Source organism: Varroa jacobsoni, unplaced genomic scaffold (assembly GCF_002532875.2).
Source record: "Varroa jacobsoni isolate VJ856 unplaced genomic scaffold, vjacob_1.0 scaffold_1331, whole genome shotgun sequence".
Classification (NCBI taxonomy): domain Eukaryota; kingdom Metazoa; phylum Arthropoda; class Arachnida; order Mesostigmata; family Varroidae; genus Varroa; species Varroa jacobsoni.
In genome coordinates this window covers 264,231-329,509 of record NW_019214233.1, presented here as the reverse complement: position 1 = coordinate 329,509, position 65,279 = coordinate 264,231, and the positions used below count along the sequence as shown (strand labels likewise).

The 65,279-nt window shown below is 38.4% G+C and overlaps 1 protein-coding gene and 3 long non-coding RNA genes across 10 annotated transcripts in view; 2 read left to right on the top strand and 2 right to left on the bottom strand.

Moving 5' to 3' along the window:
* The window catches only part of LOC111268932 (28S rRNA (uridine-N(3))-methyltransferase), a 7,809-nt gene extending 5,149 nt beyond the window's left edge, over positions 1–2,660 (top strand). For all 3 annotated transcript variants that reach the window (XM_022848170.2, XM_022848169.2, XM_086971879.1), the window contains one exon: positions 1,183–2,660. In XM_022848170.2, coding sequence (XP_022703905.1) covers positions 1,183–1,282 — 100 coding nt within the window. In that variant the 3' untranslated portion in view covers positions 1,283–2,660. The remainder of the gene's footprint in view (positions 1–1,182) is intronic.
* A 4,700-nt stretch (positions 2,661–7,360) lies between these two features.
* Positions 7,361–10,704, bottom strand: LOC111268929 (uncharacterized). Its single transcript, XR_002685468.2, has 5 exons — positions 10,293–10,704; positions 9,639–9,690; positions 9,190–9,354; positions 8,360–8,403; positions 7,361–7,478 (listed from the first exon to the last, which is right to left on the bottom strand). It is a non-coding gene; the product is annotated as an uncharacterized LOC111268929 (long non-coding RNA).
* Positions 10,705–25,203: 14,499 nt separating this feature from the next.
* Positions 25,204–44,112, top strand: LOC111268928 (uncharacterized). 3 transcript variants are annotated; one of them, XR_002685466.2, is made up of 5 exons: positions 25,204–25,382; positions 33,399–33,607; positions 42,403–42,468; positions 42,798–42,982; positions 44,019–44,112. It is a non-coding gene; the product is annotated as an uncharacterized LOC111268928 (long non-coding RNA). The 3 variants fall into 3 exon arrangements; XR_002685467.2 differs by lacking the exon at positions 42,798–42,982; XR_015314409.1 differs by lacking the exon at positions 44,019–44,112 and having other exon boundaries at positions 42,798–43,333.
* On the bottom strand, positions 25,526–39,092 carry LOC111268927 (uncharacterized). Of its 3 annotated transcripts, none has more exons than XR_002685464.2 (4): positions 38,126–39,092; positions 33,980–37,222; positions 26,566–26,740; positions 25,527–26,235 (listed from the first exon to the last, which is right to left on the bottom strand). It is a non-coding gene; the product is annotated as an uncharacterized LOC111268927 (long non-coding RNA). The 3 variants fall into 3 exon arrangements; XR_015314408.1 differs by having other exon boundaries at positions 25,527–26,740; positions 33,980–34,139; positions 34,620–37,222; positions 38,126–39,091; XR_015314407.1 differs by having other exon boundaries at positions 25,526–26,740.
* Positions 44,113–65,279: the final 21,167 nt, after the last annotated feature.

The following is a 65,279-nucleotide window of genomic DNA, read 5'->3' as shown; positions in this document are numbered from 1 at the left end:
ATATAAAATAATAAGGTGGACAAGATCTTACTGCCGCAGCCGTGGAAGCATTTCACGAGAACAGAGCCTGGGGCCTAAGATATGTATCAAACTGTTAACCAAAATTGGTATTTCACGTGTAACATTTTACTGAATTGTAACCGAAAGTCTGAAATTGCAAAAGCTGAGTAAGAAAATAGGTTCTTTGTGAATCGTCTGTTGGCTGATTGAAAATACGCATAATATATTGTATGCGCAACTATTGCGGAACTCAAATTAACAAAGGATGTTGGTACATGCTTGCAATGGACATCGAATGCGTCTGCTACTATGAGATACTTACCAAGAATGAAACAATGAATGCAAAGTACTGTCTCAAGTCCATTAAAAGCCTCATGGACTTCATACCTCCATTACTTCCTTATTCAAGCAAAAAAATATCAAATATTATCGAGCTTTCCAACTGAAGTGACTGTTGGGCGAGCATATTCCACTGTCGATTTATTTTCAGGAGCCATAGGTATGGAAATTATAAATGGGAATGCAAATAGTAGGTATACAGCTGTTTAGAAGCTGTCAGAGCACTGGAACAAGCGTGGGAAAAATAAGGAAAAGTACCCCTAGCGCACATAAAGCCATCATTCTAGTCCAACTAGTTCAGCTTATTTGGCTTTTAAAAGCTAATAGAGCGTATATAGGTGCTTGAATATGAGGATGACTTCTCCATGACTAGTTTTTTGCACTTTGAACGCCCATGAGCTACTGAATGCAACCATAGCGGAAACCCTATGGCGAATTTATTTCGAGGTAGTAGAGCTAAATACCTTTAAAAACACTCCTGGAGAAAGGATTTTTCGGTCAAAACTTAGAGACTAGTTGAGACCGGAAAAGGTCTCAGATCTTCATTCCATAGAAGTGTGTGGCCATCTCTAAAAATACAGTATTAAAAATAAATCGAAGAAACTGCAAAAGGTATGCTAGCTTGGTCGCTTCTAACCGAAATGTTCGAGGAGAGTTTGTCGGCTTTTATTCCTTTTTTGGCCTGTTTCATATATTTTTACATGGGTGAAGTTTGTGTAAATAAGAGCCGGCCTAGCAGGGCAAATGGGATATATGTCATTGAATTTAGTTTTATATATGAACCGAAATATTATGGTCAGATATATGTAATGTGATAATTACTTAATGTATATATTCCTGCAGATACTTAAACACGTGTCCCGCCCAAGGAAGCCGAACGATTCGCACCGAGGAAGCCGTACTCATCACTTTGGCCGCATTGCAGCGATATTTATGGTGTTGAATCAAAAATAGTTAATTTTTGCAAACATAAAAAGTTTAATTTATCGTAATTTTGGCTTTGGAAATGTAAATTGTTAGCACTATGTATTATCAGATGTATAGGTATATGTACATTGAATATAGGCTCTGCATTACATTGCAAGCGCAATCTGGTCAGCCGAGGCAAAACTTTGAACACTGTATCATCGTGAGTTCTTCGAGTTCAAATAGCTATTTATTGATAGTAGAACGTAATGTCCGTATACCTGGGTGTTTAGCTGTCATAGGGTCACTCAGTTGAAGGTAATTTGTTGTTTCTTTTTGTTGATGAAGGAATAGTTTGTCAAGTGAGTTGTTAGATAGTACGGCTGGTTAAATAATGGAACACGAATTAAACTGATGTTATGATAAAAAAAAAATAATAAGAAGAAGAAGAAGAGCAAATTGACCGAACTCCTGCGACCTGTACACAATTGTATTTCAATTTCTTATTCGAAATTATAATGGCTGCATAGAGGTAACTTACTGAGTTCGGCCGAATAACTACAGAAGGTTAACTGTGTGTGTGCACTCGTTAGTTTAATTTGGATTAGGTGACACAAAAAAAGAAAAAGTGGAGCGCAATAATTACGATCAGAGCCCCCGATAGACCATGGACAGTCGCTATCCATGAAACGAAATTCGTAAATTCCGTTAATTTTGAGGCAATAATTTGGTGGGGGCACGGTGGACTCAGCAAACAAGAGCGTGAAAGATGACTGCGCACAAAACATAGATAGAGAAAGGCAACTGTAGTCGAATGAACCACAATCGATGCAGCAGTATGGGGTATTTAGAACTTTACTTTCTTTTTCTTCAACACTTTAGTAGCCGGACTAGGTCTCTAGCCAGAGTAGGCTTTGCTGCTACAATAAAGCAATACACAAAGAAACATATCGGTGTTGATAAAAAAATGTAATGCATGAATGCATGCGTGTTTTTCAACGCTTACTTAAGCATTCTTGTCACCAATGAAAATGTAAGGCAATCTTCAACCACCTAAAAGGTGGAAGATCGGTAAATTGATCGCAGCGGATCTTCCAGTATCAAGGACGTCCTTGACTGGAGCTGTCGGCCTCTAAGTGCGTGATCGAATCAATGACAATCCGAGATGCCGTGACAGTAAACTCTTTGATAGTCAAAATGTACGGGTGTAATACTTGCTTAAACAAAAAGTCATATAGATCTTATATGAAGAATCACAACACCACTCTATAGCTACCCTATGTGAGATTAGGTGGCGCCGTCAGCAGCAAACACAACAACAATAATCGGAATAACATTGAAAACCTTACAGAACAATAAAGGGCCGGGTGACCCTTGGTACCGGGTCAAATGTTAAGATCAGCGTTCAGCCGTAACGTCTCGTTTTCTCTTACGGAGTTAATAAGGTACTCCAGCTGGTAGTTTTTGTGTAAACCTAAAGGACTTGAGGTGGTTTACGACTGTGGTATGGCTGCAGCCCCTCTTTTCGGCTACTTCCCGAGTTATTTATCGGCCGTCTTCGTTCAAAAGTGCCCTCAAATGATCGTCATCGAACTCCGACAGTCGGCCAATGTGAGGCACCCTCTCTGTCTTGGCTATCTATTCAAAGTCGGCAAACTACGCTTGAGCAGTCCTTTCAATGACAGCGTCGATACCGTACACAAGGCAAATTTCCGGAGCTCCTTTGGCCTTGACAAAATTCATAGCACAGAAGGTTTCGAAAATGCACTTTTTTCTATCTATAAGGTTCATTTTTAAGAAATTCTTTAAGGCTGAAATAGCACTCGCAGCACGATACCGTTACAGCGTAATGATAGAACGGGAATATGGTAAATCGAAGGATATATCAGATATGAGCAACAAATGAAAGGAGGCGGGAGAATGAAGTCTTTCTAGGTATATGTGGTGACTTTCCTTCCGGCCTAATACTTTATTTCGGTCGAGTGGTCGCTATCTATCAGTTATGTCAAAAAAAAAAACAAACACAAACGTTTAGCGTATTTTTCCAAAAAAGAAAAATCGAAAAGAAATGGTACTACACCTCTCACATCAGCATTGACACTTTATTTATATTAATAATAAATGTCAAAAACCGAATTAACTTTATTTTCGAACTAACAGGCAAACCTACGTTACCTTTATAAGAAATGTAACAGAGTATTATACTTCGTAATATATATACATATGAGGAAAATATTTTCTAGGGGTGCACCGTTATAGCTGTCCAGTATGCGAAATACTGCTGTTTTACGACATTATTACGAGATTTGGCCTTTTATGTAAAATCTAACCATAGATATAGTCAGTCATAAAAAAAGCCTTTAAAATTATAAAAACAAGTATAAATACTTATCTAACAAAATCTGAATATATATTTAATTATATTTATTTTTTATCGTATTTAGTCAATTAGATTCTTATTGGACGCCATTACTGCTAAAATTATAAAAATAAGTGCCTTTCAAAACTGATACGTACTATGTAGAATGTGTAAACCAATATGCATGATCCAATGGGGCACGATTTTCATATTTAGTACGATTGTATCACCTGCGATCAGCCAATTCAGAATTCTTCACGTAGCACACCCATGTTCCATGATTATGGTAGCTAACCAGGTAGGTCTTTTACAGAGTTGACCTTTCACAGGTTGGTCTTACGTGAATAATTTAATATAACCTTCGATCCTTTATCGTGTTAACAAGTAAAACTTTTTACTCAATCTCGTGTGCAGCATTTGCCGCAAAAAGACTGCTAGTTGTTATACAAACCCCTTGTGGTTCTCACGTGTGCTAGTCATAATCAAATACGCTAGACATTGCTGTAGCAAACTCGACCGCGTCACCAACGGCGTCGGTTACCTCAGGTCACCTGAACCTCGCTTCTTTGAGCTATCTTTTGCATCGGTTATTACTCGATGCGCCATTGTAGCGTCAACTGCTGAATTGTTTTTCCGAATACGAACGCAACGAATCGATCAAATATAATTCGTAGGGAAAATTGAGTGAGTGAATTATTTGACTGTAAAAATTTAAATTTTACACGCTTTATATACCTCAAACTAGGTACATTTTACCCTGTCCGCCATAGTACACGAGCCTTGTGACTATGACTATCCGGGTTAATTGAAATAGAGATTATTTATGGATCTGGAGGTATGGCCATAGGAGTTTATGCATTTAGCATTTGAAATTCATATGTTTCATCAAGGAAGGGAGTGTTCGACTAGATTAGTTGCTACGGGGTACTGTAGTATCGTTGCCAATTGAGCGAAGGACATTGAGAAAAACCACAGACACGTATTGTGATTTGATCACATTCGATGGTTATAGTTGAAATTTGAACCAGGACCAGCTGCGAGGCATGGAATAGTCTCTCTCTCAGACATGAAATAGAATCTCACTCAGACCATGCCGCTTCTATTTTCCGCGATTATGTTAGGGGTCCGCAGCGATAACAAGCATTTAACCGACTCATGTATTGCATATTGGCGTACCGAAAACTTCAACTATTTTAACAAAAGGATTTGAATAGCTTGTCCTCCTTATTGGGTCATATTAATAAAAATTTTTTGACGATAAATGACTCTGACTGACAAGAATTAATTCATTAGGAGAGGTCGGTTGTTTGCATTTATTAACAAAGTGTTGAAACTGATAGCTATTATCAGGGGAAGTCGAATTTCGACAATTATCACTACATAAGGTTACATTATAGACAAGTGAGCTGCTCTGCCGCTAGTAATGGCCCTTCAATTGTTTCAGGTAGATTTAACGATGAGAACGTTCAAGGCCTTCTCTCGAGATGTCCGACAGTCAGCGTGACTCTATTACCAGGTTATATCATAAACTAGCTTGATTGCGACAACCCAGCTTTTTTACAAACAATTTACACATTGACCGGCCGTATCACTGCCTCCCGCAGGGCATTTATTGACATGACGTGAACCCAGTTCCAGTGTGCACAGCAAAATCATGTAAATACCGTGCGGTGCTGGTATCGCATTTGTGAAAGTCGTGCGATCTATCGGCACCAGTCGATCAACCATTTCACGATGTAACCCAGTATTAGATCAGGTTTACTCTTTATTTACATAGTTGTTCTCATTTGGCTTGAAACATATTAGCTTCTTTTCAAAGCACCTCAGCAAGCACCTTTTACGTACGTTGCACGCACTTCTCAGAAGAGTTCTTACAGAAGACGAGTATAACTTTACTAAAGTGTAGGTAATTTACCTAAAAATTATGGTCGTAATGCTAAGTAAGATAAGCAACTAATTTGCATTTATAATTTCTGGGTCAAGTTATCGGATGTAAATGAAGCTCGTTAACTACATTTTAGAAGTGTGTGGAGAGGATGGAACGGAGCAAAAGAAAAGCAGTTTCTAGCGGAATTAGATAGTCAATAAACAAATTCGCCCGTTTTACATTACCATTTCTACTTTTCTTAGGAATTTTTGTTTTTAAAAATACTGAGATATGCCTATGACATGTCCAACTTCTTCACTTTTGTTGTATGTCGCGTATTATCGCGAACGAAATTCCTATAAATCATGCTTTCCGGTGTAAATGCATTACATTGAATGAATATACTAAACTCTAACATGTTCATACTGTATATCAATTAACTTTACTTACCTTAAGATAGGATAGAGTAGATCTCGGGACTTGGTTCCCGATAACATTTGATTGAATATTAACCCAGTTTGCATATGCATAAGTTTATTTCTCTAATCCTATATGTTAGTCACGAATTTCACGTACCTTATGCTAAAGGTGAGAACCGACACATAATCATCACGCTAGCGTACTTATATATTTGTACACGCTTAACTTGAAACGTATGCATTTCTCGGTGTGCCTATTGGACATTTTTTAGCGGTCGAATTAAAGATCGATCTTCGAAATATGCTGAATGATTGTGCAAGAATCTGTTACGTGAGGTCTCGGCCGTGACTGCCTCCAATGGAGAGAAATTTTCGATTGTAACCATCTCTGTAGATGGAAGCACTTCCTATTAGCTGCTTCACCAGATAAATAATATCTTTACACGTAGCAGAGATCAACCTTGGTCCGTCTGGACAACTGGAGTGCGATACCGGTTCACGCCAGATACGAAGAAACATCTGCAGGTAGATGAAAGCATGTGGCAAAAGCCTGAGCTTTAAGGCGAATAGGCTTGACAAACGACCGTTTGTCCTATTAGGGCCTAATATTTTTTCGTATAACCACCGTTACGTATCACTGATTTCGCTTGTGCACTCAAAGAAGTCGGAAGTGGATTCCATTTGCTTGCAAGAGAAATTACTTCTCAAGCGTTATATCTTATGGCTCGCTGGCAAAAAAGGACTTAGGTCCAATTAGGACTGGATATGATGCTGCTACATTTTTTTCCTATTACCATATTCCTGTACTATATTTGATTAGTACAAATAGCCTGACATTTGCCGGTTCATATTTCGCTCGTCGAAGTTAGCAAGTTAGGTTACAGCTTATTATCCACAGTTCGTTATTAAATACATTAGTTATTAATAACTACTGTTAGTTATTTTCTATAACTGACCGTAGTAATTTAATTGTTTTATACAGCAGAAATTAATAATGAATTAGTTCGATGTCAATACGGCGCATTGAGAATTCTGAGGTGGCTCTTCCAGCCTAGATAAAACAAATCAACTAATTTCTATACCCTATATGGCCAAACTGTGTTTTTAGCAGAAACTAGTGTTTTTATCGAGCTGACGACAATTCAGGCTCTAATAAAACACATGCCTAATCGCATGGTTGTCTGTATCATCATCCGAAAAAGTTGATTTTGTAATCATCTTGTATATTCAAAGGATTTTCAATAGCTAATTTTAAAAAGTGTGTTTTGTCCGTATGCAGGGTATACATTTATATAGAGCGTATATATTTATAGTCACATAGTCCTCTTCTGTAACCGTTTCTCTTTAATAATAATAAACTAATAAGTTTAATAAAATTGTAATGCAGCCCTATAAGGATTCGAAATAAAGACAAATATGAATAGGTGTGATCCTCACTTAATGTACCTCTACGCAAAAAAAGGACACATCTTTAACGATATAATTTATTTGCAATCTTTTTCTGCACGCTCGTGATCATTGTGGTGTTGCAGAGGAATGTCGGCTTGATCGCGCTAGCGGAGTGCCAGTAACTTGCGCGCTGCGGAGCCTGAAAAGTGAAAATCATTGGCCTCCCTCAGCTTTACCGCCCAACTCACGTCACATCTGACTTTTTAGATCTCCGCCATATTTGCTTGATAAGTTGCGCAATCGATCTATACGAGTTTATGGGAAAAAATGTATCATTAGATGCAGGTTTGCGCGCGTGTCAATGGCGATCGTATCACTGTGTTCTTAGCTGTCGTTCTACGCTTGACCTCCATAGTATAGACCGTGTTAGTCTACGAGTCGAGGTCAAAACGCTGCGGCGTTTCTGATCGAGCCTAGATATTAACACGAAAATGATCGCTCGTAAACCTAGTTATTTCATAACTATTCGGCATAGCAGCACAAGTGGCCTTGTGACACGCGTGTATCGGATATAGGCGCGTATTATGTACTTAGGCCGTATCATCAATAAGCAAGCATCATTGATATCTAGTTTCGCCTATAAGCCTCATATATTTTGAGAATGTTTTTTGCCATTGATAGAAAATGCAATTAGCTTGGAGCCAAGAAAATTAAGTGTGCATTTAGTGGCGCAAACAACTTGCCAGGTTCCGGTCAATGCGGTGCTACTATATTATGAAAGCAGCGAAAAATATGCTGAAATAGTGGACTCAATGATTCGTTGATATGGTTAAATAAGCTGCATTAGTATAATATATCTGTAAGGTCGACTAAGAAAAAGGAATAGAAGAGATACTTGGTAAAAAGTCAATTGAATATATCACATGAAGAATATGAACATGGCCTACTTTTAAAGTGGCTATTGGGGGTCAGAATAAGCGATTCGATTGTGTCTTAAGTAAGTGTACTTACTCAGATATAGGTAAGGTTTATTATAAAAAAACAAACGATAAGTTGTAGGCTGAAAAATCCGAAACGTACCTATAAGCGGACCCGCATGCCTCGTTGATCCTGACGCTGGACGCCTATAACAGATAAAAAGGCGCCTATTCAGATAAACAGTGTACTAGTAAACTGCAAACCGTTGATTTGGATTACGTTGAACATACGCGGTGGTCGGATGGCAGTATAACTTGTGCGGACTTGTCTGAAGTGCAACTGTACCCCAGTTTTGAAATATTACCCATATAAGATTGCCATAATAATTATGCAATGATCGCATAAGTGCGCTAATAGTATTACAACAATGTAGAACGAAACCTGTAGTATAGTCATTTATAAGGTTGAAAGCCGAGTCCGGTAGGAGTGTACATGTTTTTAACGTGACGAAACTTCGACTCATTTTTCCGTGAGGAACAGAGATGAAAAACGAAGTGAACCGTTTATGAGTTCTCTCCAAGTATATGCGTCGGTGTCGTGCACGTAGAAACAGCATTGGGTTTATGGGAAGCCTTCAAAGCAGGCTTTGGAAGAAATGACCCAAGTAGTTTCGTATACATGTTTACAATCAGCCGTGCTGCAATGTTTGGACGAACAGCGCTATAGACGCTTCTTAAGCGGTTCTATATAAGTATGTATATATACATATACTCGTTTTATAGGGTTCGGCTACGCACAAGATGTATCAATGATTGCGTCTCTACAATCTCATTTCTAGATTGTCGACGCTCTTCCACTTAATTAACAGCCATATATCAGCGTCGTGCTGCTTAATGACGATGATGGCGAAACGAAATAACCAAATGTAAAGTCTGTATGACCAAGAGTAACGAAATGACTACTGAGAAAAATGCGCTTTTTATTTAACTTACGCGCCGTGGTAGAAGGGTGTCTTGATGTGACCGTAAAGTCTAGCGGGTTCTCACTCTTCGTTGTCGAGTTGCGTAGAACACCGCCTGAGGTAGTGTTGAGCTTTTCCTTCGCGTAATTAACCTCTGTATAGGTTACGGTAGACGAATGGGTCGCGAGCGATAGAGCTACAAGAAAACAGACGAAGCTACTTTCTTAATATCATGTTATTGTTAGGTACACTGCTTGCAAGGATGCTCTTATGTACGCATAATTAGAGCTGGAATAGATATTCTATTTAGGAGGCTATCAGAGTACGTTCAAAGCAAGCGAAACTTGTGTCTTCAGCACATTGGGTTGAATAGCAGGTATTTTTAGGGCGGCGCACCACCTGTAGTGTACTAAAACATTTTTGAGAATGGTTTACTAACAGCAGGAAAATACGGAAAGTAGATACGCGGTAACTTCTTACCAGACACAACAAGCGTTGCAAAGAACAACGTAAGGTGAAGCTTCATTTTGGTCTGAAAGGTCACCAGGTAAATATTCAAAGCAAGTGAAATATGCAATTTAGCTTTGCCTCTAAATTTGTACAGATAGTCAGATTTGCTTATCGTATGTAGCGTGTTCCAATAGAATTTCCCCAAATCTTTGTTTTAAGGCATATAGAACTAGATTTAAAGGAGCCTGTTCTAGGACGTGGTCAGTAAGTCCATCGTTTTATTCTAAGGCTTATATCCCGTTAACGCAGTTTTATTGCTATTTCAACGTAAACGCTATGCGAGGTTACAAAAATTTTCAAAATTGATTTCGAGAGTTAGATTAAAATTTGTAATCCCGGGTTTGTCTACTTGAGCTTGAGTAAACCTACGGTTAATTTACAGATAACGGCGATGTCAGCCATAATATTTGCAGCTCAGTGAGATCATCTTCTATAATCTGTGCATAACCTATGTGACGTTGGGTCAGAGCTGACGGAAGAGATAGTTTACTGATTCTATTTTACTTCACAAAATAAGCATTCAACTGACAGTGATGGGGCCTCGGAACATAGTCATATTGGTAACGATTAAAAAAATAGATTAGGTTGATAAACAACATCTTTCTACAGACAATATTGTATTACCTTTTAGCAAGATGCCAGGCCCGCGCGAATTCGACACTCCTTTGATTGTTCACTATATTCTATGCCCACACTTGCTGAGCAACGTCTACAAGCATCCAACGTTTGCACAACGGATTTCGTCGGATTGATCCCTTTCTACAGAATGGTGGGAAATATCTAGATGGCTATATCGTGGTTTCGTTTAGCAGCACGACAGCTGTTACTATCTATCCTACGCACGTTGGCTCCATTGGCGTGTACTAAACAACTCGGCCAGAGGTAAGCACGGAGAAAATTATTTGTGACCATATCACAAAATACCATCGCATATAATTTGTATAACACACATTACGGAACGTAGCTCATCCCGTCGAGATGCCTGGCTGGCAATATGTCTTTTGTCGTGCGTCATGATTTCAAGCGATCATCGCTACGTTCCATGTGGCGCTTTGTGGGACGCCACCGATGATAAACACCTTAACAATGAGCTAATAACGATTCGGGGCTGACGTCAGTACTTAGGATTTGAGAGCACTTTATCCTTATGTGAAGCGTGTCCCTTGATTAAATGTACGAAATATTCTCCACGTCTTTTACTGGCGCAAGTATAACAGAACTTTAACGAAGCACAAAATTGAATTTTTCAAAGGATAATATAAATTCTCATAGATTATTGCAGAGTATAACATTGTAACTAACAGGTGTATAATTTACCCAGCCACAAAGGTTTTTGTGCTACAATGGGGGACACAGAGCCAGTAGAGAAAAACCGTTAACTCTGTAAAAAACATGTCTAGTAACTTTGCTCCAAAAGAGTTTCATTCATGAAAAACAGTGACTATTGGATTGGGGTAGATATAGCAAGAGACTAAATTCAGGGCCTTATAACAACCTAACAACCGAACGGTTCGTAGAATGACCTTCTCTACATACGAAAAAGTCGCTGATGAATCATGTGAGGGTACTAACCGCACACTGTAGCTAATAGTATAGCGTCTGCCTACCCTGTAAGTACAAAACACTATAAGTATTCTTAAATTGTTCTCTATTATGTATATCAGTTACAAATAATGTACAACGTTCTGTGAGTATATATCAGTTCGTTGGCGTTCTTTGCTCTACCCTTTATCTTGTTCAAATGTACTATTTTTGAATGAACGCGTGTCATCAAATGCGCAGTCTGTATCTTTCTACCATATCCATTGGCTTCTCGCTTTTTTATCGGGCCATCTGCAATCCGTATGTCGTAAACTTCATGATCTTTTCATTTAATTCAAAGAGTGCAGTCGGATGGGGCGGCCTGTCTGTTACCTAGGGTCGTGTTGTTCAGGAAGCCGACTTCGTTCGTTATTTTGAACCATTTTATAACTGCAGCAGTAACGCTGTAGACGAAGCTTTTGCAGACAGTAACTTTTGAAAAAATTTCATACTCTCATCTACATCCTGGTAATATATGAAAATCAGAGGCATGCCCTACCATGTAGAGATCGTATAATTACGATGAGATAATAATAAAGCTGGAAACGCAGAAGAGATAGTTAGCTATGATACTATGAAGAACAACAATCTTAATAACCTCAATATTGAGTTTTCTGTGATTTGAAAATCATCTTTTCAAAACAGCTACTCTAATATGTTCAAGTCATTTGTGTGTACTATTAAAAAAAAAAAAAAAAAAAAAAAAAAAAAGATATTACGCATATTTTCCTTGAGCACAACTTTGTAAAGTACTTCAAAAGGAAAGTTTTATGGTAAAAAAAAAAGGTCAATTAATTGTGCTCTATTAAGAATGCTGAAAGTAGATGAGGTTGAAACAAATCTTACAAAATTGCAAAGCTGATACATTCTATATTGCCACCTAATGTCAATAATAATATACTGATTTTATTTAAATTTTTTACTGTTTCCTAACATTGCAGTATAAATATAGGTCAGAGGAAGACCAGGCGGAAAACTAATTAAATTAAAGCTGCTAAACTAAACTTTGTCAACTATTCTATCAAAGTGCTTTATTTTCTGAATATATTGTAGTACATTTATATCCTATAATCTTGTGTAATAAGTGCTTTGATAGTCGAGAGTAAATTCAGATTGATGTCCGATAGCTTAACGATAGAAAGAAAACAAGACACCAGCTTTAAGATTCATACAACCACCTAAGTAACGTATTGTCCATACCACCGGGTCCAGTATAAACAGCGCATCGTTCTAAAAGCGCTCTTCGTTCGACGACTTATCAGGTTAATGATCTCTCGAAGACCTACCAGGGCCAACTGCTTAGTAGACAATTCTAGCTGTCTAAAAAAACTAACTAAGTAAATGCCTCGATCGATAGATTCAATGATTCGAGAGCTCTTTTTCTCACTTAATATCGCAGGGTTTGCGTTTAACTCAGCCGTATCACATATAAAATAGTAATCTCTCTCTTCCAATAAGGCCTTGATGCCCATCCACATCCAAAATACATGGCATAGATAGCCTAGATTAAATCGAGATATTCATCTAGAAAAAAACTATTAACTTACCTTGAATCGATAAGTAGAATAGTCATATTTGTGAGCCATGTCGCAACATTACATTTGGTTCAGAAGCGGCCAAATTCGAGTAAAATCTCTACTATCATATATATGAGTCAAAGTACCATACAGGTTTCTTTATATTATCATTCGTCTTATACCTCATAAATTGTTTTTTTACTCAAAATTAGTGGAGCATCGTTCCGACAAAAAAATACACATTTAAATAGACAATTTCTAGTAATGATAGTCAGAATTCTCTGTTTGTGATGGCTGAAATACTGAATCGTTGACATTCTATTACTCTGTTCCAATTGTTGGTTACATCCAATCCCAGCCTCATCCAATTACAGAGCCTCTTTACTTGGCTAGAATGATATCGATCTTCCATTAAAATATCTTAGTGATATTACTGCTATAAAATAACTCATTGCTCCATCCTAATGACGTCTTGTAAATTGTAAACAGTGACGTCCTTCAGTAAATTCGTCCGTTACCACTCTTTATATATCCTAAAAACTGAAACAAAAACTGACCTCGACATCAAAATGTTCAGTATCAACCAAAATTGATTTTGCTTTACATAGGCAAGCCTAAGTCAACACGACGCCAGTGTATCGTAGGAGCCTTGGTTAATCTAAACTCTTACTCAGGTACAAACCCAGTCCGTTGTCGCTTCAATAAGTCAGTCTACTGTTTCGTTGAGATGTTTTGGTTAATATGCTTTTTGTAATTTTTTCGAAGTGCATATATTCCGTCACAAAACCCCTACAACCGTTCGTAAGCGGCTGGCATGGTAAAGAAACAAACTTGGTACCGAGATATGCTATTCAAATATATTCATCTAGGTTGTATTGTCTACTACCGCCCACAACTTGGATCCTTAGAATAAGTTTTAATAGAACTTAATTTTCCAAGATACGAATTTTATCAAGCTAATCCAAGTCGCGTAAAATAATGCAAATTAATACAGCTTTGTTCGTTGGAGACTAAAGGAAGGGTATTATAGCAATGATAACCAAGCAAAAGTGGTTCGTACAAACGTCCGACCCATATTAAACAAATACCGAGCCGCTGGTCGAGAAATGGCTTGGCAGGCATTTCCGAGCATCTATAGCAAACAAGGAAACGACCACACTTCTGTTCAGTGATACTCTTAATTCAGGATTGTTTGCAACATCTAGGATATAGTCATCCCAGTGATGGCATCATGTCCGATCTACTGTTCTATGTATGACCTATTTCTTGTTCTCAAAATTTTGCTCCCAGATGTTTTTGTTACTCAGTACTGATTACGGTAAGATATTATTTACCTCTACCGCCGTTTGTGAAATCATAATAACATCTAGTGTGACATACTTGTCTGTCTGCCATATGCCTCAATCAATACCTAAATGTCGAGCGAATCGAACATTCGAACAAATACAACATTATTGTGTATCTTTTATAGTACTTACTAGTAGCTATTGTCTTGAATTCGAACACAAAATATTCACCGCGTTTTTTCGTGCAAAAAACTCAGCCATGCAAATTAAATGCATGGAAATACATCTAATTAATAAAAAAATAGTAACTCTGTAATGCAGTTCAGATCAAGAAAACACAGTCTCAATTGAAACCATAATTTCTAATTGAAAGTCACAGAAACTGTTTGTAGCCATCGTTCGCGCTACACTAATATACAGCCGATTTGTAATAAACGTATAAAGAACTATGCGGGAATTATTTCGGAAAAGTAAACCTGTATCCTAACAGAGTGGTTTTTGTTTGACACCTAAAGTTCCCCCACATGGTCAGCCTCATAATGTTACAAAAGGCTACATTCCCCCATTTAGACAGTGTCACATAATTTCTGCGTTTTTTGGTAACGCCGTGCATTTATTGCTAGTCATTTACTTTATCGTCATTGCAGCTAATTATGCACGTACGCAATAGTTGGTTATTCTTATTTGTCTGATCGGCCTGCTAACTCGATTGTTTCACGAAATACATCTACAGCCACCATTATATATATATATATATATATACATATTAATGTAGTGAATAATAACTTAGAGACTTTAGTAAATCTTCTTGAAGAGGCACTGGTTATCTTTATATTGATCTCTGCAAATTCGCTAAGAAACTAATTTTTTTTACCTTGTTTTTTTCGGACAAAATCAGCAAGTAACTAAGTACCAGAGAAATCTTTTCACTGTAATTAACTTATTATAGCTGACAATTGATAACAATCGTACCTTGTAAATAGATCTAGCTACTCATGTTTAATATTTATCTAAATCTAAAAGGCCTATATTCATCTCAATAGCAATACAGTCTACTAAGTCTAGCCCTGACAATATCATGTTCTGTGTACGGAGTTCGTACCCTAGTAGCACCTTGTAAAAACAATTAACTGTATCTAATTGCTGATAGTGGATATTATTAGCCTTAAGAGGAAGTTTGACGAAAAAGATTATTGGACATTGGGGTAAGTTTCACTCAAGATAAAATTAAAGCAATTTTTATGAAGTCACAACAATTCCAGCAAGCGTACTTGTTTGGCTGCGTACTTTGGCAACATAAACAAAAGTAGTTGCCATATAGGAGCTTTTATGAGAATTTATAAAATTAAAAAAATGAACATATTTAATGTGTGGTAATCTGGTCAATAAGTGCATTTGTTAAATAATAATATGAATAACTAATTCTATGATGTCCGCATAATTCATAAAGTAATCACTATATACGGAGCAAGTTGACTTAATTAGATGTTTTCGTACTACCTTGGACTTGAATCTAAAAATCTAGTGACTGTACGTGTGAGCTAATACAGTGATTTTGGCTCACACGTACAATGGCTAGCTTGCTTGAAACTTGAAATGCGCTCAGTTCATGACTGTAGGGCTTGGGCTCCGTAGCTGGTACTTCCATGAAATATGGTGAAGCTTAATCAACCATCAAAAGTAGCTGAGATGACCATCTCAGCTACTTTTGATGGTTTGTTGCAAGAAGGTATCTAGTGCCATTTCTTTTCATGGCCGCAAAATACATTACGATATTTCAATACGCTCAATAATGTCAGCTCTATTAAACAAATGTCTGTGTATATAATGATTATTGTTGTAAAGGTTGATAATGGGACAAAAATTAAAACTTTGGTAAATTACGACGAACTGTTCACGATGCTATAAGATGTATAAGCGAAACAGGAGAGAACCGTATCGCGTAATCATTTCACGGAACATGTGTCGATTAATCCAATGAACTTTAGCCAATAAATGTCTGACAATTTTGTTCCTTTCCGTTTAGGCGTCGTTGAAAATATCTAAAGCATGTATAGTTTAGAGCCCTACCTCGAGTGGTAAAAACAACAAAAAAAAAAACATTGAAAATAGCTATCACCGCTTGTTGTGTCGGTGGAATCAACAAAGTTATCAATGTACGTCTATAATCCAGATGGATTCTTTGAGGAAGGTTAATTCTTTGAAAAGAGGATGCTTACCTCGCTATGTGCTACCTCGCTAGAATGCCGCGCGATACGCTCGGCGCATCTGATTACAGCAGCGGTATTTCGGTATGGATTGACCGTTATGGAGCGAAACAGCCGGCCGTTTTGAATTCGCTGGGAGATATATGGGAAATAAGTCTAAACGTTCTTTACCCGCCTGGCAACTGGTACTCGTAACAGCTTGTCACAACTTTCCTACATGCTGATATCAAACGTTGAATTTACATTTAGAACATGCAATATATAAATGAAGCCCCTTTCTGTCAAAGTATGCTGCCATAAAAGTGCCGTGGATCAAAAAAATATCCTAACAAGATACACACTCACTGAAATATTGATCGTCTGTAGTAGTTCCATATATATGAAACAGGTATATGAAGCAGATATATATCCTGCCTAATGTTAGGCAGGAAATGCCCCTTGATAACTGCATGAAATAGATATATACTTAAGTTGATTGATGAGAAAAAAAAAAGCTAAAACTTAGGAGCGGAAACCTAACAGGAGCAGTCGTACGATAATACTGTTAAGCACGACGTCCTGACATTGAGATCATTTTTTTTTTAACCTAAAAACCGTATCCTGTCTATGATATTATTGTCCGTTTAGAAAAATCTTTGTGAAATATATTGTTTGTCGGCCATAACTGCTAACTTCAATAATAATCATTAGCAGTAGTATCTTATTATACCTATGCTAGTTCAGCTTTGTAGTCATGATAGTAAGCCAATATGGTCGTGTTAAAAATGGTTTGTTTTTATTCGAGTTTAGTTTATGAAAACCAGGATCTTTACATTTGATTTACATACAAGAGTAATTGATTATGTGACGGGTTGACAATTGATAATGGCTATCATTGTATTGAACAGCTCCAATGTAATTATTACTTCTATTTCTGACCAATGTATTATACTTATTAACTGTGGAGTGCAATGTTACGGTAAGGCATTGATGGCAGAGCGGCAAATAATTTCTTATTCCGATCCCGCAGTGGCGTCCTGCTGCCACACAAATAGTTTTAAATAGGAAGTAGTTTTTTTTTTTTTTAGATTTAACGGCACTGTGTTTAGGCCCATGATATTTAGCTTGCTGTGGAAAACGCGCTGAAAAATATTAATTGTTACTTCGACGAAGTTTGGTCACCATTATCACCGGGCCAGTTCTTGTCATACAGAGCGTTGTTTTGTTGTCCTAAATACCTATTCAGATCTCTCATTTTCTTAACTATAATTAGTCACTCGGGACTAGTTGTCGAGATAAACTTCCATCGCGCAAGCAAGTCGGAGCAGATAGGGGACGGATGCACAGATCTTTTTATGTACATCTCATCGAACGCTCTTAAGGTACAATCGGAAGCTATTCAATTATGTACTCGCTGCTAGCAAGTACGAACGTTGAAGTTATATGTGAGATAGTGAAGCAGAAAAATTATCCGCTCATCGATTCAAAGCATAAATAAGGTGCTTCGTAATCTACTAAGGCATATTTTACACATACAGAAAAAGTCTCGCGCAGCCTTTCCGCTTTGAAAAAACAATTAGAGCAATAGGTGTACCTAACCTGCCTAACTTCAGAATCAGATAGGCACGCAAAACGCAATACAAAAGCGTGGAGTAGGTCTATTCGCATCTTCGAATGCTCTGAGCTCGGGTCTGTGAAGAGCAGATGTACTGCAACCCGTGCTGTGGGTAGATTCTAAAAGGGGGCCTTCGATCGATACCTTTTTTGGTTTGGTAGTCAGCAACGAGTCACGCAGGGACAATAGCTGGAACATGCTACATAAGTCCGCAAGAGGAATTGATGAGTTGGCACTTCAGTAATACTGGCACGGACTACACATTATATATATGTGCATGGACCGTTTTGATCAGGTTGAAAACAAACGTCCACTGTATGTGGCGCACATATTCTATGAAGCACGGACAGAAACAAAGTTTTGAGGAAAAGTTGTTAAAGCTTCGAAGAATTATAGTCGAATGGAATAGACACTAAGCGCGTGGCAGATTGGATATATGATCCAATGTACTGAACTGGTTCCTGTCTGCGCTTTCTTTTTGCGGAACATACCCGAATTTCAACATGTGTTTGCCAAAGGCATCTGCGCTATTTTTAAGCGACAAGAAGGATCTGTGAAGTGAAATGTGATTGGTTCTTGCAACATTTTAATAAGGTTTGAAAAAGCGAAGCTAGTGCATAACGGTGTATCATAGGTAATCTTGAAATAATGCATTAATAACCGGGTCGATGATCACAGGAAAAAGGTCGGCATTCAAGGATGGATTCGGGAGAGACACAGGATGTGTACGCGACCTATCGAAAATTATCTTATAGAAACGAGTAACTACTTACTATATGAAGTGGAAGACGATGCTCACAAGCTAAATATATATAAATATCCTAAGAGAAAAACAAGAAAAGATGTTTTAAGTGTTCATTCTATTAAACATGTATTATATAAGTGTTCCCTTTAATTCCAGAAATATATTTTAAAGCTCCTTAAATTTTAATTAGTGTCCGAAATGCGACACGGAGGCGGGGGGCACTAAAGAGCCGGCATGTTATGTGTTAGTGTTCTTTTTGAAAAATTTAACTAATTCAAGTATAATGAACTTCCATTAAAGTAAAAAAAAAGATATATCGTTATTAGCAAGTAAGACCTTTATTAGCTTAAGTATCCTGCCAAATAATGGCAATAACAATATGAATAGCCTCAAAGTGCTGGTCGTTTTCGTTATTTTTACCGGGTGTAGACTGCTATGAAACGGATACGTTTTTAGAGAAGCAGCCAGATTTTACCATCTGATTTATAGTCCGACCATAGATCTCATTCAAAGATGCAGTTAAGTAAAGAAGGCTTTACCTTTGAAAATGATAGCATACATACAAATTGAATCGGAGTGAAATGTCCGTTGGATCACAGTTGTGCGTTACCCGTTAAACTTTAACGGCAGTGAAGCCAGCCTGAACAGCAAGTATGGAGTGCAATAATCATAGTTCTATGAGCGAATAGATATGTTATATTTATGTACTTGTTATATGATGATTTGGAGCTCATTCACGTAAAAGTATCAACACAAATTTTGAACAGACACAGTCCTGTAACAGATCCAGAAACATCCACAAAAACCTAAATGTGTGTATGCTCAACTAGTTTTTTTCAGGTAAAAGATATATATATATATATACCAGACAGCCCAGGGATCACTATGATGGTAGGCAAATATTTGACGGCCTCTAGAGGTCACTTTGTCTACTGCCTATCGAAAAAAAAGGCAGACAAGGATATCTATGAGGATTACAAGTGTCAATTGTGCTCGACGGATCGGTCTTCGTGCGGAGTTGACGACGGTATTTCGGCCTTTTATATTAACATTCAAACTAGCGATAAGCGTTACTTCGAAACGGCTAAGCTTCGCTCACCACAAAGCAATTAGTGCTAGTTATTTTATAGTCAGTCGTCTACATTGTTATTGTTCTGAAGTATTTTAAGACGCCCAATCTGTCGTTTGCCATGTGTGTCCCTTACTTCTTCTCATTATCTTATTTCGGTAACGTACGAGGTAACAGTTGCTGCCGCTGATGTGCTACGCCTATCTTTGACCAACGTCTAGGGTCCGCATTGCCGTGGGAAATCACCTCAGCCAATCAGAGAGCTAACGAACGCAATCGTCCAGGCATCGATCATGACCGTATGAATACGACCACAAGCATGCTGTTTAAACAAAAAGATAGAGCCGAGGTCAAGAAGTATTGAGCGGCTGCTAATTTATTAGCCCCACGCTTTCGCATTTCGGAACAGTGATTATTTATTGTTATTAAGCGCTGGGTGTTGGAGACACCTTTCAACCAGGGCGTGGGGGGAGTATATATATGTATCGTTATTCTGCAATTTTATCCTACACAGTTTAATGTAGGTATCAACGATAGAGCAACAACCGATCAGCATTTTAAGATAGGCGCTTAGAAATAACTGGTTCTTCCGTTCCATCCTTTTTCAACGGCAAAGTGTTTGTATAAGGAGATCGGTGCTAAGGTAGCACCACTGCCATGTAGCAACATAATACCAGATTCATAGTAATGCATTTTTGGTGTTATCATAATATTGGAAGTCTCCTACAGCAAAAACTTTAGTTACAATTATTCCACTTTACGAAGAGCAAACCACGAATCGTAAGCAATAAGGCGGAATCAGCTAATTCATCGCCTCTAGTCGCGCTACGTGTGTCGGGGTTCTTAACGATGCTGACAGCGACATGAACAGTCCCACTTCTTGTTGCTACCCTGGCAGTAGGGAGCCTCGGCCAAGAGGGCGGAAGTGGAGATGAGGGGAACGGAAGAGGCGGAGGCTGTGGATATTATCATCCGCGCGGTGAGCACTAGGATTATCATGTGTACATTCAGCACCCACATGGACATTATGGACATACATAACCGCGGCAGGCAATACACGGCGCGCTACGTACCACATCACGAGCATTACGGCATTAACGGCACCGGGAAGGGGACGGGTGATGATAATGGGGATTTAAATTGGAGGCGGGGGGCTTCGGAGACAAAAGGGGCGGAAGAGGTAGCGGGGGTGTTGGTGGAGGATTCTAGGAGAGTAGAAACAGCATGAGCAGCGAATGTATCAAGAGCGGGAACGATACATATAAAAGCGTTCACGTGGGCATGTGTCACGCTTTTGCCGTAGAAGAAATACGACGGAACAACGGTGACTGCAGTAGGCAATAATGTTAGAATGAATAGTGACGATATGTCATGCTCGTGTAGAGCGCACTGTACATGGACAATACTTCAGAATTAAATAGTTTAGGGTGATTTCTGCAGTTTGTGTTGTCGATTTAACATGGCGACCTATATGGGATGAGAAAGTTAAATGATTTGAACTTGCCAGAGGTACATAGACATGGTACAGTGATCGTGCACGGTTTATATTTCGCTTTAGAAAATAAGAATCGAACTATACTATACAATTCTAGGCGTAGAAATACCTAGCACTCAGAATCGATAACATGTGATTGAACTGAAGAACTGCTTGGGCCTGGTACCAATCTTATTGTTCGAGCACTTCTTTGCTTAAAACCACGACATGTTTAAACAGAAAAATAGTCCGTGGCTATAATACGGGTTACCGCAGCGTTCGTCGCAATTACAAGCTACATTCGAAAAAATCCAAATACAAGTAACTGGTAAAACATATTGGCGCGTTTAGAAGCAAAAAGGCATCTTAATAGTAAACATAACGAAAGTTTCCTTGTAAGCGATACAAATAAACCAATCCATAATCAATGTTGAATATAACAGCTAATACAGTAGCGTCAATGAAAATTTACTCTCATAATTAGATTGTCCTATTTCTACTCTATTTATAAAATCAATGCTAGTTTATTTTTGTTATTACATATTTTTCAAATAATTAGTTGCACGAGAGATCACCCTGGCATCAGCTCTTATATTTAAATAAGTCAGTTAAACTGGATCATCGATGAGTCAGTCACCTTCGAGGTTTCTTGGCTAGCTGGAGCTTCCCCCTGTAGATCGGTAAGCAACGACGACATCACCACTACGGTACCTTAAGGACGCGTCTGCAATCCACGACGGGTCCTTGATGCCAGCTTACTATAATATTATGCGCATATAACACTGTCACATTCTCTCCTTTACAGTTCGTACTACGACAGGCTATGCAGTAATTTTGTAAAAACCAATTTGCTGCTAGCCTATTTAGCGTCGCCATGTGGTAATAAGTGATGATTTTTCATAAAATTGGCCATCATAACAATGAACACGTATCTGTTGTCCAACTATCGCTTTCATAAACTCTTTATGCTATAACGGCACGCGTGTACTTCGTAGAGTGTTTAATTGAGAAATATATATGTGTATATCTTACTAACGATATGTTTTTCGTCGGCTACAGCGTCGTTGACTAAAATTACAACGTTGTCAATGTGCAACCTTGTCAGTCCTTTGCAGCCTCTACTTCGCATTGGAAAATGCAACTTTCCATACTTTGAGAAGCTATCTGATTATTCTGTAGATATTATCGTATACCGTAGATGACGTAGTCATCTGCTTTTGAATCGACCGTGACAATGACTCGAGTATGTGTTATAGCGCTCGTAGACTATTTCAAGGTAACTCTGTGCCTAACACGCCCCTTTAACCGCAGTTTCCATATGCCAAAACATTTACAATGAAAAGGCGTAAAATTCATGCTCTGGTTCGCGTACATCTCTAAAAATTGGAAAAGAGACAAAAAAAGAATTTTTCTCGATGAGTTCTACCTAAATTTCACATAAAGCATACTATGCCTATTGAATTACGTCCGATTAAACACCATTTGTTAAAAATCACGCCGACTCAGATCACATACTTAAATGAGAAAGGCTATAACATAAGTATGATAAGCTAAAATATCTTCGCTTGAAACCACCCTTTCTGATCAGTCTTAGTTGTAATGGACAATATAGATTCGCTTAATTCCGTTGATGCGTAAAGTCCAAGTTATGACATCCTGCAATACCTTTGATATACCTATCGTTTTATACCGAAGAAAAAAGTTCACTCTAACTTCTACATATGGAAACTCATATTAAAACACAAACCAGACATTAGATCCGATGTCATTCAGATATTGAAACACATATATATGATATAACTTCTTTTTAAGAGTGTGGATAAATAGCCAACTTAAAACGGTATCTTGTGAACTTAGCCTCAAATTCCTAAACTGGTCAAGACGTAAAACGTAATGATGAGGATGAGTCGTACTCCGACATATGTCAGCATGTCACCGTCAAAGCATAACTTCTAGTACAACAATGTGTCTACGCCCGTTTCTAAGTCCGGACCACCTCACGTGTCCTTAAGCTCACTAGGCAAATACGTTATCGTGTGAGCACTGGGTATAAACTAAACGAACATAAATAAATATTTATGTTCGTTCGCTGCTCCTGGGCAAATGCTAAGTCCAACTCGGAAGTCTGAGTACAGATCTTAACGAGTCAAGCTCGTAATCGTATAGATATTTTCAATGATTTTGCTAAAATTCTTTCAAAATAATCTAAAGAAACTAATTCATATTAATGAAAGATATATTATTATTATTATAGAGTTTGTCATTTGTTGTGTTTCAGCAAAGGGTGGATGTATGTGAACTGAGATGGTATGAATCCATATTTCCATACATCGCTATCGCTTAGTGCGAGTAGAGATCGAAATGAAAGAGAACCTTTTCATTAAGTTGCTTAGTAATTCGCTACTCCAATCGCAAATATCTGATTTACATAAACTGTGTAGCTTCGTAAAAACTGGGTCACCACTGAATCTTAGTTGCCGGTTGCCTTATTATTACATAATATAGATAGGCAATACCGCTATGTCTCGAATTTTACCTCCGGTGCCGCCGTTAGGCTGGCTACCAGGACGAAACGAAGTGTGTCTATTTGAACCTAGACCGGAACGTGCCCTTAATAGGCCATATAGATAATACCTAGTAGCGCGCAACTGCGCCCACTGCCACTCAGGTCTAGATATTTAGGTACAAAATAATATTATTTGAGTTATGATATAACTGTATAAATTACACAAAATAGAAGTTGGGCGAATTAACAGACTTTTCCGCTATAATGGAAAATATTTTACGCAACAGATCGAATAAATATGTGTATTGGGAGCGCGTTGACCGAACGAGCTTGTAAAACAGATAAATCCATTGTTTGAAGATAATTATCGGAACTCACTAAACGTCTTCGACAACAAATAGAGGTAAAGGATTTACGTTTTATGAATTGTTTCTTAAGCAGAGACGGCATTTATCGCAACGGATGACAATGTATGAAAGTTCATTTAGGAATAAGTATAGTTTACCTAAAAACTGATTCTTTGTTACTAACAGGGCAACGTGTGAATGTTCATAAGTAAAGCGCATCAATATGTATGGAACTTGAAAAAATACTCTAGTCGTATGTCAGTTATTGACTGTACATTAAGGTCAATGACTTCTGATATCCGGTGTGAAGTAACACGCGCTGCTGAAGCAGAGGCTGAAATCTTTAAATCAATATTAATGAAAACGGGTTGCACCATCCTGGAGTAAGCATGGGCACACGACTGAAAAACTACATTAATGATTTCTCATTTCGTTCTACGACTGACACATGTTTCATAGCATATTTTCACTTTGTGAACGATGTACTATCGACTGGTACATCAAAGCTCGTACATGGAGCTCATTACACCTCGTTTGACCTGAAGACCTCTCAATTGTGGATCTCATTCTGGCTGAATACATAATGTTAATTACAAATAAACACAAACGTGAACGGAAGCATGCTTTCATTCTTGTACCATCCGTTTATCCAAATTTGATGTGAAATCATAAAAAACCCATGAACAAACATGCCCATGCGAACATAGATTCATAACGCTGCCATTGCTTTTTCTATTAAGCGACTATATGGTCTTTTTTTTTTTTCGTAAAAACATCACCTCTAACAATTTATAGGCGTAACTTCAACTTGAGTCTACAAGATAACTCTGACAGAATTTGATAGCCTATTTTGTTTCGCACATTAGTGAAATAGTCTTCCAGTTAAGGTAGAGGAGCTTTCTATTGGAAAAAGAAGATTTTAGTAAGCGATAAATAGGTGTGTTAATACTTATCCATGTGTACAAAAATTAAACAGAACGCCATTAGTAATACTCACACAAGGATTTTGAAGTTGCGTAAAACTTTTAGTAAAGTAATTAATGTGTTATAGTTAACTCTTTAAAGTGAGTGCCAATATATCTGTTCAATTTTAATTATAGCGCTTGGCAAACGCCGTTGAGAACGCTCGTCGAAGATACACATTCTCCCCTTAAAAGAAAGTAGCCTCTCCTATCTAATTACTGCTGTCTGCACTACAGGAATAGCGAGGCCTTTTTCGGATACTAACAACAACCGCAAGCAAGAAGAACGGTGTGTGCATGTCCAGCAGCTTCACCTGTACACGCTTCTATCAGCTGTAACAGCTCAACTTCGTTAGCAGCATAATTAAATACCCAGTATGATCTATTGTGTTCACAGGTACAACGACTCTCTCATAACATTCAATTGTAAGTACGACGTTTTACTTACTGTTATTGTTAAATCCTCAATAATTTTTCAGATAGGTTTTTATGTGAGAAATTATAATAGTTATACGTGAGCACGTGTATTTTGTAAAATATTTTAGTGCATTTCAAAAGGAAGTAAAACGATCCGCGTTGCATGCTATCAAAGATCGTAGACATTTTTTTTTTATTTCCTCCATAGCTCAATTGAATCGACTAAAAAAATGCAAATAAACATACATGAATGACACAGTAATGACAACTCGGTAATAACAAGGAAATTCTGGACTATTTACCGTTATTACATAATGCTTGTATGCTATTTAGACACGATATTATTGGTACACTCGATATCAAGTAAAGCGTGTATATACAAATAGAATTGACACAGATATATATATATATACCATTCATTAAATTGGTATAGTAAACTGTCGTCAGCGGGAACGACGAATATTCGTAAAGTGATAAGAGTAACTTGAACAAAAGGAACTTCAGCGCCATGTTTTTCGACAACTAAAATAAAATCTAATACTTGTCAATTAGGAATAGAGTGCAGATGTAAAAACTTGCAGGATGCTGTCTTCATCTTGTGACCATTAACAAAAAACATGTAGAACTCTCATTCTACATTCTAGGAGGTACAGTTGTTACTTCATATAGAAGATATGCAAACATCAATTTCCTATTAGCTTGTGTAACACAACAATGCCCATGACGGAAGCTCGGTGCCATTTGTCAGGGCAATCTCTTCCGTTTAAAGGTAGAAGCACACAGTAAATAGTGCTTATAGTAACAATCGCATAACAGCGCTACGGGGATCGAAAACAGCCTTCTTTCTACCACTTCATTTCGCCTGTAATTCGTCGAAGGAATCCAGGAAAACTATGAAAACAATTATTACAGTAACATATTTCTTAGCGTTTTTAATGTCTCCCTAATTACGCAATGTAATTCAGTGGCCGATACGAGTTTTCATTTCCTCAGTTTTTGTATCGTTCTTTTCTACCGGACAGATAACCAAATTGAGGGTAGTAAAAAAAAACTTCTATATAGTAGAAAAGTATCAGATTGACAAAATTTCAAACAGTTAACTGACTAAATGCATGGAATATTGTTTTGAATGACAAAAAAAATCCGCATTCCGCAAAAGGTATCCGCATTCTTAAATAGGTCATGTACTTACCTCTATCAGTTAGATGTACACGTTGGCTATTGTTTTTAATATACTAGGTCCACTTGGTCAGCTTTGTATGCCATTTGACTTAGTTACTCATAGCCGATATGCCAAGGTCCGAATGTCATTGCTTAATAGTATCCCCATAAATAGAAGTGTTTAATGATGTACGGCAGTTTACTACCTGTAAATAAATGCTTTACTTTATGTTTACCGCAACAGACATGCCTTTGTTCGCTATACTTGATACCAGATAAGAGCCAGATTTTTACAGAAAAAAAAAGATCGTGTACTATTCATTACGAAAAGAAATACCTGATTTTTGGAGCTTAGACAAAGATCAGCTATAATAAAACATGTTCGCGTGGGACAAATCCCTATCGTTAGTTTTTAAGCGGTTTCTGAAAAGTCAAACAAAATCTCCAAAGAGGCAAATCGAATAATGCTCAATACAGTTTAGTTATGAAGGGCCCGAAAAGAAGTTATTTCACACTTAGATCCTAGTTATAGGAAAAAAAACAGCCGCTTGGAAGAGCATATCAGCTGCTAGTTCAAAGATTAATTCCGCTGAAATTTTTTATATGTAGTATACTTGAGCAACACTCCACCGAGGTTACACTTGCCAATATTGCTTTTATTAAAAGCACTAATTGCAGATTAAAATAGGAATATTTTGAAAATGACTAGAGAGTGGTTAAGGGATCAGTACTGGAGACGTAATTATCATGCATTATGAAGACATGACGCCACAAATGACATATATAAAAAAATACGACTGGAGTATCTGTCTTTGCCTGACAGATATTCCAGTCGTATGACAGTCTTAGAAATAACCCATAAGAGGATGCCCGAATTTAGATATTGCCCCCAGTACACAGGTTAAATGGATAAATGGAGTGATTCATAAAAAGTATTCAAGAATCAGAAATAGACGATATATTCATCTGTTATAATTCAACACTTTGCTAAATCATGTTATTGCGTTACGGAAAAAAGTCGTTCAGCTGACATTATTATTGTTTTTTTTGTGGCTAGAAGAACGCTGTGTTATTAGGTATAGCTGACTTTCAATATGATTTTGATAGTTTTACTATTTTTTTTTTCGTTTAATGCCATGATGCTATGCATCAGCACTCAGGGACAAGAATTATGTCCTGTTTTAATGCGAATCTATGGCTGAGTTAACAAAAAAAGGGCCACTCAGTGATACGGAGTTCCTTTCCACCAAAAGCCCCACAGTTTAGACAATCGTTGTATGTTGACCCGCGTAGGTGTGCGCCTTTTTAAAGACGAATAAAAGGTCCTATGCTACCAGTAATCTTTCGAGTAAATGCTAAACCGAAACCTCACTGCGAAAGTCAATATAGTCTTTTTAGGAATAAAAACTGTTTTTTTCTAGTGATGAACAATAGATCCATTAGACGGCACTACTTGTTCAAAACAAACATCGTATGAGTGCAGCAGGTGAATGATACTCTTTTGTACCGCGAAATTCGAAAATACTTCTGATGAAACAGTACTCATAGTTTTTAACTTTTCCATTATGACTCTGCACTACAACGAGTTAGTATATTCGGAGGATAGAATAAATGTTGCTTAATAATGTTACTTTTGGTTCTGCTAGATACTTGGAAAATGTCGATACTAAATGGAGCACTGTTAATTAATTAACTCGCTCGCGGTATCCCGCCGCCAGAATCTGCCCAAAGGATTCTACCTTTAATCAATGTGACTGTATGATAAAATGTTAATTTCCAAATACCGGTGCAATTATCTATGCTCTATTTTTAAATACAGGTGAATATATATGAAATTTAAGTTTTTTTAGCAGTTGATCCTTAAAAGTTGCATACGCTAATTTCCAGCCGTTTTTCTGAAAAAGATGATCACTTTATCAACACGATAATTATCGTCTACGTAATTCATATTCAACATATTGGATAACTTAGTTTTTGTATGACTCTTTGAATATAGCGTGGTGTGACAAGAGCTTTGCTTGTGACACCTTCCATAAGTCTGAATGTTCTTCTGTTCTGACTTTCGCGGCTACAAGTTAACCCTCACATCGCCAATCCAACGGCCTTTTGCTGGTCTTCTTATTTAGTTGTTAGTTGTCTTCGGGTAAAGCAATCCACAGAAACCTCTCACATTATCCGACATTATAGATTTACTAATAACTTAGATTGAATCGTATCAGTAACAACTGTTTCAACATTTTCCATCGAATCGTTTATTTGGCACGTATAGTATATCTATATGTGTAAAGTTCTGCGCAAAAAAGTAAAGTTGCGGTTTATTCACTTATCGTCGTAATGTGAGATACTAACTAAACTTTGCTTTGTTCTAAAGAAACATTTTGTGAGTACACGTTATTTATATACAAAAGTATACATTTGAAGCAAACACAAAGTTAAAAACGTTAGACTGTCATTAGTACCGCGTTAGATTTCAAGCACCGTACTTGTAAGGCTAATCATAGTGTCATGCTGGAAGGGGAAAAGATTCTAACTTGTAAGAACTATTTTGATAAGAAACACCAGCTTTTACAAAGGAACTTCACTGTAGAAAGCATTCTGCAGTTTGTATGCGTTATTAATGTTGAAAATAGATAATAATGTCAGAAGCTGTACCTTTGGCCCGATAATGAACACGAACAGCCGACGGTCAACCGTCTATGATCTACGGCTACCGAATTCAATAACTTAAGCAAAGCTGCAAATCTCGATCTCGAGGCTAAATTCGTTAGTTATGTTTCAGGTAACTTGTAAGCCACAGATTTACCATATACTTGCTGTGGTGTTACGTCTCGACGTGTAACTGACGCAAATATCGCCTAGCTTTGGAAAAAATTCGTATACCCTTCCAGATACGCCTCTGATATAGTAAAAATTTAGAGTTTATATATCACGTATGACAATTACTACTAAGAACGGTCTCCAATGACGATAGAATGAGTTGTTTATGCGGTTTCCAAACTATAACCGAGCTGTCTTCATATGAATGCTACCAATAGCTAAACAGAGTAAAGAGTCGATTGGTCTTATATTCTTGTATATGCCTATCTTTCTTTGGCCCCTTCAAGCTTCAATTCATTTGGAAGTGGTGACATGATAACAACTCATCCATATATGGCGTCTCCGAACACACGCGTGCGACATAGACATAGTATAAAATCTTTCGTCTATCTGCAAGAAAAAATTTCAGTTTCACCAGACACAAAGATGGCTATTTCCAAACTTGTTCGCTACGCCGTGTGGTTAGCAAGCTAAGCTACTCGATACCATCTCTTGCCAAGTAAAGGGATGGTGTCGGACAAAATTGGGCTATTTTTTTGCCCTTCAGACAGCTCAGAAGACCTTTTTTTTTTTGTTAAAATTCAATACAAATAATGTGATGCTTGAAAATACTGATTCTGCATCCTTGATAAAAATGTTTTACGGTTTGTAAATAGAAATAAGAGGTATTTTTTGTAGAAGCCAGGTACGAGTTCCTACAAATGAGTTTAGGAGATGCGAAACAATTTTCTACCTAAACTAATTAACCTAACTAATAGTTAGATCGGTCGACGACTGTAGCAGAGAACGCAATACTTTATCTACTGCTGCAGTTTTATTTTTGGTTCAAATAAACTAAGACTTTATAACGGTTCGGTTATTATATTTCTCATAATTAGTTAGTGGTTATCTAAAACTTCTATTCATTAACGATCATAGCTCATGGCCATCTAGAGCTAGAAGTCTTGTGTATTGCTAGATTTTTTTCGCTCTTAGGCACTCCATTGATATTGCCAACCTTCGAGTTATTCATGCCGCACTCTCGTCATTATATGATTGCTCGCCATGGAAAGAGGTCATTTCAGCATATTTCCTTATAATGTCCCATTGTATTCTAGCCGCCTTGGTGGGACTCCGTAAATCTCCGCTTAAACTTATTAAATAGGCGCTTAACAATGTAATATGTTATTGTAACAATGTAAGGGACATTTCTGGAAAATCCTCCAAATATCGTTTTTGATAAAATAAAATAATCCTAGTCACTCACTGCCTAAGGTGCATAAAAAAGTGCAGGTCATAGCTGTTGGGAAATGGAGTACTCAATTTTTGTACTAAGGCTTCTCCAGCGCCTTTTGAAAAAGGCTCCTACATATTAGATAGGACTACCGACAGGAAAATATTTCCCTGGTAGAGTTATCACCACATTCTGTACCGATGCCGCCATTACTGTTGCTTACTTGACACTAATACAACGATTGTTGTGACGGTTGCGTTTTCCCGCCTCCCAGAAACTAAATTAATAAAAAATAAATTATAATAATAATGACACATCGGTTAGTACCCCATTCAGAACACGCTAAGCAGGCTATGGCCGTCATTGCCTTCTAGAGCTGCTCGGTCGAAAGCTTTTCAATTTCCTTCGATTGTTTGCCTATCTACGAACGGCGTACGTATGGCTCTTACATCATAGACTCTCACGCTTACGACAAAGACGATGAAAACTATTTTCTCGTTAAGCACGCAAGTTCTATAACTACTTGAACGATGACTTCTGCGAGTAACGTTTGTAGTCGCCAAGGAAACTATTAGGACATCAGTGCGAGCAGTGGCGGCGGCCGCAGGCGTTATGCTTGTTTTTTTTTATCTCACGGTTTTTGCTCGTAAAACTAGGCTACTGAGTTTGATTGGGTACGTGACAGTACAACCAGTGGCTTTTCAGAGGGGCAATGTTTGCGTTCAGTTTGTGTTTGTTGAGCGTATGTGTTTTGTTAACGAATGCGTTTATATGTTTCATGTAGAGTTTTACTGGCGCTTCTTCCGGTGCTTGTAAAGTCTTTCTATGATACGCACGTTAAAACGTATATTTAGAGATAACAAACAACATCTTACTAAATTGAATTACTTGAATCAAATTTTAAGATAGAGTGGATCGACAGGCCGCGACGACAGACATGACGAAGATGAAAGTCTGTAAAGTTAACTTTGTAGAACGCTGTCTTTATTAGCCAGAACTTGTAAAGTTGTAACAGAAATGATAGTTACATGACTGTTCTGTAACACTTGTGTAGATTAAAAAACTTAGACATGATTAGGAACATTTAGAGGGCTTTTTTAGAAGGATCACCCAAAACCACAAGGTAAAGAGGCCAATATGTGCTAAAGAAAGGCAAGTTGGAACGGGAATTTACTGTTATTCTTGTTATAAGCTGGAGCTGGAATCGACAAGACCCGTCAATGATTAGCTGATCCCTGCCTAGTGTAATTACAATACATCGTACATTAAATATCGAGAGAGTGCAAGCAGTGTATGCGACGAAACTCAGGTTTTTTCTTAGGCAAACTGGTATTCTAAAGTTTATGCCATCTGTGGCTTGACAGCTCTGGCATTGCTTTTGAAGTAAATTAACCGTACGTTCTCTATTTAAAACGCCACTTTAGTTTTGTTACCGTTTAGGCACGATATTTTAACAGCCATGAATAGCCAGCACCGAGCTGGTTTTGTCAATCTTCTATAACCTGTAATAGTGTTTGGATTTGGGAAAAACAATAAAAAAGTGTATATAGGGAACTAACGATCATCTGGTAGTACACACTGGTCATTTGAGTTTAGTTCTGTCGGAGTGCCAAGAGAACGTGCTTCCGTGCGGACGAGCTTATCGGATATACACTCTTAGCCTTCGGATATAGAAGTTCCAGAAAATACCTTGAAAGCCGTCATTAATTGAGCTTCTCATCTGAGCGTAGATTTTATATAGGTTTTTGCCGCCTCTAACATCGTAAGTGTTGTCCTAATCAAATTGAAAAGTTTCGAAATAACTAAAAGGGTTGCAATGGTTGTTTTTCGCTCTTAATATGCCTAATGTTTAATTGGGAAAAGGGCCATTTTGTGTTTCGTCCAAACACTTTTTCGTATGCCTCGAGTCATGCCTTATTGGACAACGGACGGTTTTACGCAAACTTGGACACGTTCACTAGTCCAGTGATGATAACTACCAAGGTAAGTGATTGTTAGAAATACGCATCGGGTTAAATAGGACGCTAGGTGCCTTTATCATTATGAGTAACATCTCTAACTTCACATCATTTGTATTGTAATCCCCTTAACTTAATGAATTATTTTTACGACGCATTCAGGGTAAACTAATTATTTCGTATAAGTTATCTGTAAATGCATTTACCCCTTAGACACGATATGATGTTCTCAATCTTTATGAGCAAAGATTTGATCACAATTGATAATCAATTTTATTAATAGACCATATTACGTTTATGGCCTCCATGGGACTTTTCATTGAAATTTGCTTCGAAAAAATTTGGTTTTTCTCCAAACCAATCAAAAAAACCAAGCGAAGATCATTTGGACAAATTTAATTTCCATAAAATGTCAATACACCAAATATAACTTCCTTGACATCTATGTTAAATGCGGTGGTAAAACATTAGCAAATCGATAGTTTTCGTCGACATCGTTTTAGAATCTCAATTGCAAAGTGTGGACTTCTAAAGCGTGCCTCTGACTTGCTAGTATATTATTCCTTTAAGGCGACTAGGCCACGACCTGGTAGGGTACCCACAAACGAGGCATCACCTGTACACGTGGCTGCCGAAAGTTCATTTGCTTCACGTATGTTCTTACAGGATTCGCATAAGTGCTCGTCCTGCTATACTGCAGGTTGTCTAAGAAAGGCGCTTCTTCAGGGACACACCCTGATACAACTGGGGAGTTATATCGCCTTCATCTATTGCTGTGGTGCACATTGTCTCCAAAAAAATTATATAATTTTTAACTCACTCGATCGTTTACTACGATTGAAGATACGACCCTCGCTCTATCTTTAAACATTACAGATTAGGCGAGATGATGAATTCGGTAGAACGTGGCGAAACGTAACGTGAATAAAGCTGGAAACTGAGGTACTCTGAATTAAAGCTATGACAATACCAGCACTAGTGAAGAAGTCGAAGGCTTAGCTTCTCTACGCCGACAGAAGATAACGGTAATGAAATCGGGCGCAATCGTGCAACAGTACAATTATACTTCACTAATGTTATAACGGGTAAGTTAGTTAGAAAGAAATTTTAAATAATAATAATGACAGTGGTGGTGGGGGGTACGAGCTGGTCTAATTTATCTCGTTAGTAAGCAGTCGGCACAGAACAGAGCAGATAGCAGAACACTTTTAACCTAACAGATCCGAAACTAGCTTTCAAGGACCCAATCATAGGGCGACGCTAAACGGCCCGTCGTTTAAAATGCTCGTACGTTATCATATTTTATAAGGCTGCCGAGATAGTATCGACCATTTTTCTAGACAGATGGCTTTCGAATCACATATATCATGTTATATGGGTCGCGTCGTTGATTTCACTGGAAAACTCTTTTGACAGTAGTAGATGTGTCAAAACGGCTGAAATAATTCTATACAGACCTAAGGTAGAACGCCTTGAAATTCCGGAAAAAAAGCACCACGTTCTATTACGATAACGGCACATACGCAATGCGAACCCATAGAGGTATTGCGCTGTTCATGTAATCCGGATCCGGCGTCAATGTCAAGTAGTCCTAAAAATTGCTCGGCCACTTTCGTTCTGGAAATTTCAGTGTAGCAGATACTCCTTGTAGTGGTTGACATATTACGAGAAAGCTTAATGAAATCATAATGAAATCTGGCTAGAACCCATACGTGAATAGTTATTATATCGTCAAAAGTATATATCAACAGGCTGGAGGAAAGTTGCTTTTTTGGGGGCTGCTAAGCAAACTGACCCAAATTCAGTTACTCGATCGTATTTTCACCTACTGAACTCTATAAAAACGCTACAAAATCGAGCCATTTTCACACAAGTTGATCACGGGTAATCAAACACGACAGTAACGTACTAATAACGATAATAATAATAATAATAATACATGAAAAAATAAAAACGATAAACTTGACGGTTTATGCAACGGTCCATACTGACGCGAAACAAATGATACTATGTGCTTAGCTATATAGGGGAAGAAATCGTATATAACGGCGTAAGAAATACAAGCCGATCGAAGCTAGTTGACAAAAAAGGCGTTACCTTCCGTCTTGGCGATGCCTAACCACAAACATCTTTAGTTACCCGGCAGAAACCGAAAAAACAAGAGACTGGAACGGCAAATTCGAATAAATCCGTCACTGAATGCACGGATTTTGTACCGTCAGACTACGATCTGTTTTGGTATCGATAGGACTTCCTTAATAGTGTTAGCCTAGTTTCAATGGAGAACTGAAAGAAGCCAGAAAACATAGAAATTCTACAGTGACAAAGTTGTAGTGTTAGTAGAAAGATGGCAGGTGGCCATCGATCTAAATGGGCACATGCTCGATTTGGCAATACTACTAGAATGCTGACTTAAGATAATCAATATTCTCTTGACAAGCTAATTAATAGAATACACCTTGAATATGGACAGCGTAGAAGTTTATATGGTTCGAAATTGTCGACCTGGCCAGCTATCTACTTACTAGCGGCTTGAATGAACCGACCACTGCAGTATGCGATTACTTCGGTAGCTGGCTACTTTGTTTTTTTCTCTTTTTTCGAAGTTAGCCGATCACCTCGACGACTCTGTTGTAATGATTATGTGCGCACACCGGTTAGTTAACTAGTAGAAGGCTAAATAAGATGGCGCCGTCCACTTAGATTGATGAGTGATACAATCAGCATAACGATGTTAACAGGAATATACCCGTCCAGACAACATCCACCGATTTTGCCTTAACGTACACCTATCTACTACGTTGAACTTGATTGAACTGGCCGCGTTTCACAACCTATATGATTGTTACCGAAACGATTTTTCCGTCATCATGAATGTTCGACGTGATAAAAAGTCTCCTCTGTTTTTTATTTTGCCATATGTTAGTCGATGGGTCGAGTCTGGTCTGCCGTAAACAAATGTGCCTGTAAGTCTTCGTAACACCTTCAACGGCTTTGCATTATCAGCTCGTTTGACGTATAATTGTATGTTTTCGTATCTTCAAAGATAGCATGACTCGAATGTAAGCCGATTTAATTTAAGTGGATTTTGGTTTTACACGCTACATAGGATCGAGTAATTTTCTGTGCTGTTTTTTTTCCTTGCCATACTTGTTCTAGTGTTCACAGTAATGTCGAAGGGTCAAGTTCCCGTAGAACTGGCTATTGCAATCGAACCTCGCAGCTACGTTGCCGCCTCGTGGATATAATGAATACACCCGTTTTTTGCAAATGTTTACTAAACAAAACCATTATTCAAAGCTACCAGCGCTCTGTAGCTCATACCTCATACTGGCAACATGCTTGAATTTCTTTGGTATTATATAGGGTGAAAAATTGTCGGTCTAGCTAAGCTTGATTCACTCTGATTCGCTGCTGTTTGTATAGAAGGACGATACTGTTATTCAGCTATGGGTCGGATAGGAACGTGCAGTTCCTATAGATACTTGGGCTCTTAATCACTGAGACACTTTGGCTGAACGTAGTTTACGTTATACGTACAACAAGTTTCAGCCATTTTAGATTACCGTTTGTAAGCTATCTATAATGAAAGTCATATATATATATATAAATTATCTAATTAGATACTAAATGTGGATACTGGTTAAATTCGAGCTCATTGGCTGGTTATAACAGTTCACATAGCTTTACAATGGTACAGTTCGGTACTTGAGTTGAGCTCCTATACGGTTATACTACCGTTATCAATAGCTTGCTAATAGACCCGTTCCATACTGGGCGTGTTCGATGATTGAACTATTTTCTCTTTTATATCGTGTACTAATTCAGCGTAAAAGAACATTGTCGGTACGATTACTTCATGTATCCGCGCCCCCCAATGGGGTATAATTTCATTTTATCGTTATACGTCCAACGAGTATTGGTGGAGATATATACTTAAGCCGTACTATGCCTGATATAGTTAGCTCTATTTACTGGTAATAAAAATATCGGTTCTGGTGTGCCGTGCAAATTACTGTTAAACGGAAACTGTTGCTTTTATCGTTCATATTATTATATTCAAGATTGATTAGGGCTGTAACTGGAATTTCCACTTCTTTATATATCTAAGGTGACTCAGCACGAACGAGAGTTGGCAGTCAACGTTTGCCCCCCGTCGAAACAGGTCTCTTAGTTTTTTTTTTTTATCAGCCAATACCGTTGTACGCATTCAGTTTGTACGTGTGTATATATATACTGCTGTTGTAAGTAATTTATCTCCAGCGTCAGCTTTTCTTGATAATCATTATGTTAATTATCGTTAGCAGCCTTCAATTGATGTCAGTTTGATGCAGCCAACGAGAAACATGGACAAAAGTAGATTTAATTTTGTCCACTGGACTAGTTGGGCCACTACGTGTGCAGTCCCTAATGCCCATTAGAGAATATGTGCCCAGTAAACACGAAAAAAAAAAAAAAAAAAGCCAATTTAGCAGCAATTCGGAAACTTCTACTGTTGGGCAAATGCCACTTTTTGTATTGTATTGGCAACTATTGTAAGTTAACGTTATATCATGCTGCTGGTACTCTTGTTGTGGCTATTATAGTCAGAGTCTCTAGTCTCGAAGACAAAGAATAGCTCTCCTCAGTCGATCCATGCCAGTGACGCAACGCTGTTCCCGCTAGGTGTCCACAGGCGGTCGTGCTCACGCTGAAAAAGGCTATAAAAAGTAGTAGAAAAGTTATTGGTAAGACGGCTAGTTGAGCCGACAACTGGTTGGCTAGTAATCTTGGCCGAGTAGACGGTAATAGCGATTCGTTCGCGTTTTTTCGTTTTTATTCCTATTGACGACTAATTCACTGGAACTAATAACGCGTGTTACGCTAAAGAGGGACAAAGACAAAAAAGTAACACAAAAAAAAAGAAGAAGAAGCAAAGACGAAGCAAGCCGATTGAAATAGACGAAGAACACCATTTGTTGAATTTGAGGCCATTTAGCGTAAAATATCTCTGTTTTATTGGTTTTGCCGTTCCACTACGAGTCTATAAAGAACAGATAGCCACAAGCATGCTTTCTATCTTTGTACATTAGTGTTCGCAATACCTGCATAGTCTTCGTCAGAAAATAACTTAAACTGCTGTTACAGACTTCCGGCGTAAGCGCAAACCCCAAGATGTGCAAGCCAAGAACAATCGCAAAATGCCAACTAATATTACAAACGCGTTATAGTCACCTTTAAGGTCGTTTCGTCTGTATTCACCTGAACCAGAGTACGATGGATATCGAAGCGGCAACAGTATGTATACACGCTGTTTGCTTGCCACCCGCTAGTAAAGATTTGCTAAGCTTCCTTGGCAAAATGCACTTACTACTATATAGACAGATGAATTGCTAATAGGTGGCCAACGCTACTCCATCAGAAGTGTAATGTCACAAACGCATAACACTTTCATACCTAATTGGAAGATGGAAAATATCCACAAGGTCAAACACTGAATTCGTGCAATGCAACTGCACAACTCCGTGGTTCACTAGATCCTATCAGCATTAATATTCGAGGTAACCTAACTCAACATGGCTGTGGCAGCTTTGAGAATCACGCATTATGGTTCCTGTGTTTACCTTGAAGTCGCACTATAGTCGAATATGATTGCCTGCGTTTTCCGTCGATGTTTCTATCTATCTATCGATTGTTTAAGCTTATTTCTAAGCAACACCGTTTCGTCCGTTGCAATGCACAATTCGTCACTGTTTCGACGCGAATATCACCAACTTCCTGCTCTCCGTATCTCTCTCTCTCGCCTGCACCACTGTCCTGCCCCCTTGTTTATATTGCGGCCCCTTTACTACTCAGTCTTGCCCTATTTCTTGAGTCCCCCTTCTCCGCGGGTTCTCAAATGACCATCTCCAAAGACACCGAAACTCTGATACCAATTATTAGCCTGGTCTGTCACGGTTCCCTGCCCACCGTGCCCGTAACCAGCGCGCGGGCGCAAACTCTGAGCGGCGTAATCCCGAGGAAAGGCCAATGCCCTGTCAGCTCCAAGTGGAAGACCATGTTCTTTCTGTCCATACACCAGTTGACCATATCGCTGTATGTCTCCGTATCCCGGATTCGCTGCATACTGTCGCCCGTCGCTCTCGTCGTATCGGGAAAATTCGACGGAAGCACCGTATCGCTGCGACGTCGGCGCGTATTGTCCCAACGCTCCATACCAGCCCGGAGAATCGTACAATTCATTTTCATAACCACCATAGCGGGCCGATGCCATAGAGGCACCTCCAACTAGAATCGCGGTGCACCATATAGCTAACATGTCCGCTGGGCAAACGTAACACCAGTTTCTGGCGCTGCCTAAATAAACATTCACCTTCAACAACGAGAACCGTCGTCGGTATCACGAAACGGGAAAGGGTATGACATAAAGGAAATAACCAGTACGGCGATACGGCACACGCGCTAGAGTACCCTTACACCTTAGAAACCTAGTTACAAGCAACAGTGATAGCACTTGTAAATTTAGAAAAAGTGTCTATTTGTGTATGTGGGTGTAGTCTGTATCACATTTAGTCCTAATGGAAGATTTTGACTAGAAGGGGCGAACCGATCATGTTGAGAGATTTTCGATTGCTATGAGAAAGGGCTGACACTATGGGAAAGGCGACAAACTTCATTGCGGATGACGGCGATCATCATGACAAAAGAAGGAATAAATAGCCTTGTTACTATCATCCGTCATCATCAAAAAGTACAGCTCTGACCTTGCGGTTCATGTGCTGTTTCAATTTTGTCAGAAATCATTAACGACCACTTTGTCTAGTTATAGTTAAGTAAATATGTAACTACTAAAAAAAAACTTAGACTGACTTAGTTCAATTGTCAGTCTGTCCATGCGAAAAACTCGTTTAACAGTAAACAGGAAAGTGGTTATGAAAACTAGCTCGGAGCTAGTTTAATACATTACAGTTGAACCGCACTTGAATTGGATGCCTGCGAAATCATGGAACGAATAGTACGCCACCTTTTGAGACTATATTTGTTCGGGGTTCTAGTGAATAATAACGACTCGTATGACGTACGATGGTCGTAATAACGTATGCCCCTTCCACAACAAATTTACAAATGAATGTATCAGGCGTTTTAGCACCCCATTGCACACAAGCCCGTCTAGCATAATCACACAATATGGCGCTTAGTGCTTGAGGGTGACCTTATTTGACTATGACCTAGCTTGCATCTGGGTATTAGCATCATCTGCTTTAACTATGAAACGAGTTTATTTGATCATCTAGTCGTTATGGAGTAACCGGCAGCTCCCTTTTCTCAGCAAGAACAAGCCGATAAACTAACGATTTTGCCATAGGGAACGTCTGAGTAAGCATCGATTATCTATTTTAGTTGGCCATCATCTTAGCTCACGTCAATTGGAATGATAGATAACCTTAAACTGCTCCGTGCTGCCATCTATTGACAAAACACTTTAACATATGTGTATGCTTGTGTTGTTGTTCAGCTTTTTTTTTTCTTTATTTAATTCTTCGTTGTACAAGAATAGACGAATGGACTAGTGTCCGAGCTCATATTCGGCTCACAGAGATGGAAACAGAACTGTTTAAAAAATAATAATATTAATAACGATTTTTATGCCCGAACCGTGTACGAACGGCGATTCTGAAGTAACATCGTCTAAGTTACCGGCTGACAGGTAAGGGTTTTCTTCTTTAATAACAGTGGCTATAGACACTGCGGCATAGGGCATTTCTCTCACATTTAATATCTGGCTCAATCGACTGAAGTGAATTATTTGGTATAACAGAACTCTTAACTTTGGCCGTACAACGATTTCTTCGCAACCATATAATACCGAGCGTTTTCAGTTAGTAGACACGTAATGGTCGCTCGTGATGAACTAGTCGCACAAGTATATTATCCTCATAATGGCAGATACGGTCAAATTCACAACGCTGAATTAACAAAAAGACTATTTTCTGACAAGAGACAGTGTCTTCCCTATTAGCCGCGCTCCAATATCCGTAGTATCTATCTTTCCTATTAGGCAAATATCGAAGTGCTTCGATGAGGGACGTTGTTATAGCAGCAAGGAAGCGATACCCAGATTCGGAAAATCTCACAAAAACAGATGTTTATAGGGCCGTACTACTTTGGGGCACGTTAGAACGATCCTAAAGCTATTAATTACACATTTACTGTTAATGACTGAGAAGATATTTCTTCTTACATTGTGAAATAGGTCACGCAGTTATCTTCTCTTTACTCTGATTAGCATCCGAGTTAATACGCATTATCTCCACACCGCAACGGGGACAATCAATTTGAAACAGCTTTAGGTGTGCTTACTTTTTTCGATTCGGGTGAAGTAGATTAATTAGTCGCTATACTGATTTTCAATATCGAAGAAGTATTAGTCCAATACTGGGGGCATCGTTGTGAATGTTAGGGAGAAAGGTCCCCGTAACCGTTGTCATGTAGGGTACTCTGTCGATATTTGGCCAATAGATATAAGCCAGGCGCAGGTGTCCTAAACGTTATTAAGAGAAAGTGCTAGATGCCGATAGATTCCAAGATTCCTGGTGACGATGTAGTACCTCGTTCTGTTGCTCGCTTTAAATGTATCTTGGTAACTGTGCAAGAGTCTTTCACCAATTGTTGGTTAATGAGGCACTGGCCTTCGTAACTCGAACCGCTTCTGACACACATATATTTAAGTAAGTAATAGGAAGATAGCAAAGGAGAGATTGGATTCCTTTCACGGTACGCGAGAGCGAAGAAGGTGTTTTCTTCGGGTGGACTGTTACATGTTCGTACACATACAGTCTAAACAACCACACACGCTCAAATGATTCGGGTCAGTTTGCACTTTGACAAGCAACCATCTTGTTGATAGTTCTATCAGGTTTGCTGACATTATTCAATAGGCCATGAAAAGCAATTAATCCCGGGAATTGTCACTACTTAGCGCCTTGGAGTTGGTACAATTGACAACAGGAGATGCTTTATAATGTTAGCCAGCTATACTAGCAAATGGGGTGCGTTCATATTCGTATCAAGGAAAACAGTTATTCTAGCAATTGGGTCTCATATTTGTGCCCAGTTGGAAACCCCGGAAGCAAGCACCTTTATCAGATGGCACTTATTCACGCTTTGTTCAGTAACGACAAAAGTTAGTTTACTCTATATTACGATCTACTTCATAGATTTCCGTTCTGCGAAGAATATTCGCCCGAGGATGTAGCATGAACAGCCGTGTCGTTGGCTAAATGAAGAGCAGAAGTGACTTTTTGAAGTCTCGCTGTAGCAACATACTGTTGCTCGCAAACACTCATAAAACAGAGGGAACTGAGTTTGAAAACGGAAAAGTTCATGAAGTATTGAATGCTATAATTGCTTACACCTCCACAACGTAAAACAACTCGTGGACGAATAATAGTACAATGCTCATCATGTTATTTACATACGTTGTTTACTTACGTTCATGCCGACAACGGCTGGGGTTTGTTTTGCGGGTAACTTCAAGTTATATGGTACTACGTCAAAAGTTACGCGGGCGAACCTTCGAAAACGAGTGTTCCAATCCGAGCTTATCAGCATGTGTGGTTCCTCGACATAGTCAACCAGTACATGCTCAGGAAAGAATCTCGGCTCACAATTAAGGGATATGATACCTACATTCGTTTGCTACGCTTTGAAGTTCAGAGAAAAGTATGTAAGCAAAACTATGTATATGGTATTTCGTAGGGAATACGTAAAGTTTCTATCTTAGAGTGAACTCTTTAACATGACCTGGCTCATAAGAACATTTTGTGACCTATTTGAAGACCATATTGCCGAAGAAAGTAGACTATATTCAATTATTTCAGATTGCAAAAATGTATTTCAGATCTGATGACGTTCAAATGGCTAGCGTTTTCCGTTTGCTCTGCGTTCCCAATTGACATCATAACACGTAAGCATATGCAGCTTGTAGGTTAACAATGAGGTAACAACCATTCATCTACATCCTACACCGTATATACGATAAATCTTAGTGATAATTTTTCCAAAATAACTTTTTAAAACTAGATTCCACCCACAAGTAGTCGCTGGTCAATGGTAAACTTGAAGCCAGACGAATGTTACACTCAGATAGCCGAGAACGTAACACAACGCTAACTTTTGATGCAGCCGTGGGAATGTCTATTGAAGTTTATAGAGTTTTCTTCTATCTTGACTTGATATAGAAACTGTAAGGTAGTGATGTATACATTATGGTGCAAAATAGACAATGCGTTCCAGGTCAGGCCAGAGGCGAGCTACGACCGAATAAGGAGATACAAAATTTTGAGCTCAACGTTACTGATACATCTCTCGAAGACGTAACTAACACAATTAGCCTATGCGGTCATTATGTTTAATGAACTTAAGGATCGTAAAACACGATCCACTATACCGCTGATTTTCATCGAGACTGCGTGAGATGAGTATGTGTACGCCGTGGTGAAGTTCATTATCCGTAATTGAAAGAAATTTATTATCAGCTACAGTTGTATATAAAACTTCTATATATATATATATATATAAAACCTCAACTATCACTAACCGCTGTTCCGGGTTGTTTTACTGACGCCACATTGGCTACCGCATCACGAATCATATTGACAATCCAAAACTTTCAATTACGAAAAACAATATTTGAATAAATATTATTAAAAAAAAAAAAACGCTTCCTCGTAGCATAGTACTGTGCCACCTTTACGATGGTCCGTTTCATCTATCTACATAACGACGAAGCGTTGAATATACTTTCATAAGAGACATTATTGAGTAATGCTCTGTAAACCAATGTTAGTTCTATCAATGAAAATGTAGCCCTTTAGAGACTATAGAAGCCTGTCGGTCAATTCGCAGGCCTTAATTGGCTTTATCGTAATGTACGGATAGGGATTATAACTTTAAGGTATTTAGGTATTTAAGGTAGTAAATCGACCATACGAGTCGAATGGAACCTATGGAAATATGGAAAAATATGTATATATATGAATAATCAGGATATGGTTTAATAGTCTTCGTTATTGGGTTGCTATGTATAATTATTGATGGGTGCAGCCCATAATGAACAATCGAAATAGAGCATTGTGAGATTTCAGTTCAAAGCAGATGCTTACTTTCCCTGCAGAAGACGTTTATATTAGGATTACAATAGACTGAAGGCGGGTGGACCGCTTTTACCACAGTTGAGCTATCGTGGAAAACATTACATTATTGACGATAATTTCTAGTATTACTAAAATCATTAGTTCAATATTTGTCTGTTCCCTGTATCTTGCACACGATAAGTGATGCCCTCTATAGCGTAATTTCTATTCCACATAGTTATATCAACGTAAGGACGTCTTTGCCTTAAGTGCCAGATGGCTTCAATCTAAAGGATTTGAATGCATGACCCTGCCGAAGATGTGTTTTTTCGTATAACAATGAGAGCACAAATAATGATTTCAATTATCTGGAAATTTCCAGTCGTATGGGGTACTTTGTTGGAAGGGCCAAGCAAGTAGCAACCATGGCAACAAAATACGAAGTTCGTCGGAAGTAAAATCAACCAGTCGTCATAATAAAATCGTTTCACTTGAAGTTAGTAACTTCTTTCTTTTATCTCCGTTTAGCTTCACGGCTAGAGCGAATCGGAAAATGAATATCGTAAAGACCACTGCTTTGTTCAATCTTAACAACGTTCTTTTTCTGTAACAGAAAACTTAGCCAACACACATGCTTGGCCACGTTGCGTTACGCCATTCAACTAGATGTTTGTGTCATAGAAAACACTAGGTTGGAATATACCGGTATTGAAGAAAAGTTGTTCAATATTACGATCGTCACGGTCTGATTTTTCATTTAGGCAAAACTTAAGTTCGATTTAACCTTTCGAAACCTGTGCGTTTTGTTCTCTTGACATAACCTGCTTTCAACGAGTCCACGGGTTTTACGAAGATGAGCGTAGTTAACGTACGTGACGCGCTTCAAGCAATTTCAGGCCTATGAACATGTGTTGCACATACTTGCATCACACGATAACGGGTTATCGGTACATAAATAGTACACAATACAAACGGAAAAACGTTAACTGAATATAGAACCGTTCCCTGCTTGATTTGACAAGTTCTTTCTGGAATCAATTTTCTAGGTATACGTAGACGAAAAGCTCAATAAGAATGGCCTGGACATTCGTTCTATTTTACTTTACATAGTATTAGATGGCTAAAGGCGTTGCCTGAAGAAAGATACAGTTTTAAAATGGGCGCAATTTCGTCAATAGCTAAAGCGTTCATTTGTACATGGCTCATTGAGTGAAGATCACTACCTTCCTTTCAGACCAGATGTAACCATCTATACAGCGCAAGTAAGATAGATAGTCTCTTCTATTTGTGGCTAGGTTGGTTCCTAAGAACGCCTATCGGCGTCAATTATGGCCAACTGTTCGATCGTTTAACACACTCCTAGTATCCACTAAGAAAAACTGTGTACGCACATACGTACGTGCACTTTTCTTTTTCGTCCATTGCATGTGGTAATTTATTTCCGGCTCTAGATATGCCGGATTCCTATATGAATTTGCCATATGTTTTTGGCGAAAGTGCTAGCAATTTTTTTACAACGTACAGAGTACAGTTTAAGATGGCCTGCATTAGCTTTGTCGAAACGCAATACAAAGGACGCTGGCACCCAATTCCTATCAAATTTTACATGGCTATATAAATCATTATAAAACTATTTGCGTGACCTGTTTTGAATCGAATTAATATATCAATATATAGAGCCAACTTAAATAGGATTGTTTGATTTGTTCACAGATTGTTCGTGACAATTACAACGACCCTAAGTATCCATATCATGGACGATGTCGCTTATTTAGTGTCATAAAAAATTGAAATTTTTAGCGACTTTTTATCTTTTACAAATCAAATATATAGATAATATAGCACATAGAAGTAAATATGCAACTAAGATGAATGATAGCGTTATTTGTAATGTCAATGGCTACGACGAAAAATCACTGCTGATTTGAGCTGGTCACACTAAACCATTGCCCCATTTACCCGTAAAAAAACGGGGTTCACTTTAAAAGATCATCTGTTTTCTTGTTTTGTACTCGCTGACACGTCTCGAAAAATAGTACACAATCAATGTTTTTAAAAAAAAAGTTGTAGCTTGACTAGAATAATTTGTCGGTGTGAATGAGCAAATATACGCCAATTAGACTCTAGTTTAATACAAACAAATTTAAAAATTATGCCAGTGACAAAATTCCACGGCTTGCTTCTACGCGAGCAGCTGCGTCAGCATGAGGCGGAGAATTTACATGATGTTGAAATGAGCATGAGGTTGAGAAAAATACATATACGTCCAAAAATCGATCCTACGAAAGGGGCAGCCTAAACAAAAAACAAAAAGCTTGATAACAAACACGGACCTCCTCCTCCAACGCGAAACCATCATTTGAACAGGTATGAGAATAACTCGTCCAATAATAAATGACTATATTTTCTGTTAAGTCACTTCAGATGGTCCGTATCAAAAATTTAATTAAATTACGACAAAATATGTATGTCTGCGCACATTGAATCGTACTCCCTAATCGCATAACGGACCAAGGCACGGGCTTTCTGCCAATCATCAGGGGTGCTTTTATATAAATGAATTGCCACTCCAATATTCGTGACTTCGACCGCGTATGATCATTAGTGAACCTGAGCTGCACGTTTTCTATGTATAAACAAGCGACCACCAGCCCGAGCCTGAGAACGACCGTGGCCTTCGCCCTACAGGCTGAAAACGTTTCTGGCCATAGATTATCAGAGTTTCAGAGCTAGGTCAAGTCCTTTGAAAGCCACAGATTCCTTGCACGGTGTTTATTGCCGTAAACAGGCCACCGCTGTCACTCTTGCCAAAACAAGGACGTACTTCAGGTACTATCCACTATAGCTTGAAATCTTTGTCCTTGGACCAACGTAGAAATAAGTATAGACAGTGTGCCGGTTAGAGTAAACGAGACTGTTTCTAGCAACCTCTGTCTCCAGTTGTGATTTATTTGAGACAGTTTTATAATAGCTTTATGTAGTGTATCTTCCGTGTCCTTCGATGTTGACATGGAACATCAACAACAAAAAGTCAACAACAAATGGCTGACAATATTATTGTAAACTGATGAGTCTTCATCTTGATAGTTGAATGTACTGATTCTAGGCTGAACAACGCTGCTGAGATGACCGCTAAGGTAGTAGGAGCTTACCGGCCGTTTATTGTACTCGATACGCCGCATCGACGGGTTCTACTTAGTTTAGCTGTGCTTTGTCTATTGTTTTACATTCAAAGTTCTCTAATTGTTAACTTGTTTCTAGCCAGTGGAGGAAAAGGGTGATCAGCATTGAAGTGTGTTTCTAGTCTATAGTAATTTCAAATGAAGGCTACCTTGTTTGACAGTCGATTTAGTTAAATGGTGGTAGTTATTTTTACGGCCGATTAATCATCTTCGGATGAAGAGAACCTGACCGGATTTGCTTAGATAATCTGATCAAAATCACAGGTCTTCATCATGTTTAAATCATTAATTTTATTTGACTTATGCAGTAGAACCAGTGTTGTAGGTGGAAGGAATTTTGACGCGCAGCCACTAAAATTTCAGACAAACTTTTAAGTTTGGAAACATCGTTCTTCTACAATATGTACGATTTTCATTGGTAATGTTTTAAACCGGATAAAACGTATCATCCCGAAGCACAATATTACACAATATTGTAATAAGACAACATTGACACGGCAAGCGACACACAACAACAACAACAACAAATGCAGTGTCGTTCAAAGGCGAGAAGAAAAAAATCATCATATTTACATGTTACCAATGCTTGTTATCGGGTAATACAATGTAGTTCATAAAAAATTTAGTGTATTAGGCACGAGTCTATTCTGTGCGGTTGCGAGATGTTATGCACCTATTTTTCTATAACAGATTGAAAATGCGAAGTTAGTTAGGTTATTTGTAAACCTAATTTCTTCTATAATCTAAAACGGTTTGTTTATGAAGTCACTGGCTCGAGGGCTTGAAAGGCAACGTTTTTTTGAGTTGATGCTCTGCCCGAAAGAACCAGTTTCACAGGTGGATCAGCAAGTACGAAAAGCTCTATATTTCTACGAAAATTCACTCTACTCTCCATCATATATACACGTATATATAGGTATATGCCTTGCTGTCACAATCGCATCGCAGTATACGATTTACCTTGTAAGAGACGCACGTTTGAGTAAGCCTATTTCCTGCTTAAACCCAATACGAAGCTGCGCGTCAGAATACCTCCGTGTGCTGTTTTCCTTTCCAATGACCCCTTTAAATATCGCTCAGTCGTGTTACTTTCAGCCGAAACACAGTAACCGGAATAGTTGTAGCTACAGCCGTTCGTCAGTCTCTAAATATGCAACTTCTACTCGACAGAGAATGAATTGGTCCCCTCTTCCCATCTCTTACTCTCTATTATACCGATAGGCCATATGAACTCTTCATAGGCTATCGATGACGCCCCACTATGATTATGCCGGCCCTGCAGCCTGCCTATCTAAACAAATGCCATGTGTAGAAAATATTGCTGTCCAACCTCCTATATTATTCTCTATTGTGTGGTGGTTCTAGCAGAAGCGTTGCAACAGGCACTGTATATAGGCCAGGAAAAATTACCGACGAAGCTGGGTGAGCTGTTTATTTAGCCTACGTAGTTATAAGCTATAAGAACTATAGATTACTAGCTGAAGGTGTTTCCCTATTTGAGAATGTTGGATAATGTGATTGTTTTATATAGTACATCATTCAGCTGGGTTTACAGGTAGTTCTGTTTTGTAAATCGTGACGACTTCGGGGGAACGACATGTAATCCTCGCGCCACACCTACACAGCGAACTTATATTTGCTATAATCACTCACAACAGCTCTATATGGTCTAACTAACATTTATACAACAACTTTTCTAGCATTACGTAGTTTACCGTCATTTTTCTATTAGGTGCAATTGATCTTCACCATGTTCTTTATCAACGTCTATCTAGGTATGGTATGACGTTCAAACTGTGCCAATTATCCTGTGCCTATGAAGCAAAAACAATAGACAGAAAGGAACCATGTATGTTCTTCGGTAATGCACTCAATTATGAAGCACACAAACAATTGACGCTTGATTTTTTGTATTCTAGATGTCTGTTTTATACTGTTCACTACTTCAATTGAATCGTATTGAAGATTGACGCATAACATACCATAACAGCTATTTTATATGTGCGCCATTTTGTATTTGAAAAAAAAAAACGTTACATTTATTCATATTGTTCACCGCTATGCACAATTAGGAAGATGACGGGGGCTATTTCATTTGAAATAGGCAAATGTATAATTTACCATTTGCGCCTCAATCTAGCACGATACTGTTGTAGCAGCTCTTTCGTGGACCTGAACGCACGAAAACGAGGTAACCTAGCACTTACTTATTAGTAGGAACTACCTACCTATTACTGCAAACAGCATTAATCGTATCACTGTCAAGCCTGCGCAAATAATAACAGTGTTTCTTCTCCATAGCAAAACAGGATCTCCACGCTCTATCAATGCTAATATAACAACGTTACCAATACATCTACGCATTAGGGGATCGTACGAGAATTATTAGAGGTTAAACTATCTAGTCAAATCGGTAGTTTGAACGAAGTCTTTCGTTGCAGTTATTGCTGTCCGGGTGCTGTCAGAAGGTCATCGCAGATCCTACCTGTTCTACTTTCACTTGGAACAATAAGCGAAACGGGTAGCAACAAACAACTATTCCAGTTTCAACATGCAATCAAGCATGAAGCAAATTTCAATGGAAAATAGCTTGAATGTCACAAATGCGCCGGTAGATGGCGCTCGCTATCCAGCGAGATGCTCGTTTGGAATATCCTTGTTTCCGGTCAATACTCTAACTAATATTTCAGGTAAGTCTCGCTGCAAAATGAATCTCATCGAAACGTAACGTTATACCGTATAAAGCAATGCTCAAATAAATGTTTTGTCAAAGGTGTCCGATAGAACTGCGTCCTAGGCACATCTATGACCAAGCTGAAAGATGTGTCGATTTGAGGTTCGCTATAGATGGCGGCCAAACCAGGGACCGGAACAGGTGTCTCGAGAGGGAGTGGAAGATAACAACTTAACGCTCAAGGTAACACGAAAGTAATACTGACTTGTTTGTAGTACGCCAGCTCTCTGGGCTTGCTTTTGATATACAGGTAATTAATGAATAAGAGGCGTCGGGAAACGGACGAAGTGTTGAAGAGTTCAAGCAACATAACTACGCCCATGGCATGCTGTAGCTGCTTTGCATGCCAAATGAACAAGCGTGATCCAGTGTTAAATCTGTGGTGTCATCTTGGCTCAACAGACGAAATCAGCTGCACCTACTGTGCAAGTTAACGATGAGTTAACCGTTGAAGGCCAAGACGGCGTCATCTCTAAACACTAGCAGAAACAAAAAGTTATACACTTCTCGTGTGATTGATATGGCCCATATTGTTCTTATCGTTACGGTGAGCGATATCATTATAAACAGAGCGACGAAAGGATACCTTTACGCCTCATCACGGAGCTGCTTTGCCCCATCTTGTCAAGAGCAGATAGCTGAAGCCTGCTTGGAAGACGCAGGAGACGAGGACCAACGCCAGGTGACAGGATGCGCCCGCAAACTTTGAAATATATGTCGATAGCAATAGCATGACAATGCGAGAGTGACATTCTCATAAGTGCAGAAAAGCATATTCGCTAACTGATATCATGTCAGGCTTAGGTAGGCGCAACTTGATAGCGAAACATGATTCAACATCTTCAGAGAAAGCTTGTTAATTTTAAGCGGAAAAGAGGCTGTTTTTAGTATTGTGCACCGAACGTAGCACTGGGAAGTTGTTTTAAATCGAATGACCCGTATACCTCGAAGATACGAGTAATAGGACAAAAACACATGGGCCTGCTAACAGCTATAAACCATTTCGCATACAGGCAATTTCTCATTTTTTGCAGACAAATATATGAACTTCTGAAAATACACGTAGTGAGCACCGTATGCGTGCAGATTTGTCACTGATCATTAACTTTTAATCGGCGTGGTCGTACGAAAATCATCTCATTAACAGCATTTTGTGTTTGAGTTTTACAGTGTAAAAGGTAAAATCCATCGTGTATACTGTTTACTAGCTAGGCTCATGGTTGGTATATATATAGAGTTATTTCAATGTTCTAACCATCTTGTTATTTTCCTCTATCCATTTAATCACTTTGATCAAATTAATGAATTTCACTTAAGGTTATTAAACCTACTAGATGATTCAGTAGATGTACTACGTCGATTGGGCCATTCTATTATCCTAGTCCCGTGACCGGTTAGGTTCATTTAACCTCTGTTACAATTGTCCTAATGTGCTATCCTAATTTTCGATCGATTGGAAAATTGTATTACTTTCTTTATTATGTTATTTTTATTGAAGAATATATTTCTTTGTTGAATTATATTCTTCAATTGTGAAATTGAGCTAAATTAATTTTTTCCTACAATCTAATCTTGCTCTTAATATTTATTGACACAAGTTTTGTCAACATACGTCAAAAACTCACAGCAACTGAAAAGCTCCCTATGGGAAAAGAAACATAGCATAAAAATACTCAACCGATGGCGAAAATCTAATAGATTGCCCAACTTAGAATGGAAATCAACTAATTTTTGATAATTTATTCATTTAATTTAGTTTATCTTAATTGTGTTTAGATCATTTTAGATAATAATTGAAATATCTCCATCATCCTAGTTTTACCCTAAGTAAGACTTAAATGTCACATATAACGAAGCATGTTTAATAGGCCAGCGCCAGTTGTACTATTGACGTTTGATCAACAAAGAGACACGTTTTGAATCAGGTTCTCACCGTTTGATGTTCGTTGGCATAGCGTCAAAGGAGGAAAAAAAACTCATTTAAACAGGTCACTTTTTTTTTCCAGTCTGATCGATCAGCTTTTGTGAACTTCGACTCGGCGATTAGCTCTATTTCCAGCTCATCCCTCCATCGTGAAAGACTTTATACAATAACGTCGTCGAAGGTCAGAAACATCTAATTTTTCACAGCTCTCATTTATCAGTCCATTCCGTCGATATATGCTTTATATCCAAAGGACAAAAGGAAGGAGACATTAACTCCTTAGCACCTTTGTGTACCTGTGTGTTGACCAAATCGTTTTACAACCCACATTCATTTATACATGTCATATCACTTGGTTTATGTGAGATCATCTATCACGTCAGCAGTGTAGCCCCCGTATAACTTCAGCCGTCTCCTCTATTACGAACAGACCCATGTACCAACGAGTGTACCTTCCTTCGATCCCGGATATATTATGTAGGTAGCTAAGTGCTTCAATCAAGCGACGAGCCAACCGTTTATCCGAACTAATATCTTCCTACGCGCCGTTTGCAAATGCAAGGCAGGCGTCCCTATTCCTATACTACCCCCCGAAAGGTATGTGATACGTGAAAATATCTTGGGTCTGTATTCGATGAATAAATTGACACTTATGCAAAGCCTAGCTGATGAAAAACACTCATATGTTTGTTTCTTCTGCTGACCAGTTTACCTGCCGGCATGCTTTTGTTCTACCTCTGTTTTTAGTTTGCCTGCAGCAAACTGGTTGTCAGCCTCTTATTGTTGTACGCCACTCCATATGCAATGCCTTATCCTCTTGTATCCGCTCTGTTACCTGTTATTTCTGGAGGACACGCCACGTAAGGTCAATGCAGCCTTTGATGTCAATGGAAGAAACTGGCTACAAGGACGACGTATACATGTGTTCGAGTGAATGTATATGTGATCAGGGATATTCTGAGGTTCGGATCCACCAGCTGTACCGTCCGAATTGTTACGCAAAGCGCCTTTGACCAGCTGGTTTGTCGAGCGTAAGTTTATTTGATATTATAGCTGCTCCAACGGTGAGAGGCTGTTCGTTCCAGCACTTGACAGCATCTGCAATTGAGGTTTGATTCGGGCATTGCGATGGTCGCATTGGAATAAGCCCACTACGCAGTTGACTGTTGCTTTTCTCTTTTTGCCGTCCCTCTTTCCTATCGGCCCGCAGCTTTACCACCTGGTCACCGACACCCAATTACACTTCATCGATAGACCACATCAGCTGAACCCAGCTGGTTTGTTTTTGTTTCCACTTTATCGCAACCCTCTTAACCTTTCGTCCTAACCTCAACAGGCGGTCAAACAGGCAGCTAGTGTGCGACCTCAACTGCCGCCCACTTCATTCGAGCCCTTGCCCTTCAACCCTTTTTCTCCGGCTCTCCATTTGTCAAATCCGTGTCTAATTTCTGTTACCCATAAGCCCTGCCAACCGTTGCCAGAAACAGCATCCTACAAGTAAATCGAATGCAACGTATTACGAGCGTCTGGGCCTAACATTATTGTAACACTTGCATTCAGTCTCACAAAGTTATTGTGTTTATACAATACAGGTACACATTCAGACGTAAGTTTCCAAGTGTACTTGTCCAACGCACAGATATTTCACAGCGATAACTATCCAAACTTGTACAGACAGAGGATTTAGTCAAATAAGCGGGCTTTACATAGACCTGAATAACAGGTTTTTTAGCCGCATAGTAGTATGATAGCTACATGTATAAATAAAAGCGATACATTTTTCCGATCTCGAATAATAAGGCTCTAGGAAAATTTTAAAGGTCATGCATGTAACCAGTGAGTTCTAGATGACCGCGTGATACCTAATCACACGACCTAAGTTTTCGATCGTACACAATGTCGACAACGAGGAGCGAAAGGCCATCAGCACATTAGGAAAGGTTAAAGGTACCAAAATTTCGTCATTATAGGCGACGCTTTTGGTGCAAGCGTGCAGGTACACGCACCGTCGAAGTATTTTACAGCGTTTGCAACGGACCATCATGCGAGAATAGTCATATATCCAGCAAAGCTATTAGTGCACCTAAAGTTTAATTGACGACATTAGCAATGACTTTTATTAGCGATAGGGTTAACAGGGGTTTTTCGGTGTTTGGAAGCCAGCCATCTGACGGAAGAGGTTAACAGAAGCTAAATTTCTGAAGTAAATTTAAACAAATTAAATTTGACTGTATGGCCGAACTTTTAACGTTCATGGCGGCCAGCTGAGCTCAAAAAATTTTATTTTTTCTACGTATCAGACAAAATATTGAAGGTGCGATAATTAGCATAAAATGATATCAGAACGGCGGTCGCGTTGTTTGCCCAGACGTGGTCGTTGATCCTACTTAGCTACCTTGCACGGGTTAACCTGTGTGTATATCTAGCTAATATATCCGGTGTACCTCAGTATTGTTGTTATCTGTCAACCAGCAATACTGACTTGCTAGAACCAACGGAAACGAACGAAATAGGATTGGATTTAATGCATATCATTATGTTATTATATAGACATGTCTGCTTTCTCAGTATGTATATGATAAAGCGGAATAGTTTGTCTATGCCGCGCCGTTTCAACAGGCCTAAACATTGCACAGGGAAATTCGTTTGAAATAGACGACCTATTGAATTCGCTCCGCGGATGTCGGCTTCGAAAACACATCGCATCTCTTTGCCACTTTGATACGCGCTAAAATAGTTTTCTTAGTATGAAGAGTTACCTATATATATATATATATTTACTGAAACAGATACGCCCGGTAGCTCTATTTCAAGGGGCTCGAGCAGAAGTCTGCTTTCAAAGAAAGAAAAACTTAATAATGTTAGTTTTTTTCTAAACTGAATTAAAATTATTGCCAATCATTACTACTAGAGGCGAAGCTAGCCTAAGCCTCGGACGTCAAACGTTTTCTGTTTCAGCCCGTTCATGTATTTGGCATGCCAATTCGATCTGTTAACAACTGAAACAGGTTTACTGCGGTTGTTTAACGTACTTTCCAATCAATTCCCTAAACTAAACCTATACAAAGCCTCCTAGACGAAATTAAATATGGAGACACGTCGTTATGTTCGATGTATTACAGAGTGTCAAGACGCTGGTTTGTCAACGTCGTTCCTGCCAAACGCCGTTAAACATCAAATGAACACTTGTCACATGACTTCCTTCCGACAATAGTCAGTAAGCTGAAACATGGTTAAGCTCCAGTAATAGATATAACACCCATTATTACAATTCTCTTACAGAAAATCTGGCTTGGCGGCTAGCCCAATCTCGAACGCTAAATTGAAGAAAACTCATTGAGAAACGCTATAATATCCTTTTCGATAATTTCGTTATGATGTATGGAAAAAAACTGCTATTGCAAAAAATTATATTTTCTAGATAAAACCCTAATAACCACCACACGCACAAAAAGAAGCTCGAGTAGAGCGATGCTAACGAGTCATTGAAAACAATAGGAAATATTCTAAATTATTTGGAACGTAAGACGTTCGACAAATATAAATAATCAAACATTTCTACTATATAATGAAAGCGATATAATGATAATTTTTTTTTTTAATAGGAATTTTTTAGTACAGGAAAATGGACAAATGGTACAAACTTGTATAAGAGGTTGTGTGTACATATCGTATTGGTGAATATAAATGTACGAGCACTATAATGGACATTTGAACAATGTGGGCATTTGCGCTAATTATTATCTTACTTACGAAGCCAGAAAGTCTTCATGAAGTCAGACGGTACGTTCCATCACAACGTTACTCTTTATGAATCGATTACCACGTTTCGTCGTGAAGCGAAGAGCGCAGCTCGAACACCGTTTGAAATAGATCGTTTGTTCGCAGTTTACGCTCCGAGATCTCTATAATTTGCTATAATTATTACCGGGACACTGCATTTTAAGTAGAATTTATGCCAATATTCACTTAGCTTCGTATAGCTTTGCTTGAGCATTTAAAGACGGTTGCTATCTCTAGACATAGTTAACCAGCGAGTTTACGTAAAGCTGATTCCGCCATGCGACTTCAAAACTTGTCAAGCCATATGTTATTACAGATAGGCGGTAGTCGATCCTATCTATATATGCAGTCCAATAGGAATAGCGTGTTATACAGGAACGACGATGTACGGAGACCTAAAATATTCGTGGATTATTGATCCTCGTGTATAAGAAAGCCATTTCAACGTTTCTGAAACGGATTTTTGGGAACCTACAATGTTATTTAACAATGAAATTTATTTGCGCGATTTGGTCTGGTCTTTACTTTTCTCACTTACGCCAATTTTATTCTGTTTAGAAGGGAAAATCCCGCTCGCCTGGTGACTGTCATTTGTTTGATTATTGTTTACGAACAGTTGATATCACTAGTAGTATTATGGAAATTGGTCTAACGTCGCAATTCTAAGGATTATCTGTAGGGTTTGGCTAACGTTAATTAGTTAGCAATGCCTTTTAAGTAATTTATTAGTAAAAAAGTTCTATATGTGGGTTGTGTATGTCCACTTATATGCTATCCTCCATATAGAATTGGAACCTGTCAAACATAAAAGCAGTCAGCGCTTCTTGAATATCGACATATTTGTCATTACTGCCCTCTTATAGTTAAATTAATGCCCCTTCGTTAATAACAATAATTGCCCCCTCATTAACTAAATTTATATGAAATCCAATTATATACATATTATTAGCAGTGGAGAGCTCTCACAAGATACATTAATGAATTCAGCGAATCTAGATTTAATGCATTGTTGTGCTCAGCTTATTGAGAAAAACTAAATTTTAGGCTAGTTTATCTAATAATATGTAATATTCCAAGCACTATGTCGCGAACTATATATAGAGATGCTAATCCCGCCGCCTTGATTTCCCTATAAAAAAAAAAAAAAAAAAAAAAAAAAACTATGTTTATCAAAAAAGCAAATCAAATAATAGCAATAATAATTTTCAGGGTGCTTTGAGTCGGCAATCTTTTTTGCAAGTGCGAACATATTGCTTCCTAATTTTTCTGTCGTCACTTAAAACGTCAGTAGTTTTTCCGTATAGACGGCGCAATATCAGGATGAAAGTTTCACTCAGTCGACGCCATATTTAAACTAGACATAGAAAATGTACTTAAAGAATCGAAATATACCTTCATGGTGGTTTACGGTGGGTGTGCAGATAAATAGGAACTTGTCCGAAGTTGAAAACCAAATCCTACTCTAAGTAGGCCTGCATCAGTATCGTATAATGTGCCTAGAAAACAGTGACGACGGGTGTTAACGAGGTCGTAGCGTAACTGATTCATTGGTCATCTAATTCGATGATACTATAGACGATAATATCTATAACGGTCACGTCTGACTTATTGGGTACATGGGTACTTTGAGTTTCGGCATTATATTCTTGTGAAAACTTACGACGTACTTACACTGTTACCTTATGACTAGCCCAATCAATATTAGTCGTCTCAACACTCGTATGTTTTTTTTTTGCTATATTGTAGAGCAATGTCTAAACTGTACCTGCGGGCTCTCGTGACCGTATTGGCAATTTACTGCGTCGGAATTCAAGTTGCTTTCTAAACAAAAGCAAAAGTTGCTCCGGGGAGGAACTGTAGTACACAAGTACTTAGATTTCCGCTGGAGCGTGAAAAGGCCGATCGCATATAGATCTGGAGGAATCATTTGCATTATGCTAAGATAATTTCACTAATGGGGTGTTTTTTTTTTATTTAACCGAGCTGCACTAAAGCCTTCTGAAATCATGTCAGTATGGGACTGACAATCATTAGCCCTATAACTTTTTTCCACAAATCATTTTCTGGTTAAACTTACTAATGATTAGTTTACTTGCATGAGAACAAGATAAACAAGAAAATTACCTTGCAAATAACTTAAAAACTCGACAATAGTGACTACCGCCTTATGTCCATATGTTTTTCAGAAGATCAAATATAGATGCCTGAGAATTTCAGGAACGTCTACTGAAATAGATAATTACATTAATAGTACGTTCATATATACACGTTTTTATGAATCTTTCACTCCTGCACGGAGTCTCGCGATCCACATCTAACAGCTGCATTAATCCGACAGCTGTCTGATCAGTACCTCGGTTAAAATTGTACTATTGTCCACTGCTCCGTTACATACGGGTATTCTCGCCTACCTAGCTGCGCGGTGACCTCAGTAGCCGAGCCAGGAAGAAGAATACGGCCTTAAGGCTATTGGAGCTACACTAGGGAATTACCCCCTGGACAACCTACCTTCGTCTCGTTGTTGTAAAGCGTTTTTGTCCTAGCCCTGTGATCCCCATCCGCCACGTTTGTTCGTTTCGTCTTCGTTATCCATCGTATGCGCTGTGTCGCTTCGACGCCTTTAGTTATTGTCTCGTAATATAGCAGCAGTATTTGACTAAGCAACTCGCGACTTTCAGGGACTACGAGCCGGATTTTAAGTAAGTTTAAAAATTAAACGCTAAATACGTACACGCTTTTTTAACTGTACACTTGGCCAATACAGTGGCTGTAGTAGACAAAGAAGAGGTAACATTGATTCTCTTTTTTGGTTTTTAAGAGACGCTTCAAATGAATTGAATACTTTCGCCTAGTTTCGTAGTGAATGGTACATATTCTTTTGGGGGCACCATCTTAGATGTGATAGGTGCATCAGTCGACCGCAGACACGCTGGTCTTCGGCTATTGCTCAACTAGATGACGGGGTCATTGCATCCATTTGTTAAAACACCAGCTGTTCTTCCGGCAAAACGTAGAAAATAAAAAAAAAAATGATATGGTGGTCATTTTTACCTCATGACAAGGAGACAAAAAGTGGTACGTACGTTGCAAGGACAAGCTAGGTCCCGCATAGAAATAGATATTAGCTCCGGCGTAGGTAGCCTATCATCGAGTGGGGCACTAACACATTAGTCCTCTGTAGGCTAATCGAAGTAGATATAATAGTACAATAATATCAAGGCTAATAATATTTCAGCTGTTTAACATTTTTTGGGCATACATCTCGTAAAAAGTGGGTCGTTTTTGTATCCCTTTTGAACAACCGGTGCAAAGCATTTTAAAAATTAGTTAATCTTATTTACTAGACCTTTTAGCCTATTCGAACTGAATTAAAGATTTTTTGAGATGTCACGAGGACTGCGCAACGAGTACAAATAAGAACTAGCATCTACGAACAACGGAATAGTTCAGTAAATGGCAAAGACCTAGTAAAGAAATGTTTCGTAATAACGTTGTACATGGTTTCTATGCGGTTCAACGCCATCTTGTACTAGGTAAAGTTTTCCGTAAAACACTTAGGTTATTTTTTTGCATAATGCGCACTATTATAACCGCCAAAGGGCACGCAATTAATGAAAACTGGGTAAACTATATATAGAAGTAAACGAAGGCCAAAGAGGAGTGGATGTTAATTACTTGGTCATATTTTAGTTCAGCGGATAGATAGATGCAGGTTTTTCTTGCATTTCCACCACAAAGTACGTTAAATATTATCACAGAAATATTATATAGATTGAATTTCAATTAAATCAAAAACATTTTATATCTTTCAAAAGAAAAGCAATTTGCCTATTACTTTATTAATAGCTAGCATATACGGACGGCATCGACAGTTATTAATAACTGTTAATTTTTCGCGTACCCATGGAAGTCCTTTCACTCTAAAAACCTGTTTCTAATAGTAATAAGGAGTTTGCATATACGAAACTGCATTTCTTTTCTCGTCCTCGCGTCAAACTATATGGCTCGCGTTAAACAATGCGGATTGTGTAAAACATTAGAAACGAACGCTGCTTCGTTGACGCTGCAAGTTGAAAACCACGTACCGAATGGGGTAGGAGAAATAATATTCAATCAATCGCCTAAGGGTTATCTGCACAGATGGAGGCTGTTTAACTGCTGTCATGAATCGTCTGTATGCACTAAATAAAATATTAAAAACAATCAGGTACACCTCATATGAAATCGATGAAAATAGCGTTACTAACCGCTTGGCCGTATGCAAAAAAAACGTGGAAGAAAATGATAGTGATAGACGCAGGCCGTGACACGGCTCAGAACATCAAAACTGAGCCGAAAATAGATAATATAAAGATCAATGGGGCAAAGGGCCGCGCAAGGCGATTGTCATCTATTTTGTGACATCGCCCTTGACTGGCTGGGAATAGTGCGTCCTTTTATTCTTTGTTTTACTAACTTATGCGACTAGAAGAAACTCTGCTATTGAGCGGGGGTTACAACTATAACCCCTAATAATGCATTTAAGTCCTGATATTAGCATAATTTGCACAAGCAATGTGCAGCGTAATTCAAAGACACGTCAAGAGGGGTGAGGTGACGTTCTTCGAAATCGATTCCATCCCACCTCTAGGGCCACATTAAGTCGTTCGTCATTTACCCATTGGAAATCGGCATTTAGGGTCGGTTTTTTAATTCTGCCTTCGCAACGTTGAAACACAGTCTTTCGTTGGAATACTTCAAATACCCGTTCATTATTAACAGATTGGCGATGTTTATCTAGCTGCAAATGTAGACGCCTGTGCTACTGTGAAGAATCAAACGATTGTCACTAAATTTATACTTACGATACCTCTAAAGCAAAGCACATTTATGTGTTTAGATAATTTAATTGTTTAGATAATAAGTGTTTAGGTAAAATCACATATATTGTTATTTATATTATGCACACATACGTATATAATGAGGTCTTCGTTCTCTTATGCGATTAATTCAACGCAATCCACGTATCGGATGCGGCTAGCCGAAGATAAATTATCTACAACGTTTTCCATGTAGAGGGGTGGAACGGGCCTTCGTGTCCGGTCAAGTTCAAATAGATATCAAAAAATAAATTGAAGAATCAATTTCCTTCAAATGGTCAGCGATAACTTCTTATCGTAGTCAGTAAATTAAATTTCAAGATAACAAATCCGCCGCTAACTTAGCTTCGCGTTCGTTTGGCCATTAAGCATCATGTGGGTTGCCGGACTCGTGCTAATCAGTCAGGTGGCTGTTTTATCAGATCAATCACTAAGCTGAGATCAATGAGCATCGTTCACCGCAGCAGTGTATCTTGTTTCGCGGAAATCAGCCACCTTCTACGACGAGCCAGGGCGGAGCGCGTGCAATGATTTCCTACTTTCTCTAGATAATATTGTCGACAAGTCTTGAACTGCCACAGACTTAGCCTATATGGGAACTTTAGAAATTCTAAGCGATCTGAAGCAAACATACGTAGCATGTTATCATTAGGTACACAAAGGTCTATGGTTGAAATTTGGTTTATGGTCCTGTAACATCTGCTAAATAATCAATACGCCAAGAGAAGAAGTTATTTGATAGAGATGCGGGAATATACCATTGAAGTGATGACTAGTCGCCTTCAGTCGAGCAGAGGTATCAGGAACAGGCCCACGTCCCGCAATCGGTAAATAGCTTGCTGTGTTTGGCCTGCCCTATGCACAAACAGTTGGTTCACTTCTAGCCCAATTTTCTTCTAGCTGTTTCCTCATCCGCAAGCTGAATTGACGCACGTGTTACTTGATAGCCCTGTGCAGCTAATCTTCATTATCCCTTTTAAGGGCGTACATACCCCATGGATCCCCTATAGATGGGCGAATTCCGTTAATGGGCTAACTAAGTTCAGGGAATACGGAAACGTGTTCGCAGCCCAACGTTCATGTTCATTGATTTGTATGAACGATCGATATGGTTAATGCCGCTTCTTCGATCGTCCATGTCGAGTAATAGCATGGACGGATAAAATCAATCGTTGTCTCCAAGCTGTGGTTCTCTATTGGTCCCACCAGCTTTCGCTAATTCTGCTAGGCCAAACCATTTATCATACATCGTGAGCCTAAATCTTTCGTGTGAATCTCATATTAAGATGAGTGAACGGTTTGTGCGTGGATTTATACGGGGGCAGCCTTGCGGTTTGGGACGCGGTATGCGAACACTTCCTAGCGGTATAACTGGCTCCAGCCGAAAATCTGCTAACTAAAAAGAACTATTATTCTAATCATACTTCTAGATGTTACATTTTGGGTCCAAATGTAAGCGTGTGCACTTTATAGGAGAAACTGTCGAAAAATAAATGTTGTACGCTTTGTTTGCACGGACACTTTAGGAGACGGCGAGTTTACATGACGAGGATAAGTGTTATCATAAAATATATCCTTGGATCGTTTTAGCGTGTCATAAATACGTTTATCTCGCTAAAAATTTGCGGCATATTGTAAGCTTGCGCGTCGCCCCCTGATGAGTACAGAACGGTGAAACGCATACAACAGGTATCCATCTACATAACGAATTCATCTTCTAGAAAGAGTTCTTCATTTTAGTTGCGATGTTCTACAACGAGCAAATCACTCGTTGGCCAAAATGTTTCGAAGCTGAAAGAAAAAATTAAGACCTATTTGTGGAAAGCTTGGGCTAAAAGTGACTATTACAATCTATTGTGCGCATTTTAAGGGGCATTATTTTGCCTAGGCACAATTTGTTATTAATACAAATGGAAAATATGCGATCGGCTAAATGCTCAGTTATTTTAGTACGAAGCGAGAATAGAATGGTAAAAATACTCCTAGACCACAAAATGATATGAGCTTAGATAGAAGTAGCTTAATTGGTTATCCATTTTATAACGTATAATGAACATATTTGGACAATGCGACGACTAGTCGCGGTCACAAGGGTAAATAAATATTTATTTTTTTCCCGGTGCTGATAGTTTCCATATGTGACACTTGTACTTGATGTCTCCCTCTACGTTATAACACACGGCCAGATTAAATATCGTCAGCCAAATAAATGTAGTCAGCAAAGCAGACATCATCGAGGACTTACCCAGTTTACAATGCATTGTTTACGAGATAATTTCTCGCTTACTTAATATATACGTATATATTTGTGCATCGCTCAAACGCTGCTTATAATTTCGTAGGTTTCTAAGAGCTACGAAGTAGTTTTGTCTTCAGCGAAACGTTGAAGAGGGATCGAGGGGCATTATGAACGGTTGATAGACATAGTTATTACGCAACAGTATATCAGAAAAGATATACTGTGTTATGAATTTTAGGTAATCGATAACTAAGGAAATCCCGATACTAAAGGTTATAACCTGATTATTCCCTGATGGTGGCCGTGCGTCTCACGTAAGCGAATCGGCTTCATTCAGCAAATACACCTTTCTCTTAACAGGAATTTCTCACTGTTTCGTGCTGCTGCTACTTTAGCGGAGTTTTATAACGCAATGCGATTTGTTAAAAAAATGTGGCAATTGTGAAACCTTACCAGTTAGCTATCTACTGACCCAAAACACACGTGAGACCACTATGTACTGTAAATTGATGTAAGAATAACTAACTGACTGGTTGCAAGAAGATAATCAATATTTTGAATTAACAGTGACGTTTAAATTGCTCTGAACAGGTCACAATTAAAATTTCAACTTCACTCTGACTAGGATATTGTATAAAAACATGAACAATTTCCTTGCATTTACAGAAGCTAGCTTGCAGAAGGCTATCTTACATTAGCTCGAAGGATTTTTCGAAAATCTGAAGCATCAGCATCCATATGTAGGAAAGCTATGTCACTATAGCCTACATACTTCATCCATTGGCCATTCTTGTAAAGTATACTTAATGCCTTTAATCTACATCTGTCCCCTAATTAAATGCAAGCTGAATGAGTCAGATAAAATTTAAACTATTGGTCTGGCGGACGGGCTATGCAAACGGCCGGACTTCGTGCAATGTCATTGACCAGAAGGAATACTTTCCATTGGCAAATATAGATTTTGTCGGAGTAGAGTGACCCGTTCAGTAAAGGTCGACTTGCTCGACAGGCCCATGCTTTGATTGGTCTAGCAGTACCATCGTATGCCAAGCGGGCTTATAGGCAGCAACCTCTATGTTTCGTGTTCTACGTCCGGGAATTTCACCCAGCAGCTGGCTCCCGACACACGACGGAGAACGTCTATGTCCGCATTCGAACCTAGACCCTAACGTGTCCCAATTATTAGTACGCGAAAATACTGCTACCCACTAACCTATCACGGGAACAGCACTGAACGCCAAAAACAAATAATAGAGCTATTTTGCGTGTTTAATCAAAAACTGAACAGGTATAATGTTTTTAGTGTACACTGCAAGTTATCTGATGGGCAGGCAGAGCACGTGAGGTATACAAGTATATTAGATCAGTTGCAACGAGCAGCTTTTTTTTGCTTTACTAAATAAAAAGTTTTATATTACTAAATAAGATACAACAACGTGGACATTTTGTATATGTTCAAAAAGTGATTTTTAGGAATTTAAAGTATTATATAGAATATAAAAAAGACATTACTTCAGTCCATTATAGGAGATGTAATGCAAATTTACCAACGTATTTTTATTCAACTTATTATTTATTCTTTCGTCTGGTCGAATTATTATTCATTAATTATATATGAAGTTTGAAAACGCATTAACGTTTTATAGAAGTCTGGTTTTGACATGCGTGGTAAAATGCGACGCTATTGTATTGCACACACATATTTATATATAGAGTACGGTAACTAAATTGTGTATGTTTACGAAAAGAAAGTTTTTTTCTTTTGTTTTAGGACAAAACAAGACAGTCGTCATAAAATGCATCGAAAATAAGTAGTTATCTAATTTTGACGGGCCGGATGACTCCCGCCAAAATAAAAAAAAAAATCGATATTTGCCCGGAATTGACGGTCTATGTACGTTATTGCCAGTTTCCATACTTCTTCGGAAAAATCCGAAGAGAACTTCTATGAGACACACGGAAAAATCTTCAATAGACCTTAGATTTAAAAGGCTCAAAAATTAATCAAGGTGATACACCTAAATTTTTGTTTGGAGAGTAGTTAAGCTTAAATGAAACATTTTGCACTTTTTTTCATTTGAACTCCTGCGTTTGTGAACTTTTGGCTTGTTAGTCCAAAATTCAATTTGGAATTACCGACCCTATACTCGTCAATATCGCTTGACACAAACTTACTATTGAAAAGTTGAGAAATACTTTAAAAATAACTACCACGCAGCCTAAATTGTAATCACGGTGAATGGTGGCTATATTAAATGAATATAATCGTTAACTATCACACCTTTAGCATATGAAAAGTTCGTGCAGGTATTTGTCCTTATTTATATAGAATTTCAAAAACAAAGCTTTTGTTAACTAAATATATTGAAATATAAATTTAACTTGGATCGACTTGTGCACAATTTAACTTAGCAAATCATTCGATTGTTCATGTTTGCCCAATAAGACACCGACACATGTGTGTCTAAGTTCAGTACCTATGGCGCATAAGAGAACTATGTAACTCTGCAGTAAAGGGCAAATACGCCGGAATTATTTTGCCCTTCCGTTGATCTTGTCTTGGGTGGCCCACACTTAGACCATTCAGTGTAGGTTACCTTAAGCAGACAGCCTTATTTGTGCCTCGGCGGAATGTTTATTTGAAGCAGTTCAAAGTAAAATGTCTGAACAAGACAAAAGTTGCATTTCGATACTTTTCTCCAGTTTGTTACTGTGCCGGTGCCATACTTCAGCCCCAAAGCATGTTTAACGGACCGAATATACTGGAAGAGGACCCCTAGCACACTGCCTTCCATTTGATCCCACCTTCTACTGAATTTTTTCTATACAAACCGAAAATCGGTAATATACAAGAGCCTAAGAGTGCCTTTCCATAAATAAACAAAACTTACCTTCATACAAACATTAGTCATTGTGTACAAC